The sequence below is a fragment of the Helianthus annuus genome, chromosome 12 (genome assembly GCF_002127325.2).
Source record: "Helianthus annuus cultivar XRQ/B chromosome 12, HanXRQr2.0-SUNRISE, whole genome shotgun sequence".
Taxonomy (NCBI): domain Eukaryota; kingdom Viridiplantae; phylum Streptophyta; class Magnoliopsida; order Asterales; family Asteraceae; genus Helianthus; species Helianthus annuus.
Genome location: NC_035444.2, coordinates 25,800,680 through 25,872,768, shown reverse-complemented (window position 1 = coordinate 25,872,768; position 72,089 = coordinate 25,800,680). Strand labels below are relative to the sequence as shown.

The 72,089-nt window shown below is 36.9% G+C and overlaps 2 protein-coding genes across 2 annotated transcripts; both read right to left on the bottom strand.

Annotated features, from left to right (window-relative positions):
* Positions 1-16,013: 16,013 nt before the first annotated feature.
* Positions 16,014-17,330, bottom strand: LOC110892642. The gene has a single exon (XM_022139796.1). It carries the CDS (start codon positions 17,328-17,330, stop codon positions 16,014-16,016), a length of 1,317 nt encoding a protein of 438 aa, XP_021995488.1.
* A 25,351-nt stretch (positions 17,331-42,681) lies between these two features.
* On the bottom strand, positions 42,682-46,033 carry LOC110894494 (auxin efflux carrier component 7). Its single transcript, XM_022141717.2, has 6 exons — positions 44,697-46,033; positions 44,354-44,615; positions 44,119-44,204; positions 43,883-44,040; positions 43,506-43,582; positions 42,682-43,138 (listed from the first exon to the last, which is right to left on the bottom strand). Exons 1-6 carry the CDS (start codon positions 45,874-45,876, stop codon positions 43,072-43,074), a joined length of 1,830 nt encoding a protein of 609 aa, XP_021997409.1. The 5' UTR covers positions 45,877-46,033; the 3' UTR covers positions 42,682-43,071.
* Positions 46,034-72,089: the final 26,056 nt, after the last annotated feature.

The following is a 72,089-nucleotide window of genomic DNA, read 5'->3' as shown; positions in this document are numbered from 1 at the left end:
CCTACCGGCACTCCTTTGGGCCAAATTCAGAAAATGATCCCAACAACCCACAACCTTCCTTCATACCTCTACAACGTTCGGTATCACACCGAAATTACGACGACCCTACTCCATATTACATAGGTCAGTTTAATCCGGCTGATTACATACAGGAACCTTCAGGTTTTGTTCCACTAGGGCCACAAGACCACTTTTCTGAAGATCCCATGGAGGAAGATGAGGATCCTACTGAACCAGCTCGTGGTACGCCCACGCATCCGATAGAAGTTTCTGATGGGTCATCCTTCCATGGAACGCCCTATCAAGGACCTGACAGTTTCCAAGCGTTGTTTGACCGACATGAGTGGTACTACACGCCACCTCAACAGACATCACAACAACCGCGACATCCACAGGATCCCTCTGAGGATTCACGCTTTGAGGCAGTTACGCCACCACCTCCGCCACCGGCGCAACCAGTAATACCTGATCCGCCAAGGCGTAGGAGGACGAATGCTCGTATGTCTACACGAGGAGGAGGGGGTATCCACTTCAGCACTCCTCGACACTCTAGTAGTAGCCACTACCCGCCACTACAAGAAGAAGGACCTTCAAGTCCTATACAGGAGGCGAACTCCGCACCAGCTGCACGAAATTCGCCACCATTTGGGTATGACCAACCCATACCTGCTTATACGGGTCCAACGGCTTACAACCCGTTCGAACCATCACAAGCACAATACAACTACGGCTATGAGCGCGACCCATATGTGGTGTCGGCAAGATATAATGCGCGCTACCCTGACGGAGCACATGGAAACATGGGACCACCGGATTACTCAGCTCATGGGTATCCGATACCTCCAAGACCTCCAGTTCCACATCAAGCGCCGCAACCACGTTTCTCTCCTCCTGAACAGGAAGAAATACTCCATCGACTGGATCGTGTGGAGAGAGAGTTCGAAGAAGAGAAAAAGAGCCACCGAGGATTTCTCAAAGGCTTGGCGAACCTACTAAAGGGCAAAAAGAAGAAACGTGACCATTAGCCCTTAATAGTTGTACGAATGTAATTTCTACTTTAAAATAAGTCCCTGTGTGGACAACTTATCGTATTTCAGTCCCTACGTGGACTTATCTTTAGTCCTTGCATGGACATCTATCTTGTATTAGTCCCTGCGTGGACTTGTCACTTATTTTTAAACCTATATGGAGGTATGTACTATTTGGAAGACCCGTTTAGGGCAATATGTAATTGTATTTGAGATTTTGGAATGTATGTTATGAGTTTTGTTTTAATATGTATAAAATAAATCAAAACCATTCCTTTTATATTGATCTGCCTAGATAGAGAATCTTAAAAAAAAAAAAAAAAAAGGTGAAACCTAGCTTGGTGTCTTTAAGATCCAGTCAAGATGGTATGACCTAATTGAAAAGATTCTGATTCCCGGTTAACCTCTGTACGCATGTTAACAATCATGGCAGATGTGATTCGTTAAAATCACGCACGTCATTCTTATACAATAATCCTTTAAGGATTTCAAAACCCAACTGAATGATTTATAAATCGTGGGTTAAATCACCAATGAAGGTGATCAGTATTATTAAAACATCCATTAGTGATGTAATGCCTACGGGCCAATATGATTAAAACATCCATTAGTGATGTAATGCCTACGGGCCAATATTATTAAAACATCCGTTAGTGATGTAGTGCCTACGGGCCAATATTATTAAAACATCCATTAGTGATGTAGTGCCTACGGGCCAGTATTATAAAAACATCCATTAGAGATGTAGTGCCTACGGGCCAACCATATTAAAACATCCATTAGAGGTGTAGTGCCTATGGGCCGTAATAATTGTCTTATAAAGACAAAAGACAGTGGTAGTCTATGACTCTCTGTCAGAAAAAGGTAAGAGAACTACGGTTCAAACCTCTATGCCTTTGATTCTCTGAAATCTCGGCTAATATTATAAAACATCATCATGATTAGGCTTTATGCCGCCAATACTATTTATATAGCTGAAATAGGATATATTCGAATCCTAGTATGTAATGAAATAAAAAGTTAACCAAATATGGTCTCTGTACCATGGTTGACAAATTGTCATAAAAGACAATTATATAATAATCTCCTAAATAAAATTTTGTTATCTTCTGTAACAGATTCAAGTTACAATGGCGGATCCCAATGGAGAGAACAGCCACACAAATGAAGATGACTATGACAATACGCCAGTGCATCTGACAGGCGCACAACTGAAGGCTCTGATTGACAATGCTGTTCAGGCAGCTATTGATCGTCAATATACTGAGTCCCAAGGCAAAACCGTGTCAAAACCACCCTCTAAACCAAAGACACACTCCAAACCACCCTCTGAACCCAAGAAAGATGACGACAAACACTCGTCCACTGAGCACAGCGTTCATCGCGATAGAGAATATACTGACGCATCCAGTGCTAAGGGTTGCACCTACAAATACTTTGTATCATGTAGGCCCCGGGAATTTACAGGGGAGAAAGGTGCTGTTGATTGCATCACCTGGCTGGATGAGATGGACACTATAGTGGACATCAGCGGGTGTGCAGCGAGGGATGTGGTGAAGTATGTGTCCCAGTCTTTTAAGGGCGAGGCCCTGGCATGGTGGAGGGCGTTGGTGCAGGCATCTGGTAAGTCTGCTTTGTACAAGATGACATGGGAGGAATTTATTGCTCTCATAAAAGAAAACTACTGCCCTCAGCACGAGGTTGAGAAGATTGAGGCGGATTTCGTCTCACTGGTGATGACAAACCTGGATCGTCAGGCATATCTGACAAGCTTTAACACCATGTCACGCCTGGTGCCATATCTTGTGACACCAGAACCTCGAAGGATTGCCCGCTTCATTGGGGGCTTAGAACCGGCAATCAAGGCCAGTGTGAAGGCCTCTAGGCCGACGACCTTCAGGTCAGTTACTGACCTCTCCTTGTCGCTTACACTTGATGCTGTCCGTCTGAGGGCACAAAGGAGCAAGGAGGCTGAAAAGCGAAAACGTGAGGATGATACCTCACGAAAGTCTGGGAAAAAGCACCATGGAAACGGTGAGGGCAAGAGAGGGTCGGAGGCAAAGAAGGAGGGGCAAGCTGATGGAAGACCTCACTGCAAGGTCTGCAAGAAACCTCACTCCGGGAAGTGTAGGTTTGCGTCTGGTTCACAGTCGCAACAAAAGACTCCATCCTGTGGGCTATGCCAGTCCAAGGATCATAAGACTGTGGAGTGCAAGAAGATCAAGGATGCAACCTGCTATGGTTGTAATGAAAAAGGGCATATCAAGAGTAACTGCCCTAAGTATGCCAAGAAGGCGGAAGAGACAAAGAAGTCAAATGCGAGAGTTTTTCGCATGGATGCAAAGGAAGTGGTCAAGGACGACAATGTGCTTACAGGTACTTTTCTCGTAAATAATATATTTGCAAGAGTACTATTCGATTCTGGCGCCGACAAATCTTTTGTAGACTAGAAATTTTGCCAACTGTTAAATATGCCTATCAAAACCCTTGATGCGAAATACGAAGTAGAATTAGCGGACGGCACGATAGAAACCGTCTCAACTGTTCTAGAAGGATGTGAAATGTCCATTAGGAACCATTCTTTTCCTTTATCTCTACTTCCCTTCAAATTAGCGGGTTTTGACATTGTGCTAGGCATGGACTGGTTATCCCATAACCAGGCCCAAATCATTTGCGGCAAGAGGCAAATAGTTTTAAAGACTCCGAGTGGTGAATCTCTTACCATTCGAGGGGATACGCATTACGGATTGCCCGAAGACGTATCAATGCTGAAAGCTTCAAGGTGTTTGAACAGAGGCTGCGTAATTTACATGGCTCAGGTGATAATTGAAGAACCTAAGCCGAAGATAGAGGATCTTCCTGTCATTTCTGAATACCCCGAGGTTTTTCCCGAAGAACTACCTGGTTTGCCGCCAGATAGACAAGTGGAGTTCAGAATTGACATCATTCCTGGAGCAGCTCCGATAGCAAGAGCACCTTACAGGCTAGCTCCAACGGAAATGAAAGAACTGAGGACCCAGTTGGATGAACTGTTGGCGAAGGGTTTTATCAGACCCAGTTCATCTCCCTGGGGAGCTCCTGTCCTATTTGTAAAGAAGAAGGACGGATCGATGCGGTTGTGCATCGACTATCGAGAACTAAATAAAGTTACTATAAAGAATAGATATCCTTTACCAAGGATCGATGATCTATTCGATCAGCTGCAAGGAGCGAGCTACTTCTCCAAGATCGACTTGAGATCGGGCTATCATCAGCTAAGGGTCAGAGATGAAGATGTACATAAGACAGCATTTAGGACTCGCTATGGTCATTACGAGTTCCTAGTGATGCCTTTTGGGCTCACAAATGCACCGGCTGCGTTCATGGATCTCATGAATCGCGTTTGCAAGCCGTATTTGGACAAATTTGTCATAGTCTTCATCGACGATATCCTTATATATTCCAAGAACCAAGCAGACCACGAGAAGCATCTTCGTTGCATTCTCGAATTACTACAACGTGAGAAACTCTACGCCAAATTCTCGAAATGTGAATTCTGGCTACGAGAGGTCCAATTTTTAGGTCACGTTGTGAGCGAGCGTGGTATCCAAGTGGATCCCGCTAAGGTAGAGGCAGTCATGAACTGGCAAGAGCCAAAGACGCCTACCGAAATCCGTAGCTTCCTGGGGTTAGCAGGATACTACCGGAGATTTATTGAAAAATTTTCAAGGATTGCTGCGCCCTTGACTTCCTTGACCAAGAAGAAAGAAAAGTACATTTGGGGCCCAAAGCAGCAAGAGTCCTTCGAAATACTGAAGCAAAAGTTAAGCAACGCACCTGTGCTAACATTACCTGAAGGTACAGATGAATTCGTAGTTTACTGCGATGCATCACACACGGGCATGGGGTGTGTGCTTATGCAGAAGGGCAAAGTGATTGCCTATGCTTCAAGGCAATTAAAGGTGCATGAAAAGAATTACACCACCCACGACTTGGAGTTGGGTGCCGTTGTATTTGCACTGAAGTTGTGGAGGCATTACCTTTACGGTATTAAATTTGTGATTTATTCTGATCACAAAAGCCTCCAGCACCTGTTCAACCAGAAGGAGTTGAACATGAGGCAGCGCCGTTGGATGGAAACCCTGAATGATTATGACTGCGAAATCAGGTACCATCCCGGCAAGGCGAATGTAGTCGCCGATGCCTTGAGTAGAAAAGAAAGGGTAAAACCTATTCGAATCAATGCCAAGAGCATTGAGGTCAAGAACAATTTAATTGAAAGGATTTTGGCTGCACAGCGAGAGGCTGTGTTGGAAGCTAATTATCCTAATGAAAAGTTAGGAGTAACTGAGGAGCAGTTGACTCTTAGCAAGGATGGAATCCTTAGAATGAACGGACGTATATGGGTTCCGATTTATGGAGGACTACGAGATGTTGTTCTCCAGGAAGCCCATAGTTCCAAATACTCAGTCCATCCTGGAGGGACAAAATGTACCAAGATTTGAAGGCGAATTATTGGTGGATAGGCTTGAAAAAGTCCGTAGCCGCCCACGTAGCAAAGTGCTTGACTTGTGCTCAAGTCAAAGCCGAGCACCAAAAAGCCGTCTGGCTTGCTACAACAGCCTGAACTTCCCGAGTGGAAGTGGGAATGCGTAACTATGGACTTCATAACCAAGTTACCCAAAACCAGGAAAGGAAACGATACAATATGGGTCATAGTCGATAGGCTGACTAAATCAGCTCATTTTCTACCCATCAAGGAGACGTATAGCTCCGATATGTTAGCCCAACTTTATGTTGATAAGATTGTAGCCTTACACGGCATACCTGTGACTATTATCTCGGACAGGGATACCAGGTACACGTCTCATTTCTGGAAGAGTTTCCAGCAATCTTTGGGCACGCGTTTAAACTTTAGTACGGCTTACCATCCACAGACGGACGGTCAAAGTGAGCGTACTATCCAAACGCTAGAAGACATGCTTCGTGCATGTGCGATCGATTTAGGTGGTAACTGGGATAAGAACCTACCCCTGATCGAATTCTCCTACAATAATAGCTACCACACCAGCATAAAGGCTGCACCTTTCGAGGCATTATACGGTAGGAAATGCAGATCGCCTGTTTGTTGGGCGGAAGTAGGGGAGGTCCAACTATCAGGACCAGAGATTGTTTTCCAGACAACGGACAAGATTGTCCAGATCCGGGAACGTCTCAAGGCTGCCCGCGATAGGCAGAAAAGCTACGCTGATCCAAAACGTAAGGATCTTCACTTCGAAGTAGGTGAAAAAGTGTTGCTTAAGGTATCACCCTGGAAGGGGGTGATGCGTTTCGGCAAGAAAGGCAAACTGAGTCCGAGATACATAGGACCTTTTGAGGTCATTGAACGGGTCGGATCAGTTGCCTATAAGTTGAACTTACCTGAAGAGCTCAATGGAATTCACAATGTGTTCCACATCTGCAATCTCAAAAAGTGCTTCGCCGATGAATCATTGGTGATTCCACACACAGATGTGCATATAGATGAGAGCTTAAAATTTATAGAAAAACCTTCGTCGATTGAAGATCGACAGGTGAAGAAGCTTCGCAGAAAGCACGTACCGATTGTAAAAGTCAAATGGGATGCTCGTAGAGGTCCTGAATATACGTGGGAAGTCGAAGCTACAATGAAAGAAAAGTACCCCTATTTATTTGAGTAAATCTCGGGTCGAGATTTATTTTAAGGGGGTGAGGATGTAACACCTCGAATTTTTGTGACCAATGATGTGTTAACACGTGTCATTTGTTTACACGTGGCATCTATAATAAATAAAGGACTAATTTTGACAAACCTTGAAAGTATATAAATTCGAGGGTTATAAATGTCAACAAGGGAAAATATGCTGTATAGTAACCCTAAATAAATGCTTGTACCTTCAAACGAATAAATCATAAATCATACGGAAGCGGAACGCGGAAGAAAGTGAGAGATTACGAGCTACAGGGGTTAACTGTGTCAACATGTTTAATTATACCTCTGAGTGACCCTTTAACGTTCCCAAGGCCTCGTAACAGTATTATACGCTCACTAGAATATACAGTATAAGTTCCGCGAAGTTCCGTTTTAAAACGAAAGAGTTATACTCAAATTCGTATGAGAAGGGTTAAAAGCGTCAATAATGAAAGTTAAGGCTTTCTGAATAAATTAATAAATAAACCGGGGACTTAACAAACGCGGGTAAATAACACGAGGCCCCTATCGGTAAATAACCGAGGGCCAAACCGCAAAGTTACCCCTTCAAACCCGAAAGGTCAGGTAAATCATTACGAAAGATTTCGTTATTAATTACCGGATTCTAATAATCATTACAAAAGATTTTAAAAATCTGAAAAACAGACCTCACGCGACCCGCGTGAAGGTTAGGCTTAAGTGTAGGCGGGCCGCGAGCCTCCTAAATTACACGCCTGATATTTGAACTTTAGGCGACCCGCGTTAAAGGAGCATGGAACTTCCATGCGGGTCGCGTAAAGTGCCCAGATGCAGAAACATTGTAGTTTCTTGCCTTTTGAACATTGTGAACGATCAAACCTCAATAAATGAGGCATGGGCACCCTACACTTGACCCATACACCTCAGGAGACATCTACCCATCATCATGATCAGTGTAGGTTGTTGTGTAGTGATCTAGAGAGTTTTCTTTGGCTATAAATAGCCACATTATGTTCATAACATTCACCACAACACAAACACTTCTATCTGATCATTCTAATAGCTCTCTAGCTTCCATCTCTGCTCTCTAAGCAAGAACACACTTCTGTAAGTCGTTCACAACCATTTTGATCATATATTTCCATAGTTATAGCCTATAAACACAACCGTCGTAACTAACGGTTGTCAATACAATAACTTGCAAATGGTTCAGTCTTATGACGAATCAAAAGTGGTTATGAGATGGTATTTATGTGGGTAATAAACCTCTAAAAGGGTTCCCCCTGATCACCATTCTAACTATGTCAAATATCGAGTCAAACGTGCGGTTAAAAAGTCAACAGAAAGCTATTTTAGCGATTTATGCATAATCTGTAATGTACATACTAAGGAACCTGTTTTGATAATCATAAAATATGATATTAAGTATATAAACTTGTTTGCGCTCGTTTGAATCGATCATTTGCTATATTGAACCGGTTCGGAGCCGAATGTCGCAAAAGTTTGACTTTTGCTTTGACTTCAGTTCTGACCCGTTTTAGTGAGGTATAGATATGCCTTAGGACTCTCTTAGGACCAGGTCACATGTTGGTATAAACCTCTGTGATCGGTTCATGAGTTATCCGAGTCTTTTGCGCATTTCCGTCATTCGCCTAAAAGTTGACCGTAACGGCCTTTTGAAATTAAAACGAGTATTTCGGACACGTGAATGGACCAAAACCTTGCTTATTAAATTATGAGCATGTCCTTAATGTTTCACGTCAATCCGAGGTCTAGAATGAGAGTTATGCTAATTAGCGCAATTTAAATAAACTTTTGTAATAAAAGGCGCAATTAGCATAACACCTATCTAAACCAAGATTTCGTCACCAAAACTTTTACCCACTGTATTAAAATAATATTTTGGGAATTTTAAAGATTTTTAATAATTTTTACCTCGCTCATAACCTGCGGTTATGGCTACGGTTCGGTAAATACCGAATATGCCCTTTTCGGCCAAAACATGAGTTCTACAAGGTCTTTTGACCCGATTCCAGTTGCTACTGGTTTTAAATAATAAATAAAGTATTTTAAGCTTTATAAGCTGTTCGGGAAACTCAGATTTTCTGTAGAACTCGAAAAGCCCTTTTAAAGCCTTTAAAATGACCGAAAAGCCCCTACGGGGCATAATATTAACTTAAACTCGTTACGGGCGTCACGGAAGGTATCCTACTGATACCACAACCCATTTAAGGCATATTGACTTAGAAAATAAGCGTACGACTCTCATAGTTAACCGTTTCGCCTATTGCGCGCACGGTTCGGCTTATGAAACTAGTTTTCATAAATTAGCCGATACGGGTCAAATTATATTATTTGAACCCCAAAATCCAGAGTGTGAACCTTGAACCCATATAAAACAAGTCTCTGAACTTGTTTGGGGCAGAATCACATTCCATTCTCGGTTTTCGCCTTTCACGCGATTAAACCATATCTATATATATCGGAACCAACCGGTCTAGGCTACGGCCATTATAACGACTCGTTAGGATTCTAAGAGGTTAATTAAAACCTTCGTTCTAGTTTAGGAGCCCCAGTAAAAGCTATCGGTGATTTAATCCAATTAAGGAAATATACTTGCAAAGGTAAATACTTTAACTTATTTCCCCTATATGGGCTTGGGCTACGGTATATTAATACCGCTTGATTGAGCATTATATTCTTCTATCGCTTAGGTGGTTAAATTAAATAATATGATCGGCTCATTTAAACAGTTTTGTTGCTTATAAGCCTTTGGGGGGTTTACTGACCGTTGTCCCGGATATCCTTGGCATCATTTTACGAAATGGCCACGACCATCGACATCCCGGTGTAGGCGTACACCCGGTATAAAGTGTCGACATTAAATTAAAAGACGTAGCCGTTGGTTTTTATACTACGGTTTTACGCAAACGTGGTGTGTCTATAAATCTTTAACCCGGCACGACCCGGGCTACTGAACGCATAAAAGAACATGTAAAACGTTCACAAGATTTTATTATAATTTTCCCAAGTTATAAAAGAGTTTGTGCCTTGAGCATTCAAATCAATTTTAATAAACATTTTCAAATGTGTCAGTTGAATGTATTTACCAGTGTAAACTGACGTATTTTCCCCAAAAAGATTAAGTGCAGGTACCTAAACGTAAATTGGCTGGTATTAGCTCCCTAGCGTCGTGATAAGTCTCGCAAGCTTGATTGCAGTATCTGATGGAACAAATACTTTATGTTTATTTACGATCCACTGTGGATATATTCAACCCCTGTAATACATTTTGATATTACAACCAGAGGTTGAAGTTTATATATTTATCTTATGCTTCCGCTGTGCATTATATAATTGTGTGGTTTGACTATATTGTTGCCAACATCGTCACGGTAATCCCCCACCGGGCCCACCGGTGAGACACGTGGAAATCGGGGTGTGACAAAATACCCTATCCCCCTTTCAGATTTCCTATTCAAACATTTCGATTTCTTTTCTTCTTCGTAACAATTCCCCTTAATCATCGTTCCTTCTCCGATCATGAGTCGCTCTGGCCGTTCATCGATAAGATCAGTTCTGACGGCAAAGGACTTGAAGTCCTTCGTTGAAGCGTATAAGATCCCTGAACAGTTTTCTCCTTCCTTGCCGGGTCCTAATGAACCGGCGGAGTGTACACCAGACAGAATCCCTATTTACACACTAGCTTTTTCCTCTTGTGGGGTTCGGTACCCTCTTTCCCCTTTCAAAGTTGCTTTACTTCGTCATTTTGGTGTTCACTTTTCTCAGATTCACCCTTTAGGGTTTATGAGGGTGGTCCATTTTGAGCTATCCTGTGCAGCCATTTCAGGGGAGCCTTCTACTCCTCTGTTCTGCATGTTTTATAAGCTAGCTTCCGACGGGGATTGGTTTACTTTTGCAAAACGGCAGAACAGTGTCTCGAAGCCTTGTTACAGTTTCATGCCCACCTCTACTTATCCGAAGGATTGGAAAAGCAGATTCATCTTTGTCTCTGCTGCCATACTGCCGGAATCCTCATTGCCAAAGGATCTTGATGCTACGATTGAAGACGTTGTTCCTACCCTGTCTGCCACCGAAACCGTTCAGTGGAAGCGGATGTGCGAGAATCCGACGAGGGCGTTCACTTTTTCTGAAGAGATGCTTGCCATGGGGGGGTTGAGCCCCTCCTATCCAGTCCGTCCCAGGGCTTTTTTCGGCAAAAATGGTATTTCTTTACTCTTGATCTGTTACTTATGGTTGCCCATTTTCTATGTCTTAAAGGTTGTGCAGTCATCTTTGGTGTTTCTTCTTTGTGTAGAGGTAACTTTGTGGAGGCTTCTTCAGGGCGATTCCAAAGATGTCAAATTTGTGGTTGACAACGAGATCGATCCCGGATTGAACGCGGAGGTGCAGGTTGCTGGGGGATCCGTTCAGGCTGGGGGTTCCGCTGCCGTGGGTGGTGATGAGGAGAACCCTTCTGATGAGGAGGAAAGTTCCCCTGACTTTCCTCCTGTTCATCATTCTGGCCAAAGTGATGATGAAGACGTGGAAATTCAGTTAGTTCGTAAGAGAAGATCTGCCAGTCCTCATCCAGCCCATGCTCCCCGTAATATCCATCAAAGACTTCGGAGTGCCAGTGGTCAAAAACCCCCTCCTTCATCGAAAGCTGTCTCTGATCTTCCCCCCGTCGGTATCAAAGGTTCTCTATCTAAACATCTGAGGTCTTCGAGCCTAGTAAGTGCTCCTTTGCTGGTGAGTCTTGTCTTCCTTTCGTTCCATTTTTCCTGTTCTTGCCATGTCTCTGATGTTCTTTTTCTTATTTCATAGGGGAGTTCTCGGGAGCCCATAGAGATTCCTACTGGTCCCTCTTCTTCCCGTGTCTGGGATAAGGCCTTTGAGGTGGGCATAGCCCGTTTTTCCTCAGCTTTTGAGCTTTCGCCCTCTCATGCTACTGGGACTAGCAGACCCACTCCCCTTGAGGGTCCTACTCATCGATCCCCTCTTGCTCCCCTGTTTGCTGATGCTATCCCGCTTACTTATGTCCCCAAATGGAAGGTGACCAGTTCCTCGGTGATAGGGACTCCTGAGTCTGCTAGAGACTTCTTGAGTCATGTTGTTCCTCCTTCCCATAAATTTGTGAATTCTGCTTTAAGGGACAATCTTTTCGAGGATCAGTACAACATGTCCCTGTGTGAGAGCTTTTTTAGGGGGGGCTGGTATGTTGCAGAGGATTGATGATCTGAGGAGGGCAAACGAAGGGCTTAAGGCTGAGCTTAAGGCTTCCCAGTCTATTGCTGCTGGACTTAGGTGCCAAGTGGTTGATGCTGAGAGGAAGCTGCAGGAGGGGAAGGTACACAGTCCTTTCTCCCCCCTTTTTTTATATACTGATCTTTTGTCCAGGGGGATGGAGCTATGCTGGAGAGAAAAGAGCGGGCTTGGGAGCAGGAGATGGCGGTGCTGGTTGGAGAGAAAGAAGAGTTGGCTGCTGAGCTGAAGCATTTAAAGGAAGTTGGCTCCGTTTCCCAGGAGCAGCTCAACACCATGTACGCGGACTATGGGATAACTTCTGATGACAACCAGCAATTGGCAAAGGAGATGCATTGGCTAATTACTGAAGACTTTGGAGCCTTCCTTGCTGCTGTTGCTCAGTCGGAGGATTTCAAGAGTGGCCTGGAAGAGGTGTACAGGGCATACAGGGATGTTGGCTATCAGTCAGGATTGAAGGATAGCTATGCCGATTCCGCTCAGGGCCTGGGCAGAAAGGAGACTCCTCTTTACAATTCCAAGGCAAAGAAGAGGTTGTCCAAACTGAATGAAGAGTTTGGGCGTAAAACCCCGGCCATCCTTGAGAAAATCCTGAAGCATCCACTGATATCCATTGATGAATTAAAAGCATTGTTTACCTCTGCCGGCCCTTCGTCTCCACCATCTCTATCCGGGGGTAATCCCCAGTGAATTTCAGACATTTAACATTTTTCGATATGGTTGTAATATGGATAACTTACTTGCCCTAGGATACTTTTGAACTTTGTTTTGTTGCTTAGGAGGGGGTCCTTCGTGTCGGGAGGCCTCCTTAGCTTCTAATCATGTAGCTTATGATTGTGTATTGCTTCCTTGTTTTTGCCTGTTTCTTGTTGTGGCTGTTTGTTTTGCAGGGGTTTCTACCGAGAGTCAGTTTGGTGCTTCCCTGGAGACTTTTAGACTGTTTAGCGAGGAGTCGTATCTTTGTTTCGTTTTGCTGTATTTGTTATTTCGTGTGTTATTTACTCTTGCCAAGGCTACTGAGGCCTTTCTTTGCGTATGTACTTTATATGAATAAAGCAGTCTTCCTTTCGTGGTTTTGTTTATAGGAGTATGTTGTATTTTTTGTTTGTTTGTTAAACTATGATTGTCTGTTCGAGGCCAATCGATGGACAAGTTTATAATGTGGTATTATGTTTTTGACTTGTTCTGTCCGTTTTCTTCGTGTTAGCTAGACCCTTATTAGCCCCACGGCCGGGCTTTTGGCATGTTTGGGATGCCTTGTACACGTGTACTTGCCTGTTAATTAGGTTTAATGGTGTTCCTGGGCACGTCTGCCTAGGTGTAATGTCCATTGTTTTCTCAAAAGAGGACATGTTCTGTCCGTTTTTCATTTACTCCTTAGGGATTTATACTTCCCATCATAGATTGTTACAAAAGGTCTGTCTTTGGGGGAACCCCAGATTAATAGTTAATTGTTACAAAAGTGGCTCTTGGCCGTTTTCCATGGGGGTAGAACCCTTACACATAATATTTCCTAAGCTGCATGAGATTCCAGGTCCTGGGGACCTCCTTGCCTTCAAGTGTTTCCAACTTGCAAGTTCCTTTGCCGTTTACCCATGTGACTCGGTAGGGTCCCTCCCAGTTGGGGCCTAGCTTTCCGGTGTTCTCCTGCAGGCTGGCTTCATTTGCCCTTAGGACTAGGTCCCCAGGGACAAGGGTGAGCTTTCTCATCCTGGCGTTGTAATAGCTTTCCAGCTGCTTCTTGTATCTGGCCTCCCTGACTGCTGCTATTTCTCGTCTTTCTTCCAAGAGGTTTAAGTTTACTCTGAGATCTTGTTCGTTTTCCTCCTCCCGGAGCCTCATCCGGGCGGTTGGGGATCCTATCTCAGCTGGGATGACAGCTTCTGTTCCGTAGGTTAGGCTGAAGGGAGTCTCCCCATTGCAACTCTTAGGAGTGGTCCTGTATGCCCATAACACGAATGGTAGTTCTTCCAGCCATCCTTTTTGTTTTCTCCCGAGTCTTCCCTTTATTCCTTTGATGACACTTTGATTAGCCCTTTCTACCAATCCGTTGCTCTGGGCATGGGTGACGGATGTAAACACTTGCTGAATCTGCATTTGCTCGCACCATGGTTTGAAAGGCCTTCCAGCAAACTGGACCCCATTATCGCTCACCAGTTCCTTTGGGACCCCATATCTGCAGATGATGTTGTCTAACACGAACCTCCTCATCTGTTCCCCGATAATTTTTGCCAGGGGCTTCACCTCGATCCACTTGGTGAAGTAGTCGATGGCCACTACCACGTATTTGACCCCTCCTGGACCTTCCGGGAATGGCCCGATTATGTCGATGGCCCACTTTTGGAAGGGCCAGGACGTTGAGACAGGTACCATGGGGTGTTTGTGCCGGTGGGTCATTGGTGCATGTATCTGACAATTATCACACCTCTTGATCTCCTCGGACCCTGTTTCGTACATCCGTGGCCAATAGAACCCCGCGTTCATTGCCTTGGTTACTATTGTTCTAGGCCCCGAATGCATTCCACAAATCCCTTCGTGCATCTCCTTAATTACATACTCAGCTTCCTCCATGTCGACACATTTAAGGGATGGACCTAGATACGATCTTCGATACAACTCCCCATCAATCAGTTCATATTGCAGGGCTTTGACCCTTATCTTTCTGGCTGCCCATTCCCCCTCGGGTAAGATTCCATCCCTGAGGAACTTGATGATCGGTGTCATCCATGTTTCCTGGATACCCTCAACTGCCGCTACCTCCTTCGCGTCATGGGAAGGAGATGTCAGGACCTCCACTTTAACTTCTCTTGCGAGGTGGTCGAATGCCACTGAGGCCAGCTTACTGAGGGCGTCAGACTTTCTGTTTCTTCCTCGGGGGATGTACTCCAGTTTGAAAGTTTTGAATGCCTTGGCTGTTTCCTTTACCTTCGCCACATATTGAGCCATGATACTGTCTTTGGCTTCATACTCTCCTTGGTACTGCTTTACTACCAGTTGTGAATCAGTGCTAGCTTCCACGTGCCTTGCTTTCATTTTTTTGTGCCAGCCTCATTCCTGCCAAGAGTGCCTCATACTCTGCAGTGTTGTTGGTGTTTTCGAAGTCCAGCCTTATGGCGTATGTCAGCTCGATCCCTTCGGGGCTTATCAGTGTGATACCTGCCCCGCTTCCTTCTTCACTAGAGGCTCCGTCGGTGAGCAATTTCCACACTGCTCCATCTTCCTTTTCTCTTTCCTCTTTCTCTAGGGCTTCCCATTTTAAGAGCTCCCTCTCTTCCTTCTCAAGGACTTCTACTAAGAAGTCGGCCAGTATCTGCCCCTTCATGGCCGTCCGAGGCTTGAATTCCAGAGAGTGTTCTCCCAGCTCCACAGCCCATTTAGCCAACCGCCCTGACAGCTCTGGTTTCCTGAGTACCTTCTGGAGAGGTTGATCAGTCATCAGGACAACCTTGTGTCCTTGGAAGTACCTCCTGAGCCTTCGGGATGCGAAAATGAGGGCTAATGCCAGCTTCTCTAGGGGCATGTAACGTTCCTCAGGGCCTTTAAGTGTCCTGCTGATGAAATAAATGGGGATCTGCTTCCCTTCCCGTTCCACCATCATTACTGCACTTATGGTCGTCTTCGAGGCTGACAAGTATAGGAGCAGAAGTTCCCCGGGCACCGGGGTGACCAATGTTGGGAGCTTGCAGATGTAAGCTTTCATTTCTTGTAAGGCAGCCTCAGCCTCTGGAGTCCATTTAAACTTGTTTGTTTGGAGGCAGTCTTTCAACGCTTTCATGAAGGGGAGGGTCCTATCAGCTACCTTTGATAAGAAACGGTTCAATGCTATCAGTCTCCCGTTTAGTTGTTGAATGTCCCTCAGGGACCTGGGAAACCGCATCTCAGCCACAGCTTGAGTTTTTTCCGGGTTTGCTTTGATTCCTCCTTTAGTGACCACTACTCCCAACAAATTCCCTTCCTCTACTCCAAAACAGCATTTCCCAGGGTTTAACTTCATGTTCACATCTTGCATAGTGTTGAGAGTCTCGGCTATATCATCTATCTTGCATAGGCCACTACTTCAGGGCACTCTTGCATTTGTCACTTAAGTGGCTTCCCACTTTGATCGTTTGTTCTGGGAACCTGTCGCAAAGGACCCACTCTTCTACTCCCTTTTTCTGGGGTTTCTCAGGTGCTTCCTCTTTGGATACAGAAGAAATTACTTCGTAAGCGGATTTAACCCAGGCTAAGCCCTTCGGTGTCTGAAATACTAGAGCTCCGTGAGGGGTGGATGCCTGTGCCTGTAAGTACCCAATCCCAGGTCTTCCTAAAATCGCGTTGTACTTTGAGGGTGCCCGGACCACTGTGAAGGTTAGGTTTATCGTTCGGACCCGGTCCCCTACTCCAACTGTGAATGGGAGCCTGATCTTTCCCAGGGGGTGTGATACACTGTTGTTGAACCCCACCAAGGGGATAGAGTCTTCTTCCAGCCGATCTCTTACATCTCTGTCGAATCTTAGGAAACAATGCTCATATATCACTTCGACGCCGGACCCCCCATCCACATGTATTTGGGATACCTTGTGGCCAGCTATTATGGCCGAGATATTTAGGGGTAGTCGTTGCACTTCACTTTCTTCCAGGTGTGGCATGAGGATGGGAGCCTTCATGCAGTCTGGGGAGCCTAGGATCCTGGCCTTTACACTCCGGGTGGTATCGAACTCGTTCCTCCTTCTAATCATATCAACATCTGCCCTCCCCGGCTCCCTTGCATCTCTTCCCTTGCGATCCCCTCCCCCCTCCTTGATTTCCTTGACCAAGTGGGCCAGCCTTCCTGTTTTTACTGCGGCCTCTATCTCTCTTTTCAGATACATACAGTCATCGGTTTTGTGCCCAAAACCTTTATGAAAATCACAATACTCGTTTGGTTGTGCCTTCGGCCCGGGTTTTATGGGTGGTGGCCTTGGGAAGGAGTTCTTTACCCTCTCGGTGGCCAGTATCTCACTTGGGGTCTTGGTGAGGGGGGTGAAGCTATTGGAGTAAGGAGGGGGACCCCTCCCTCCAGGTCTATACGGGGAGTATGGGGGCCTCGTTTTGTCATGCAACATTCTATCAAAAACAGGCTTTCGGGAGTAAGGTGTACCTTTGTCGGGGAGCTTTGCGGCTTGGGTGACCCTCCGAGGTGTGACATCCGTCTCCTTAGCTTTGCTGACTGTATCTTTCCCCCTGACAAAGGCTCTGACTCTGTCCATAAGGTTGTCAAATGAGTGGGGGAACTCCTCCCCCAGTTTCTCACACAGCTGTGCATGCTTCAACCCGTTTATGAAACTGCTGATCTTCATGACCTCCGGGACGTCTTTGATGTTCATGCTTTCCTTGACGAATCTCTCCATGTACTGATCTATTCACTCATTGTCCCTCTGCCTTATGTGGAGGATCTCATTTGGATTCTTGACCACCTTTCTCTGCTGACCAAAGTTCCTGAGGAACTTCTCGCTTAACTCTTCATAACTATCAATTCCCCCCCCCGGAGGGAGGCTGTCAAACCAGAGCCGGGCTCCCTCTGTTAGGGTTTGTATAAACATGTGGCACCATACAGGCATGGACCATCGCCCCAGCTGCTCCGCTCCCCTGAAGGTATGAAGATGGTCTTCAGGGTCTCTTGTCCCGTCATACCGGTCAAAGTTTGGGGGTAATTTTGTTTTGGGGAGCATTGGTGCTTCTGCAATTCTTCGTGTGAACTTCGAGACCTCAGCTAAGTCCCGTGGTAGATAGGGTTGATCCAAGCCCTTATCGCTTTGATTATCCTTTTCCTTCCCTTTTTCCTTCGACTTCTTCCCTGTGATGAGGTCTTCCCTTTCTTCTGAAGACATTTGTCTGAGGGCGGTCATGAATGTTTCTAGCGGGTCACCGTTGTTGTTCTTGTTTTGGAGATCTGTCCCTTCTTGGTTGGAAGGTGTGTCAAAAGAGAGTCTAGCCCTGAGACTGTCAAGTTTTTCTTGTCTCTTTAAATCTTCAAGGCACTTTGTTAACTTCTCTCTATGCATGGCCACAAAATCCGGAGTGATATGCTCCGTTCTTTCTGGGTTTTCCACCTGGTTCTCGTTGCCTTCTTCATGGGTTATGTCCTCCACAGTGACCCTATCCAGATCATTTCGTGCCGTCTGTGTTATACGCGAGTTGGGTGGAGTTGCCATGTTGTTGTTGGTGAGATAGGCTGCTCTTAACGTCGGATTTTGATGTGGGAACACCGGACAGGCTGGGGTCCCACGGATGGCGCCAATGTCGAATACCCAACTCCCGGATGACGTTAGATGGATCTTCGTTGACGTCAAGAGCCTTTATCTCCGTTACTACAAAAGAACAAACCGTTAGCCTCGCCACGGGGGACCCCGGAGGGGGGATCCGTGACTAAGCTCCAGCGTTAGAGTAAGTAAACTTGCCGGAAAGGTAAAGGAGCTTATTCCGATGAGTGAGTCACCGGAATATTTCCTCGTAGGTGTGAATCAAGTGAACGGAATGCATGTGTGCAATAAATAAGAATGTTGGTCGGAATAAATGTAGGAGTAATAAATGAGGGTGAAGTAAATGAGATAACTCCGGAGATCATACCTGCCTTTGCCTTCTCCTGCTTGCCCTTATATATAATAGCCGGTCCTTATCTCATGCACTAGATATTTCTCACATGTGATCTAACGGTTTTTGTGGGTTCTCGGGGGGTGCAGACACGTGTCTGACCCCCAACGGCAAGATGTCCACCTTATTTAATGCTTCAGCCGGAGAAGTACATTCTCTCAGCCAAGATCCCATTCTTGTCGAACATTAAATGAAGCCTGCCTCCTTGCTAGCTGTTTTCCTGCTTTTCTCAAAGGAAAGAAACCTTAATGGGCAAGATAACCCTATCCTTTGGGCTTACTCGTAATTAGGCCCGTATAAGGGTAATCCAAAACGGGTAAAATGGGCTTTCCCATTGGCCCGTCGTCATCAAGAAATATAACACAATGTCGAGGAAAAAAAACACAATAAATCGAAAAAGTCATAATGACGAAAATAAAATTAAAAAAACATAATGGAAAATAAAAAGACACAATGATCTAAACAAAAATTCTAAAATCTACAAGCTAAAAAACTAAAAGCAAAAACCTAAAATGAGCTCAATCAGAGTACGTTTGATACCCTACTCAGAGTTCGCCTAACATGTTTGGATACCCAAAAAAACATGTTTGGATACCCTAAACGAACTACATATATCTGGTGCCCTTTTAAATCGTTATAAAGTAAACTAGTTATAAAAACTGTCGCCGCGTTGCGGCGAACTTATTTTGTTATTTAGTCTGTGTTTATATGTGTTTGAAATCAATACAAGCGCGTTGCACACGGAACCGCTGACAAGAATAAAAAGAAAATGTAGAAAAAAACACTAAAAAATAACCGAAAGAAAATCAACTAAAAAGTTGTATGGTAATGATGTTGTTCGGTAGAAACTCGTAGTTAGAGATGAGCAAATAGTAATGGGTACCAGTACCGAATTTATTTCCTGAACCGAAAGATCCTAAGTACCAGTTCGGTAGTGACGTTTGGCGTTCCTGGTACCGGTTCGGTACCGGATTTTACATTTATATACCGATACCGTAACCGAGGTATCAGTTGGCACCGAGCTCATCCCTACCCCTGAAACTAAAAAAAAGGTGTACGATACCGTTGTTGTTCGTACGGTACCCGTGATCAGGGATGAGCAAATCGTACTGGGTAGCAGTACCAAATTTCTCGAACTAAAAGACTATCAAACTCAATCCGGTACCGACTTTTAGCGTTGAACCGGTATTTTGGTTGACACAAAACTTATCAAACTTAAAAAGTAAAGAGAATAACAACTATTATAATATTTTATTATAATATAATATATAAAAAATATTGTTCATTTCGTTTTGATTTTAATATATAGATAATGGCAAAATCAAGTCACAAATATCCAATCAGAAAACTGGTATTTTTAAGGTTTCTCAACCGCATATCGTAATATATATATTGATTAGTATAAGAAATAACCCTTTGGTTGGGGCGTGGGTTGGCTGAAAACGCCCAAGCTACCACCCCGGGAGCTTGGGTTAGGGCGTGGGTTTGGGGCGTGGCCCCATTGGCGTGGGTTTGAAGCCGGGCGGGGGGCGGGCTAGTAAGGTGACATGGCGGGCTCTCAATGGCCAAACCAAACTCATGCCCCCAACCCAAGCCCCACCATACCCCATGGGCGTGGGTTTGAGTGGTGGGGGGGCTCCCATTCCACGTATCAACAAATGCCCCAACCCAAGCCCCACCCAAGCCCCACCATACCCCATGGTCTTACCTGGATAAGCCTAAACATTTTACTTATTTTCATTTCCTACCCTACATTATATATAACATGTACTTTTGACCTTTAAGTTTTTACTAATTTTACTATATAAGACTGTGGGGAGTGGGGCGTTGGTTGGGGCAGGGATGCCCTTCAACGTCAGCTGCTCCACTTTGGGTTGGCGTTTCTCATTTGACGTGGGTATTCAGCCTGGTGTGGGGCGGGGGGCATGGTGACTTGGCTCTCTTTGGTTGGCTAGTTCAATATGGCTGGCTTTGGTAGGCTACTTTAATTAAAAAAAAAAATCAAATGGCTGGCCACACCAAGCTAAGTCACGCCACGCCACACCACACTCCTCATTTTTCACCATAAGCTTACGTATCTCACCCTCACCACGTATCGAGCAATACCCTCAACCCAAATCTCTCTACTCCCCACAGCCTAAAATTTATCAACGGAATCGGTAGTGAAATTAATGCTTTTTTCAACTTTTGTTTTCAGCCCTATATTATATATAATAAATACAGATATAAGAGTAAATTTATTTGAGAAGAAAATTAAATTAAGAAGAAAAAGAATAAAGGATACAAATGTAAAACATTAAATTGTTCTTCTCTCAACTCATTGATTATTATCTTTGACTAATTAATTAGTCATAAACACTATCATCCTTCACACTTAAATTTTTGCGTACACACATCAAAATTTATCATACATGTTTTGAAATTTATCCTACACATATTGAATTTATCCTACACAGCTCGTAATTCATCATACACACCTCGTAATTTATGCTACACTTTAAATTATATATTTTTTCTTTTTTTAAAAAGTATGTTTATTTGAAAATAAGTTAAAATTTTAATGTAGTTACCTATTAAAAAGGAATACTACCAATTAATGATCCATTTACCAATATACCCTTACACTAATATTAAATACCTGGGTTTATGCTCAGGGGTTGGGCAATGATGGTGACAAACCCACCGAGGGGGGTTCGATCCTGAGTCGCACCCCGGTTTTCATCCGGCTGTTACTTCAGCGAGGCAACTCGTGTGGAGGCAGTACGGTTTCCGTGGGAACGCCGTAACCAAGTCTGACCAACCTAGCGCAAAACCGGTTAAGACAATGTAGTCTGGGCAGATCTTGGCTAGGGCTACCGTTTAAGCGGTGTGACATTGGATCACTCAAAAAGAAAGCCACCTTAAAAAAAACACTTTTAACTATTAAATAATATATACATCAATACTGGTGTTAGTATCATGGGAACCGGTATGGGTGTTCGTAATTCTGGTTTATGATTGATGTAAAACACGACTTTATTTTTTGGGTCATATAAAACAACTTTTGGTTAATGAAACTGTTGTAAACGAGGTTTTTTTTTGTATCGTACAATTTGTGTCCAGAGTAATGTCTTTCTTTGTGTCATAGACTATACCGATTGCTAGTTTGAGACAAAGCGGCCTCATACCGAAAAATCAAGGTCGAAATTGGTACCAGTGTTATTGGAACCGGTTTCAGTATTTAATCTTTGATCAGTGTAAAATACATGTGATATCTACTTAGGCATATCACAACTTTATTTTTCTTGGTTTTCGTTTTCGATTGCTACAGCGAATGGCGATAACATAACGAATTGAATCGATATCGTTCGAATTCCCGACACGTAGCATGGGAAATCCCACTAGTTTAATACATACCCAAATTAAGTGAAGAACTGTGATTCACAATCACTTGTACCTTTTGTTTCAAATGTGATACATATGGTGGTATGTAATCGCTTACCTCATCTTTTTTTTAACTTCATTTACATCAGGCACTGCATATATTGGTATAAACGGGTCTGAGCCCGAGCCCGATTTTGAGTCTAAAACAAGTTCCTTATATTGAGCTCAACTAGTGTCACGAGCCTAAACGAGCCTTTGTTTTTCTGACTACAATTTTGTTAGCCCAATAGTCTTTTATCATGTTGCTTTTGTTTCACGCATGCATATTTATTTCTTAATTTAAAAATGTCAATTAGAAAATAATAGTAATGGAATATAATATATTAAAAATATAGTAACTTATACGTAACTTCAATTATATCTTATATTAAAATATCGTTTTATAAATAAGCCGAATCTGAGTTTGTAGAATTTATCACATGACAAACTCGAGCTTAGGATAGAGCACGAAACGAGTTGAAGCTAATCCAGTTTAGACTTGTTTACCCGGTAGCCAGCTACAAATACATTATTAGATTACGATGTGTCAAGAGAGAGAGATACCCTTGTGTATATTACAGATTTACAGGTTTGATGCAATAATTGAAGAGGGGGCCATTGAAGAAATATGTGAGCACAGCCAGACAATTGTCATCGGATAATTTCTGGTGCAGGTGTATTTCTCTTTCTGGATAACAAAACATCTCACTTTTATCCCACTCCAAATAATTTTGGTACATATATATTACCAAAATAATATTATTGTATATTTTATGTTAAAATCCACAATATCTATTTAATATGTAAAAATTAAAAAAAAAAAAACATTATAGTTAAATCAACTCAAATCAACACAAGCTACTTTTTATAAACAATAAAATGTTATCTTCGTCCTAGAGGTGGTATTTTCATTTAAAAAGTTTGAAATCTTGTCATTATCATCCCTAAGGATCAAATTTTGAGAGACGAAAGCCGCAATAATTTGCCAAACTCAAGGATGAAAATGCAATAAAACGTAAACATGAAGGACTCAAATATAGTAAAAAATCATTTTGATTGAAACAAGCAAAAATTAATAAAACTCAAAAGACAATTTTAGCATTTTACTCTTTTGTAAATACAATAACACTAAATATTTTTGTGGGGTCATGGTTCATGTTCAATCAAGTGTGAATCACTTAGATTCATTCACTTTTTTTAATATTTTTATTTATTCTTGATATTTAAAAATGAAAAGGAAAAAGATCGACACAAAGTGGTTTCTTGCAAGGAGTTGTCTTTCTCGTCCCTTACGAGAATGGTCCCCTTCCACCCCTGGCCACCCACCCATGCCACCATGTCTGTAGTTCACCCGACAGCGAAAACGACCCGTCTCTCACCGCATTCTAGCCATTCGACCCACCGAGATAACATCCGGCCTTGTTTAACAACTTAAATGTGGTCATGTGCACGATCGACGCCTTAAACGCGTCTTAGGTTGGGAAATTGTTATATTGTTATTTGTGAACATTTTCGTACATTAAAAAATGTACGAATAATTGGGGAAATTTGAGTAAATGCAACATGCGATATGTCTATTTTGGTGTCTAAATTTGGAAAACAAAACGTCGAGAAATGTATATTTTGCCACGTCAAATTGCAACAATTGTGGGGACTCATGAGCTGCATAGCCTCTGTCAGCCACACAAAAAGTAGATGAAAGATGTGTATTGAAAGAGAAAGTAAAGAAAAATGAATAAAACATGTAGGAAAATTATTTGTTTATCAACAATTAGGGTGTATAATATGTTTTTTATATAAATGTTAAAAATGGTCACCGAAAATTCAAGAAATCTTGTTAATACTCTGCTAACCAATGCAACTAGATGAAAAGTAGGTTCCAATAGGCACGTGGCATCCAAAGATTTAATAAGATGAAGTTGAATTCGAATCTAAATCGTCCGTCAAAAAGATTAGAGACTTTACTATCGCGGAAATGTCGAAGATTTGAGTGTTTGTTTTTTCCTTTTGTTAGCCCACTTTATTTTTTAGGTAAAGAATTTTACTCACTTATCTTTATTGGTCTATTAAGTTGCCTTGAGCAAAAAAATACTAATAAGGTTGGGTGGGTTGGTCTCACGCCCCCTAGAGCTTTATCGCGCCACGTAGGCGGGAGGCTTTATTATTAACTTGCACGGTGTGGAATAATGCCTATTATAAAGCCTCTTCTAACTAATATTAAAAGAAAAGAAAAAAAACGATAAATAAACTCAAGGGTAAATTACACCTTTCGTGCTTTATATTTGTACCGGATTGTAACGGATAGCCTTTAACTTCAATAATTACAGTCACAATCCTTTATTTGCAAAACTTGTTACACTCGACGTCCTTTAGTACTAACCAGGTTAAAATTTTCAGTTAATTTTGTTCACCTATGGGTATTTTGGTCAATTCATTATTTTATTTAAATGTTTAATAAATAAAACCAAAAAAATTGCATATACACTTCATTTTTCCCAATTTCGTAACCCTAAAATCCTAAACACCACATCTTGCCACCACCACCTCATTCTGCCGCCACCACCACCACACCACATCCTACCGCTACACCCACCGCCCCAAACCCTTCTTGTGCTGCTCGGCCAACGCTAGAGAAAAAGTCGATTATCGGGTGATGAGTGCCATCAACACTTAATACAATGACATCCTTATCCTCGACTCTCCGCAATCACGCATGCTCCTTTTTGACCCTACCAGTATTCTGCTTTCATATTGCATTGTTTGGGTTTATTATACATACAATTTCTTTAACTATTCATATATACTGAATGTAAGGTTTAATAAATCATATTACATGAGACTCCTCGCTCGTATGATTATAAAACACCTTCTATCATATCTTCTGTTTAGCCTAATAAAAACCATAACTAAATCCACGCTAACTATATTATCATCCTAATTACTAGGAAATACTTGTACTCCTTGAGCACGTGAAAAATCATCAGCAACAACCAAAGTGAGTACATAGTTCCCGTTTTTCTTAAACCTTTGGGACGATTCATATGTGCTAAACTATTTTTCAAATTTACAAATTTACTACATATGATTTATATAAAATATATTTTCATCTGTATGAAACTTAATGGTGCGTCATTCATAACAAAAATACATTCATAGGTGTGGCGCACTATTCCGCTTCCTGTGGGTTTGGTTTGTTTACGAAGGTTACGTTGGGAATGACAGAAATCGAACAATATATTCTAGGTGAACCCTTTTGGGTTTATCCAACAAGTCAACAAAAGCTTGAATGTATTTTCAAACGACCACACTTTTTTATGCAAAAAATACAAAACTTTCTATATAATGCCATACAATTTGTGCTTAAACAAATTATTCCCATACGATTATTACAAAAACCATTTTTCCTACAAAACTTATTTTCTCACCAACTCTTATAGTTGGCCAACGTATTGCAATACCAAAATTTTTGCCATGTACTTGGCTATAAAACTTAATTTCTCTCCCTAACTCTTGTAATTAATCAACGTATTGTAATACCAAACTTTTTGCCATATACTTGGCCACAAAACGTATGTTACTCACCAACTTTTGTAATTAACACATATGTTCTTTCACATATGTTTCAAGTACTAATTCAAGATGCTAATCAAGTATGCTTCACATAGGAATCGGACTTGGGCCGTAGTTTACTTTAATTTAAAAGCGACTACTTGCGAGGTTTTGTGTTTTGAAAACAATATAACTCAGTAAATTTAATATAATGAAACTTAAAATTTACTTTCATGTATTATGAACAATCTTGTAACGTCACTCCCCGATGCTTCCGCCATGCGTTCCACATGGTCGGGGTATTACATTTAGGGTCATTTCCATGGTGACGTCAGCAGTAGTTTTCTCCTCTATATATAGTTTTGCACACAATGTATTTCACAACACTAAGAGCTGAAAAAACAAAAGAACTTAGTGAGAGAGTGCACCTGGTGAGGCGGAGTCTTTTGTACCTTTGATTGTGCTGAAAACATTCCAAATAATATGAAATCATTCTGCAATCATTCCCAAATCCAGTTGTGTTTATGGTGATGTGTGTATTATCACTGTTTGATTGAATTTTAAAATTTATTCAACTATTTTATAAAAAAACACACTCTCAGATCCAACATTTATTACCTTAACATATAAAATTGGAAGCCTCATACCCACCTTGTTTATGTAGCGTTTCCACGTCCTTCTCATTATTCACACCGATTAAAGCTCATACTATCGACCTCTGTTCCACAATTAGGGCTTCAGGTTCTAGCGTTGCTCCCTCCGTAATCCCCTCTAGCCTCTGCTTCCTCTGCTGATTTTATTTTTGTCCGACTGTGTTCGTTAACCGTTTATGAACACATTCATTTTCTTAGTGAATGGACGCGAACAAAAAATCTCGTTCGATAAGTGCTCGTGAACCAAACACTATGATTGCTCTTACTCACTTATCTAAATTATCATTTTTTAACCACAAGCGCCATAAGGGTTTGGTTGTTTTAACTATCTTATTTAATGCGCATTTTTTTGCATTAAAAGGTTAAAAGTTGGATGTTTCTTAAAGCATATAGCCTTTCTTACAATGTTGTATAATCTTTGTTAATCGATTAGTATGTAATATGACATGATTATGAACACCCGACATTATTGATTTCACAATCAGTTTAGCTTTGTTAAAGATAACATTTCGGGTTTGGTAGGACATGAGACATACCTATATTTTAGTCAACTAAACAACGATTGATAAGTCTATGAAACATAAATGTAAACACATGTTAATATTTAATTCAATATCTTTGGACTAAACCAGAAATCAAAAGTGGTCACTTTTTTCTCATACTTAACATACACACCACATCATTCATTTCTTTGTTGAATCTTTGCAGTTGCAACTTTTTTCCAATCATGTTTACTTTTACATACCAATTCATCAATAAAGAGCTTCATTTTACACTAAGATATGAACTAACACACACCACATGCTTCACATGAAATAAGTTAACAATAAAACCGTCATGATTTCTTCTTTCCATCTACTTTGCTTCATTTTTCATATTTTCCCACTTAGCAAACAAATATTGTATAAGAAATAATATATTTGTAGACAAAATTAGTGCAAATATAAAATAATTTATACATGCATGAGACGCATAGAAAATGCAATTATGACTAAGCTAAAAGGTCTTGGCGAATTACGTTCTTCCCAAATTTAGTTGGATCCTCTATTTCCCTCTTTACACACAATAATACAACCACATGGCCATAGCATGGGAAGTGTGGAGCATGGACCCTCCAACTCAATAAATGAGAGTGTGATAGGTTTATTGCTTTGCACTTTTACCTCTTTACAATCTTAAACATATTAATTTTCCAAAAAAAAGAAGCCAAACGTATAAGAATTAGTTGGAATTATTTGTTGAGACAAAAATATAATATAATATAAAACAAAATAAAACTGTAAAAAAAAAGTAACGTTTTAAATACATTGAATGTAGGAGAACTACGTTGATTATCGTATTTGATTGAGAACAATCTATAATGGGTGATCTCGTATTAAGTTTTAACTCGGGTCCGTAAATTTTTCTTAAGCAAATTAGACAAAATGTGTGTATTATAAGAGGCTCGAATATTATATTTTTTATTTTACAAGCTAAGATTCATTTTGACCACACACAAGTATACGTATATCTTTATTTAAATAGCTTCAAACTTATAACCTAAAGAAAAAATGTTATTTTTATCCGTTAGATGAATACAAAACTCATTTTTTTCTTACATAAGATATTTAATTCAGCAAAACCTACGATACTATTAAAAAATTAAGCATAACTTAAGCTTAAGTTTTTTTTTTTTTTTTTTTTTTTTTTTTTTAAGAAAACGGCGTTAAATTGTCATTGTTTCGTGTGTTTATTGATATGGTCAGAATATTAGAGTTCATTTGGTTTCCTAATTTGAGTCTAATTAGGTTTCTTGTTTAGCAAATAGTTTGTTAATATAAATAGATAGTTAAGATTATTATAATTTGTGTGCAAGTTTATTGAATACATGAAAGAGTCATGATCTTGGTTTGATCACAGAAAGAAAGGTCATTATATGTTTATTGAATCGCCTAATTCATCAGTGTTCCATTAGTATGCGTATTAATCTGTTCGTGCACTTAGCGCAACATAAAAATGTGTATTAAATACCTTGTATAAACATAATTAAAAAAAGATCTATACATAATTTCCAAATTTACAACTTGAAACGTTAAGTAATCTTTCTCGTTCATGATTCTAAAATATTTAACTGGAACTTTTTGTGGTATATTATTTGTAATTTGTTGAACTCAGTGATGCAATGTTAATTGTGTTTAAAAATTGGCAACAAATATTGTCGACATGCCAACTACTCCCTACTCTCGTTATCTAACGTGAAAGCATGATAAGGGAAAATTGTGGTAATGATTACAACAATGTACATTTAAATTGCATAGTACAGAATATTTTATTATTCTCTAAATTAGTTTTTTATATGATCACAAATAATGCAGCTGCACAAACATCAGCTTGTATATATGGTTTATATAAATTTCGCCCTAAAAAGTTAAGGGACGTGATGAACTTGAGATTTTTCTCCCTAAAAAGTTAAATGACATGATCAACGTGAGATTGTTTAATATGAGCCATGCACGTAACAACAACCATTGAGTATCTAACAGTAAGCTTGTAGTATAACGGTATCAATGTGTAATAAAGGTGTTTCTTCTTAAGTAATTGAAGGTTTAGTCATATGATGGACATTGATATAAATTATAAAGTAGATTTAAAAGGTGTGTAAAACGAAACCGTAATTTCAGGTCTTTCTAATGTAAATGTATAAAATAACAACCGTCCTCTAAAAAACCAAATTAAACACCAAAAGTTTCTAAAAAAAACAAATTAAATCTCACGTTTATCAGGAAAAAAAGTTTGTGTAAAATGATCTCTACAAGCATCCACATACAATGTTGACAAGAAAGAAACAAAGATTACATTAAAACAAGAAAGAAACATAGATAACATTAAGACAAGAAAGAAACATAGATTACATTAAGATGTCTTAAGAAAGAGCTCCAACTTAAGTCATTCTTTTAAATTTAGGGCATGTTTGGCTAAGCTTTTCAAACTAACTTATTGGCTTATTGACTTATCAAAAAGCCAATAAGCTCTTTATAGAGTTTGACAAATGGAAAAGTGCTTTTAAAAATGACTTTTTGATATGAATGAAAAGGAGTTTTTGAAAAGTCAGGAGATTGTGACTTCTTGTTTAGCTTATAGTTTTTCAACCAACAAATTACCAATATACCCCTTATTTTTTAACACCCCTTATGAAAGAATGTTCATTTTAGTTATTTTACATCAATAAGCTAAGCCAACCACATTTTAAAAAACAACTTATTGACTTAATGGCTTTTCCCACCCCATAAGCTAATTCAAACATTTTTTTTTAAAAAGTCCTTTTCAAAAAGTACTTTTCCCAAAAGTTATTTTCCCAAAATTCTTTTTAACTCTAATAAGCTTAGCCAAACATGCCCTTAGTTCCCTTAAAGGTTTTTTTTTCTTAGTTAATTCCACTTATTATATTCTTAAGAGCCCTTTCCAGTTAGATTGTCTTTCAAATGTAATCCAACATGTCAAATTTTCTGATTAATTCCACTAATTATTTTCTTATACTGAAACATTAGAAAAATTACAAAGGCTAGAAGTCAAATTCCTTTGTCTAAGGCCCTAACTATCTGCACACTCAGTTTGCCTATCTGCACACTTAGGGTTTACCTACGCAGCGTATTGGTCAATACGCAGCGTATAGGGTTAACCCAATACGCTGCGTATTGACCCATACTCAGCGTATATAAACCATGGATCTCAGTGCCTAATTACCAATCATTGCACAGAAAACAAGGTTTATATACGCTGCGTATAGCTCTCTACGCAGCGTATATAAACCATTAGACTTTTTTGGGTCATTTTGGTAGGTTTGAGGGATCATTTTTTCACAAAGTTTATATATGCTGCGTATTGACCAATACTCAGCGTATGTAAAGGTCTGAAAATGTCATTTATGCCCTTGTATTGAGGCTATACGAAGCCAAATACAAGGATAGTTGTGTCATTTTTGTCTTATATGCTGCGTAGTGATCTCTAAGGAGCGTATATAAAGCTCTATTTTTGTATTTTTTTTTTTGTGTATTCCTTTGTTTATTTATAAAAAAAAAGGAAAATAACACCCGATACGATACTATACGATACGATATAACACCCGTATAGGCCTATAGGTGTGATTTAATTCCCGTATTGACCTCGTATAAGTCTATAAGTGTGATATCGTATCGTATAGGTGTGGTTTAGGTCCCGTCTAATCCTATATGCATATACAAGACCTATAGGAAACCTATACGAGACTTATACTACACTATACGATACGATACGATACGATACTATACTATACAATAACACCCGTATAGGCCTCTATACGAGACTTATATACTATACACTATACGATACGATATGATGCAATACGATACCATACGATGCAATACGATAAGATAATTTAATTTAAACGATAACAATATAATATATTTGTATTATTTACGAATAATATTGTTTTTTATAAATAATTTTCTTTTTTTATAAATAAACAAAGGAATACGATAATATAATTTAAACGATAAGAAAACAATATATTTGTATTATTTACCAATAATATTGTTTTTTTATAAATAATTTTCTTTTTTAATTTTTATAATTCATAATATTTATATTATTTTTATTTTTATAATTTATATTTGTATTATTTACCAATAATATTGTTTTTTTATAAATAATTTTCTTTTTTTTTATAAATAAACAAAGGAATACACAATAAAAAAATACAAAAATGGAGCTTTATATACGCTCCTTAGAGGTCCCTACGCAGCGTATGAGACCAAAATGACACAACTACCCTTGTATTTGGCTTCGTATAGCCTGAACACAAGGGTATAAAAGACATTTTCAGACCTTTATATACGCTGCGTATAGGTCAATACGCAGCGTATTTAAAGGGTGGTAAAATTATTTTTAACCTCAAACCTGAGGTAAAATTATCTTTTTAACCCTTATAGTTTATATATGCTGCGTATTGACCAATACTCAGCGTATGTAAAGGTCTAAAAATGTCATTTATGCCCTTGTATTGAGGCTATACGAAGCCAAATACAAGGGTAGTTGTGTCATTTTTGTCTTATATGCTGCGTAGTGATCTCTAAGGAGCGTATATAAAGCTCCATTTTTGTATTTTTTTTTTTGTGTATTCCTTTGTTTATTTATAAAAAAAAAAAAAGGAAAATAACACCCGATACGATACTATACGATACGATATAACACCCGTATAGGCCTATAGGTGTGATTTAGTTCCCGTATTGACCTCGTATAAGCCTATAAGTGTGATATCGTATCGTATAGGTGTGGTTTAGGTCACGTATTGACCTCGTATAAGACTATAAGTGTGATATCGTATCATATAGCATAGTATATGTCCCGTATTGACCTCGTATAAGCCTATAAGTGTGATATCGTATCGTATAGTATAGCAGTATAGTATAGCATAGTATATGTCCCGTATTGACCTCGTATAAGCCTATAAGTGTGATATTGTATCGTATAACGTAGTATATGTCATGTATTGACTTCGTATAAGCCTATAAGTGTGATATCGTATCGTATGGCGTCGTATAGGTCACGTATTGACCTCGTATAAGCCTATAAGTGTGATATCGTATCGTATAGGTGTAGTATAGGTCACGTATTTACCTCGTATAACCCTATAAGTGTGATATCGTATCATATAACGTAGTATAGGTCACGTATTGACCTCGTATAAGCCTATAAGTGTGATATCGCATCGTATAGCGTCGTATAGGTCACGTATTGATCTCGTATAAGCCTATAAGTGTGATATCGTATCGTATAGGTGTGGTTTAGGTCACGTATTAACCTCGTATAAGCCTATAAGTGTGATATCGTATCGTATATGTGTGGTTTAGGTCCCGTCTAATCCTATATGCATATACAAGACCTATAGGAAACCTATACGAGACTTATACTACACTATACGATACGATACGATACGATACGATACGATACTATACTATACAATAACACCCGTATAGGCCTCTATACGAGACTTATATACTATACACTATACGATACGATATGATGCAATACGATACGATACGATACGATGCAATACGATAAGATAATTTAATTTAAACGATAACAATATAATATATTTGTATTATTTACGAATAATATTCTTTTTTTATAAATAATTTTCTTTTTTTATAAATAAACAAAGGAATACGATAATTTAATTTAAACGATAACAAAACAATATATTTGTATTATTTACGAATAATATTGTTTTTTTATAAATAATCTTCTTTTTTAATTTTTATAATTCATAATATTTATATTATTTTTTATTTTTATAATTTATATTTGTATTATTTACCAATAATATTGTTTTTTTATAAATAATTTTCTTTTTTTTTTATAAATAAACAAAGGAATACACAATAAAAAAATACAAAAATGGAGCTTTATATACGCTCCTTAGAGGTCCCTACGCAGCGTATGAGACCAAAATGACACAACTACCCTTGTATTTGGCTTCGTATAGCCTGAACACAAGGGTATAAAAGACATTTTCAGACCTTTATATACGCTGCGTATAGGTCAATACGCAGCGTATTTAAAGGGTGGTAAAATTATTTTTAACCCCAAACCTGAGGTAAAATTATCTTTTTAACCCTTATAGTTTATATATGCTGCGTATTGAACAATACTCAGCGTATGTAAAGGTCTGAAAATGTCATTTATGCCCTTGTATTAAGGCTATACGAAGCCAAATACAAGGGTAGTTGTGTCATTTTGGTCTTATATGCTGCGTAGTGATCTCTAAGGAGCGTATATAAAGCTCTATTTTTGTTTTTTTTTTTTTGTATTCCTTTGTTTATTTATAAAAAAAAGGAAAATAACACCCGATACGATACTATACGATACGATATGACACCCGTATAGGCCTATAGGTGTGATTTAGTTCCCGTATTGACCTCGTATAAGCCTATAAGTGTGATATCGTATCGTATAGGTGTGGTTTAGGTCACGTATTGACCTCGTATAAGACTATAAGTGTGATATCGTATCGTATAGCATAGTATATGTCCCGTATTGACCTCGTATAAGCCTATAAGTGTGATATCGTATCGTATAGCATAGTATATGCCCCGTATTGACCTCGTATAAGCCTATAAGTGTGATATTGTATCGTATAACGTAGTATATGTCATGTATTGACTTCGTATAAGCCTATAAGTGTGATATCGTATCGTATGGCGTCGTATAGGTCACGTATTGACCTCGTATAAGCCTATAAGTGTGATATCGTATCGTATAGGTGTAGTATAGGTCACGTATTTACCTCGTATAACCCTATAAGTGTGATATCGTATCATATAACGTAGTACAGGTCACGTATTGACCTCGTATAAGCCTATAAGTGTGATATCGTATCGTATAGCGTCGTATAGGTCACGTATTGACCTCGTATAAGCCTATAAGTGTGATATCGTATCGTATAGGTGTGGTTTAGGTCACGTATTAACCTCGTATAAGCCTATAAGTGTGATATCGTATCGTATAGGTGTGGTTTAGGTCCCGTCTAATCCTATATGCATATACAAGACCTATAGGAAACCTATACGAGACTTATACTACACTATACGATACGATACGATACTAAACAATAACACCCGTATAGGCCTCTATACGAGACTTATATACTATACACTATACGATACGATATGATGTAATACGATACGATGCAATACGATAAGATAATTTTGATTTAAACGATAACAATATAATATATTTGTATTATTTACGAATAATATTCTTTTTTTATAAATAATTTTCTTTTTTTATAAATAAACAAAGGAATACGATAATTTAATTTAAACGATAACAAAACAATATATTTGTATTATTTACCAATAATATTGTTTTTTTTATAAATAGTTTTCTTTTTTAATTTTTATAATTCATAATATTTATATTATTGTTTATTTTTATAATTTATATTTGTATTATTTACCAATAATATTGTTTTTTTATAAATAATTTTCTTTTTTTTTATAAATAAACAAAGGAATACACAATAAAAAAAATACAAAAATGGAGCTTTATATACGCTCCTTAGAAGTCCCTACGCAGCGTATGAGACGAAAATGACACAACTACCCTTGTATTTGGCTTCGTATAGCCTCAAAACAAGGGTATAAAAGACATTTTCAGACCTTTATATACGCTCCTTAGAGGTCAATACGCAGCGTATTTAAACTTTGTGAAAAAATATCCCTCAAACCTACCAAAATGACCCAAAAAAATCTAATGGTTTATATACGCTGCGTATTGACCAATACGCAGCGTATATAACCCTTGTTTTCTGTGCAATGATTGGTTGTCAGGCACTGAAATCCATGGTTTATATACGCTGAGTATTGGTCAATACGCAGCATAGAGGGTTAACCCTATACGCTGCGTATTGACCAATACGCTGCGTAGATAAACCCTAAATTTGCTAGAGTTTGGTGTGCCAATAGGCACTTTAGTGTGCCAATAGGCACACCCTTGTCTAATAATGACCATAATGACAAAGTCTCATCATATATATATATAGTTGTAGCTTTAGGGCACACAACAACGTAGCAAATCCAAAACACCCACATCTCAAGTAAGATTTGCAACAACTCCCTAAATTATAAATCTATTTTCATCGTCTCACAAAAAAAAAGTTAAAGAATAAAGAAAATAAAAGGAACCTAACATGTGTGTATGTTTGCTACTCGATTGTTTGATTCCGCTTGTCTTAAAAGAGTTACAGCTTTTGTTTGATAAATAATAAGTTTCTATTTTTTCTTTGTGTAATACCGGTACTTTTAATGTGGTATTAAAAACTCATATATTTTTCTTCTTTGATCATTTTCAGTTTTGATAATTGAAAGAAAAAGAAAAAAGAACATAATTGTATGATAATTGAAAAAAAAAAAAAAAAAGAAGAAGAAGAACATAATTGTAGGAGGATGCACGTTAATGAAAATTGATGGATGTGATTTCATTCCCAATCAAGAATAATATCTTCTTTGCCACATTTTGCAATAGTTGATTCTCATCACTATGTACCTACCAATCAAAGGCAACATAACTCTTTTAGAAACAAGATTGTCAAGATCACAAAAGTAATTGTCTAGTGATCAACATAGTTGCAAGATTTGGTTATATTCCTCTCCCCTTCAAAAGTTTAATAGAACCCGATTGATTTACGTTTAACACCCCACAAGTGTTTTTAACAAAAAGTGAAGATAGCGTGTCTACCCCTACCTCAACAATTTAAACGGTTAACAAGTTAAAGGAATAATCATGATGGAACATATCTGCTAAATTTGCTTTCTTATATTTTTTTTTCTTTGGATCACCTAAGTCAGACCCCCTTTGATTTTACTACTAAACCTACATATTTGTCCACTAACAATTTTACATACACCAAGCTTGGTAACCGCAATGGTACAAGTAGGGGTGTTCAAGATCAGATTATCCGGTTTTCGGATATCTGAAAACCGGATATCCGAAAACTTCGGATAGTGAATATTGATATCCGAATCTGTATCCAAAATTTCGTATATCCGATTTTCATATCCGAAATTTCGGATACGGATTCGGATATCCAAACGGATATCCGAATTTATAAAAAAAATAATATATAATGGCAGGTAGACGAGCAACAAGCTGCGCCGCTACCCCTTTCTGAATAGCAAACCCTACCCTGCTAAACACAAAATTCTGCCCCTTAACATGTGCGGTGTTACTGCTTACCACCTGTTGAACCGCTTTAGGAACCGCACCGCGTCAGGGCGAGAGCGCCAATGTATCGAAAGCGAACGGGACGAACACGTGCTGATTCTCGATGCAAGCTTTTTCGTGTTTAGCTACTTTACCCGCCTCTGCCTTGGTTATCGCCTGTCCCGCCACAAACTTATATTAAAACTAAACTTATATTCGATTTTTCAAATTTCCAACATTTAAAATTAAAAACAATCATAAATTCACACGAATACAATTATTTACTACTTTTTACTAATTTTTACAATACTTCAAACTAAATATAATGCTCATATACTATATATATTTATAAAAAAATAATTAGTTTTCGGATATCGGATAGTCGGATTATCCGAAATTTTTGAAATTCATATCAGAATCTGAAAATTCGGATTATCCGGTTTTCGGATATCCAAAATTTCGGATACGTCGGATACGGATTTTTGGATATTTCGGATTCGGATCCGGATTTGTTTTAACACCCCTAGGTACAAGTCTTTTGATATTTGACTTCTTAGATGTTGTTTGTTTTCTTAATGCTCCAATCCATGACCCCACACCCCATTAGCCTTATGAGTGTATTATGCCTTTCATGCGTTAGAGGTGGTCAAACGTTTTATTGAATCATAAAACTTGTTTATTAAATAAAAAGAACACATGGGTTGAGGGGTTTAGATGGAGTTCAATGGAGAGTTGACGTAAGAGAAGGGAGTTTTTTTGCAAGATTTCATGGAAGTATTTTCTAAAAGTGTAGAAAAAAAATTACAATTATTCCTTTGATGTATTTTGTAAATAAGGGTTTATGTCATGTTATAAATAGTTTTTTAAGGTATATTAAGTCACATGCATAAAAAGAAAAATGTACTTTTTAAAAGAAAAAAATAAGGCTCTAGCAAAAATCTTATAAAACTACATTATTGTTTTTTAACACTTGGAAAAAAAGTGTATAAACTAGTATAATGCTAACAAATCCATATCCACTAGATTTTGAGTATAAGATGCACTATTTCATGTGCACACCATCACTTACACATCATATGATTTATGATGAACCATTGTTATAACATATTATCGGGCTATATTTCATTATAGAATGACAATATTTCTATAAATAAAACTAGTAAGATGTTAGTAAAGAAAACATGTTACAAATTACAAATTACAAATGAAAGGAGAGCAACATATCCTTCTCACCAAGATGTTAGTAAAGAAAACATCTTTATATCGTCCAAACACTTTTTGTGATGATAGAGGTTTTCTACTAAAGAGTAAATTAGCGGCATCTAGCTTGAGCTCGTTTATTTTCTTCGACCCTGAGCATTTATTTAAATTAATCTTCGAATGCTATCTATGTTGTAATAGTACTTATTACACCTTATTACATCTTAAATTTTAATAATGTCTTTCAAATAAATACAAATCATAAAAAATGAAACAAATATTATATATGAATTAGTGTTTTGCAACTAGACCTAAAATCTTTGGATTGAGATGGAATTGTCCCAACTTTAAATCCTTTTTTGTTTACAACCCATACTTTTTTTCCTACTTTGAAACAACACTAGTGGGAATAAGACTTCTATGTCTCACATTTAATGAGCATAAAGTTAGGTTTTGAATGGGTGTTTGGTACATAAGTTAACTTAAAAAATATAAAAAGTACAAAAAAGAAAAAACTTAACATAAAGAAATGGTTTCTAAACCTTTTACTACCCTTGCCCAAAGGAAAAAATTTACCCTAGAAAAATTCTAAATTTTAGTGTTGCTATTCAAAATAATAATACTAGATGTAAGACCCCGCCACGTTGCGGCCGAGGCTTATAAATTCAGCCGGTATGGGTTAGTTAATAATTAAGAGGCTGTTTGTTTACCTCTTAATGAGGGTCTGAATGGTTCAGACCTCTTACTGGTTCAACACTTAATTATTCATAATGTTAGTTTCGTGAGTAAATGTCTGAATGTTTCAGACATTTGAATCTGAATGGTTCAGACATTTGCATCTGAATGATTAATTATTATACTGAGTCTCAATGGTTAAAACCTCTAATCTGAATTGGCCAGACATTTATCTCTGAACGGTTAAGCATTATACTATCTCTTAATAGTTCAGACCTCATACTGCTTAAGCATTTAATAGTTCAGACATCCTACTGATTCATCACTTAACCATTCGAAAGTTACCAAACAACCCCTAAACATTATACATGAGTTCCATGTTACGGCAGTTGTATTCGGTACCGGTACCCACTTTTCTCGTTTTTCAGTACCAGTACCGAACGGGTACCGTGCTCATCCCTACCTAACAATGTTACCAATTAATAGTATATAAATAAATAACTACTATAGTACAGGGTTTTATCATAAAGCAATGTCCAACTTTATAAGCTAAAAATACAAGTTTTAATGCCTAACAATGTTACCAATTAATAGTATGTATATAAATAAATACTATAGTACATGGTTTTATCATAAAGCAATGTCCAACATTATAAGCTAAAAATACAAATTTTATTGCCTAACAATGTTACCAATTAATAGTATGTTACAAATTAATGTTACAAATTTTATAGCATGCAACTTATTAATATAAACAAGACAGTTTTTTAATAGTGAGGGTCTAATAGAGAAGAAAGCGTGTTGTACAAGTGATGAATGTATGAAATAAAGATGAAGCACATGTTACAACATTGTGAAGCCTACACCTATTACAAATTGATAATATAACTAGAATTACGACCCGCCGCAATGCGACGGAGATTCTTTAGTTATAACTAAGTCGATTTAGGACGCGCACGTTATGTTGAACCTGTCAAACGGGAAAAAAATAGACGATGTAAAAACGTTCACTCACACACGCACGTTGCCTCGTGTTAACTCGCAAAATTTAGAATGAAACGTAAAAACGTTAAACCAAAGACGCACGTTTCGATGTGTTAAGTCATAAAATTTAGAACGAAGCATAAAGCTAAAAAAATGTGGAAAATGAAAACTATAAAGGACCAAAGTTGAAAGTAAAAAAAGTTGTGATGATAGATTGCAAAAGATAAAAAGTTTTGTGTTAAAAGTAAAAAAAACAAATAGTTTTAGTTTAAAAGTAATTTATGAAATACTTTTAGGTGAAAAGTAAAAAAAAATCAATTTTTTTAAAAAACCTCCAAAGCCAAGGTTACAACAACCATATACATAACCATTTTTTGTTTGAAAAACCCCCAAAGCCAAGATTACAACACATAAGTAAAAAAATCAAAGTGATTATATCGCAAATGATGGAAACTTTTGAATTAGAAGTGAAAAATCAAATTAATCAAAGAGGTTAAATTGTATAAGATGGAAAGTTTTGAATTAGAAGTGAAAAATCAAATTAATCCAAGGGGTTAAATTACTAAAGATTAAACTTTAAACTTAAATTGTCAAAGATTAAAACTTTAGAGTTAAAAAGAAAACAAAGATTAAAACTTTAAATTTAAATTGTGAAAGATTAAAACTTTAGGGTTAAAAAGGAAAATTTTACTTTTTTTTTTTTAAAAAAAACTCCCTAAGCTTGAGGTACAACTCCTATTGCAAAAAAAGTTGATTCTTTATAATGTAGTAATAATAATTTTAGTAATATTTTTTTTTTCAAAAATCAAATAAATTAAATAGTAATAATGAGGTTAATGACCCATTAATAAAGGTAAATCCTTTAAGAATACCTAGATTTTAACGTCTTTTCATGTAAATCAATTTATTGAGAGCTAAAATCAGGTAAATTGCATACATGGTAAAGTTATCTATAAAGTCTCCTAAATCTAGGAGAGGTATAAAAACACAATGAATCGTAAAATATAACATAACACTGAGAAAAAGATACAATGAATCGTAAAAAGACATAATAACAAAATTAAAAATTAAGAACACAACGCCAAATAGGACACAATTATCTAAACAAAAATTCTAAAACCTACAAAGCTAAAAACCTAAAAGCGAAAACCTAAAATCCAAGATCGTAGAGTTTGAAAGGTCGATTCCAATAACGTTAGAATGAGTTTAATCAAAATTTGAAACTTTTTCAATTGGCTATAAACCTGGTAAATTAAGTTTGGTCGCTACTCGAGTAATAAACTTTTTTTACAAAATGGTATCGAAGTTTATACACTAATACACATGTATGATGGATATGAAATGTTAAGTTACTTTTAATGTGACGACATGTAGGTATTAGTAAACTTGTATTTTGAATATAATCTTCTAGTTTTATAAGCAAACTTTATTTATTCAAATTTTGGTTTCAAACAAAAAAAGTTATTTATTAAAAAAAATATTATTTTGTGAAAATTGTTTTAAATATATAGTTGTTACAAAGTTTTTTTTATAGCTCCTTTTATGGCCATTAGCTTCATTGTTATAACAACTTGCTATAAAAATATTATAAAGGTTATTTGAAATTTTTTTAACATATATATCATCGTTAATAGCAACTTCTATATCATTCGTTTACACTTCGTTCATGTTTTTATTCGGCTGTATATCCTTGATTGAAGGTAACAAAAAATATTTGTGATTGTTGGTTGAATGTTTTTTACCAAGTTCTATTGTTCATGTTTTATCCGCGGCCACCACTACCGCTCCATCTCCGATCACAACCAAATCCACTTTTTTATTTGCTTCGAAGTGTAAATTTTACCGAAAATTTTATATGCATTGAGTCCCCCTCCCCCTACTCTCAATTTAAAAGTTTAAAATCAGCCATTGCATAAACACAAACATATGAAACCACTTACATGTAACACACATATGAAACATCAAACATACAAAAAAACACTTAAATTTGGATCTACAAACACACAAACATACATGGGAACATGCAAATTCAAATTCATAATTTTTTAAAACACTTGATTATTAGTTATTACATCACTTTTACAGTTTGATATTCATTAACTATGGTAATCTTGTTCACCACTAGAACTCTTAGACATTTATTTTAATAAAAAAATATCTTCTACTTTTTACGAAATGCTAAGTTAGGCCTCTAGAAAGATTCCTTTTCTGAATTATGTGGCTAACACATGATTCAATTCCCCCATGCCTTCAAACAACTTTTGGTTGATTTTGTGCATGTTATTATGCAAAGATGCTGTTTTTATAATATAAAGAAGGGACCAAATGTTTGAATCCTACCACAAACTAGTCACCTTTTTCTTATACTTACTACACCCTTGCTTTCACAAAGTCCCTTTCATCTTTATTTTATCTTACAAAAGTGTTTACTCAATGCTATATACAAATCCCCATTTTAATTAAATATGAACATGATGAAAATTATTACTTTAAGGAATATATCAATCGAAATATATTGTAGAAAAAGCATGTTGGTTTGCCTTTTGTTTTAAAGTAACTTTCTTTTAGGCTGTTACAAATGAGAATCCACTTGTTATATTCACACTATTAGGACAATCATGTTATCATGGTAAGAAAATGGGGATAATTTTAATAATAGAGAGATCATTCCTTAGAATTCTTGAAAGAAAAAATTTGGAAATGGAGCTTCTACTTCTTTATGGTCAAATGTGTGGATTGGTCAATCATCTTTATTAGAGAGATTTCAAGGTTTTTCAACTGAAAAATCATAAGGATTATTATATGCATTCAAGGTTTTTCTACTGAAAATTCATAAGGATTGTTACTTTCAAGATCATTTGAATAATGGCATATGGCAATGGTTAGGGCGACGACGCCTTATCAAGGGTGGGAGGGGAAAATTCCAGATACAAGATACGACTATGCTTCTTTGTAACATGTCTTTATCTGGATCCATAGACTAATGGATTCAGGATTGGACATTGAAGATGAGTTTTTAGTGAGTTCCGTTAGAAAGCATATTGATAGAGTTGCCCTCCCGGGTGGTATGGCTCAAACTAGACAGAATCAGTTTTTATCAAGAAATGTCAATATTTTGATGTGGTGTTTATCAAAACAAAGTTAATCATTTGTTTGGCAAATGTCAAGTTTTCCATATAATACGGAATACTAGAGGATTAACCTAGGCTCAGTGATGGATCTTAGACTATTAAATAGGGAGCCGAAAGTTTTAAAGAAAAAATAAGGGTGGGGTTGGCGCTGGACTCAAGACATATAAAATTATCAGTAAACTTAACACTACGAAGCATCGCATGTTTCAAAAATTCCCCATGGACTTGCACTTGTGGTTTGATGTGGTTTGCTGCCAGCATGCTTTGAAAAGATTGTTGGTTGATGTAATCTTGGCACTTCGCGGTTTGTGTTATGGAGATTTAGTAACAATGTTTATGGCAACAACTTGATGCATAAGAAGAATATTTGAGTCTATCTTTACTTTCGTATAACTTGTTTTTTTAACACGAACAGGAAATCAAGCAATAGCTTGTAACATTAATTACAAAACACATAATTAGTCATGTCATTTGTTTTAGTAACAATTAAACCACTCAATAATTCTTGAGCTTTGTATATGATATTTGTTTAAGGAATTAAAACACTTTAACCTACTTTTACAAAATCAATTATACTTGCTTAGTATATACTACTACAATTAAAACAAAAGTATACTTGCATAGTTGCATAGCTTGATTATGTATCACAATTATAACAAAAGATGCAAGCTTTTCTGTTTAGGGCTCCAACCATGCTTTGTATAAAATCAATTATGTGATGAATATTCTCTTATCTACTTGGATCATTTATAATCATCTTTTAATCAAACCCTAATATAATTACACAAGGGAGATGCATATGCAATAAACAAACAACACTAGTATATAGATGAAACAAGAACCGAAAAAATCGATTAAAAACCATAATATGTGTTCCCATCAAATCCTAATCTTTTCACTAATATATCACTAACATGCTTCTTCTTCCTTACAAGAGAAACAAAAAAAGATATAATCTTCCCATTTCTCCTCATTTTTGCCATCCCTCTTCAAGCCATCTTCTTTTCATTGTTTTCCTCATTTTCTTGAAAATCAACATATTAAAAGATACAAACATTGGGAGATGGAGGGAGCATGATCCTTACATTAAGGGAGCAGGATTTAAATCAAGTCAAAAATTCCATATTCCAATTGTCTTGGACAACTCTTTTAACCTTAAAAAACATATCTTCCTTTCTCAATCTTCACAACCCAAGAATTATGTAGTATACTAGAGTAATGGGTAGCGCGATCAACATTCCGAAAATAACCCTGCAATGTTTACAATTTTTTAAATTTGGTGATAAAGACTTGCCGGTTTATAATCAGTATATTCTATAGATCTAAATATGTTACACATTTAAAGTAGAGTGCGACATGTTACACATTTAAAGTAGATTGCGACCCAACATTACGTTAATCATGTAACTTGACTTATATATCCGTTACGCGTCGATACACGTGCATGTCAACTTGACATAAATTTTAAGTGTACATTTTTAATACCTAACTCCCAACTTTAGATATTAAATTTCTAAAGGAATGTTTTTCGAATTCAATATGAAAACCTTCACCTTTCATACAAATTCATTAACACCTAAAGTCACTTAAGATTAAAAAAAAAACAAACAATACTTACGCAGTACTAAGAATCGCAGGATGAACATTGTATTCCTTTGCAAAAACAAATGGTACGATTCCTTGAGGCAATGCGGCCTATCAATCAAAAAATATAATACATACATTAGTTAAATAACTACTTAATCGTCTTTTTTCTTAATCTCACTGCATATAAATATTTATCATATATTTTTACTTTGTTATTTTAAAAAATCACACGTTTATCAAATGATCACCTATTTCACGTGGTATCTAATTTACTTTAGTAAATACAAAAGTTGAGTAGAATTTCTACCTAAAAACAATAAATAAATATAAATATATTAAATAAAAGATGATGAACAATCTAATCTAATAATGAAATATAGAAAATGTAGGTGAAGAGTTGTTGATTACCTGTACGATAGCGACATGCAAGAGAGTGCCACGTAGACCGACGGCTATACTAGCCGCTGCCATTACTGCCGGTCCAGTAAGAAACCGAACCGCCATTGCAAATGAAGCCACTGAATTTCCACATGCAATTATCTTCGGTTGTAGTGCCATAAACAGACCTTCATATACACTCAAATATATATAAAAAAATTCTGATAAACAAAATATATATTTTTTAATTCAATAAAATATTTTACCTAGACTAAACATAGCCATTCCAAGACCAGCATCCGACAGTATTGAGATAGACTTTTCTATTATTTTTGGCATCGCTAAATCCCACCTGTAATAACAAATTAAATAATTAAATATATATATTTTTTAATTAATTCAGTCAAATACTTATACCTAAAACTGACTATTTCGATCGGGTTTGAACACCCTAAGTCAAAGTAATATTAATTAATATACTAGGGTGCCACGTGGGATTACCTGAACGCCACGAGGGACCATATGAGACCAATGAGACTCGAATACGTGTTCGGGTTCCGGATCAGTTTCCTCCAAACCATAATCAGTATCAACCGGGTCATCACACTCGCCGGAGGCATCTGTTTTCCGACACCACCATCGTCAACCGGAACACCTTTCGGGTGGAGCTCCGCCGTAGAACTTGAACCCAATTTATTTAGACCAATTTGCCCCTCTTTCCCCTTCTCTTCTTCACCATATCCAAAATCTTCTCTTCCCATTTCTACACCAAAAAAATAAACATTAATGTAATTTCTAAAATACGTTCAAATACGTAAAATTACTAATATACCCTTAGTTTTACCATTTTGATGATCGGACACCATCATCCTAATCTCCTTAGCGTCATTCGGGTCAGGCCGATCTGAATGCTCCGCACCACCTCCAAAAACATGTAGCCCGCCCTCGGATACAGGCGACGCACTGGAGCTCCATACAAACATATGGAGCTCCTTAGCGTCATGACTAGCTTTATTAACCCCACCATTTTGTTGTGCTTGTGATTGTTTTTGACTTTCTGATTGTTGACTTTTAACCAACTTCACACCATTCGAAGTAATATCCGGATTCGGAGCCGGATAAAACCCGAACTTAGGCGAATTCATATTGAGCGGCCCGGGGGCCGTACTCTCTTCAAAATTCGACGGCCTCGGGGTCGCATCCGCGGGTCCAAAGTTCGACAAACGCCCACCCGGAAACCCCATCATCGAATAAAAATCCGAGTGATTAAAATTCGATCCTCTCGGAGTCGGGTTTCGAGACGAACTCAAACTATAAATCTCGGCGCCAGTGAGATTCGACGGGCGAGGAGTCATACCCGTAACCGAACCCAACCCTAACGACCGTCTAGAAACATTACTCTTTCTCACAGTCACGTGCAACTTCCCATCATCCCCAATCTCAGCATCCGTCTCCAAAAAATCATGTCCGTCAAGCGAAACGACATCAGACTCAACTTTAAACGACACAATATCCGCAGCAGTTTCAGGAAACTGCTCCATAATAAGCATCTTTGCACCCCTATATTCAAACAAAAACAATAACAAAGTGTACCATATTATACACTGCAACACAACAACCTGCACCATTAGAGACCCAGAGTATTCTCCGTACATAGCAATCAACAGAGGAATCCCCATCACAAGAGTATTGGGCAAAGTGGACAAGGAAAAGATGGTAATCGCCCACTCTAGACTACCATTACGGGCAACGTTTGCCCACAGAGTTAGGGCGACAAGCATTATAATCTTTTGGAGAGTGTCTGCAGCGATGAAGCGGAAGTTCATCTCGTACGGGTTGTTCATGGAGATGAAGTGGAATGAGAGTAATGGAACGGCGAAAATGGCGACGAAACGGTTTATTCCGGAGCATTGGTCGGGAGTGAAGATTTTCCACCAGCGTACGCTGCCGTAGGCGAGGATCATGGCGACGTATAACGGGACCATGGCGGACATGACCGTGTAGAAGTCATGGCCGGTGATCATTGTTGTTGTTTTGGGTGTGGTGGAAAGGGTTGGGTGGAGGGTAAAGTGGGAAATTGGTCGAAATTCGTTATCTTTTCTGACAGATTTTGTTTACTGAGCCGCCGGCAGAGATGTAAGTACCGGGTAGAAAGTGATCAGTGGAAATTAAAGAGAGGATAGGGCTGGGGGAGTGTATATATAGGAGTGGAGTGAGTGTAAAATATTTTAATAAAAATCTAAAAAACACATAAAAATTATAAATTTATTCTTTTTAACAGTGACGGGTTATCATATGCAAAAAAAAAAAAAATAATAATAATAAACCGCTTACAGACAGTAATAATAGAAGTCAATATACAGGAATATATAAAAAAAAGCAACTAATTGTTTTGAAATTGCTTTTATAAAAAAGTACGTATATGAAAGCAGAGTTTCTTGTTTTATTCGCTAATCTGATATAACTTATTAATTGTGTGTGTATATTCGTATATGAACTTTTATTTCCATATATGCGTTAATTCATGTATGAAATGAGAGGGGGGGGGGGGTGGTTGGGCACGCTCACGGGTACCCTCTCTGGGATGGTTCTTGTGGCATAACACGCAGTCACCTATAAAGAGGGGAGATTGAGATGGTTTGGCATGTGAAGAGGAGGCAGTTGATGAAACCAGTTAGAGCAGTGGAAACCATAACAGTGGAAGGAAGGAGTAGAGGCAGACCCAAGTTGACTTGGGATGAAAGACTTCGGAAAGATTTGGTAGAGTTGCACCTCTCTGAGGACATGGTTCAGGATAAGAGTTCGTGGAGACGTAGAATTAAGGTTAAGGACTTGTAGGTGAGGGTATAGACGTGCCCTAGCTTTGCCGTGGGAAGGGATGTTAGTTTTCTTTTACACTTTAGGTAGGCCAACATATGATGATTTTCTTCTATCTATGCCTATGTGTGCTTGTTGATGATCTATCTGACTACGGCTATGCTATTTACTTATCCATCTTTCATATCTGCCTGTTGGTTGTTTTGGAGCCAGGTGTCTATCAGGAAGCAGCCTCTCTATTCGTAGGATAGAGGAAAGGTTTGCATACATCCCACCTCCCTTCAGACCCTACCAATGGTTCTGCTATTTGTGGGATATAATGGGTATGGTTGTTGTTGTTATTGTTGTTATCCGGGTAAAGTCGTTCAAGACGTTGTTGCTACTTAAAATTTATAACATTCAGAAATGTGTACCATCTTGATATGTGGTAAAAATGAAGGTATAGGAAAGGACAAAAAAAGAAGTAGAACAAAATTTACAAAATTAAGAAACACATTAGTGTTGTACAACAAAAGAGTTTGCGTAGAGATAAAATTAATTCAAACTCAAATTGTTAGAATAAGTCGATCTAGTGGAAATCAACATGTCTAATCTGAGTTGGAAGTCTTTTTATTTGAGTCAGCTAAATTGCTTAATAACTTGGACTATTTTTTCATTTAATGAGTATTTATATGTCTTTTTACAAAAATACCGAATTATAAGTTTAAAATTAAAATAATGATAAATTTGGATAGATTTTGTAAATGCGTTGAGGTCGATTTTTTGTCGGCAAAAATGGCAAAGTGATGCGAAGAAAAACTATAGCGAAGTAGAGTAATTCCAAAGCTTATAAGACACTAAGCATAAAAATAATTATATAAAAATAGATATTGGGAATTTAAGATATAAAGCTTCTAATTAAGCTAAACCACACTAAGAAACCTTTTGCTTTTGATGGCCCCATTCACCCCGACCTTGCTTCCAACCACCGTCGCCCTCGGCTTTGTCTTTATTTGTAAGTCTTATCATATTGTATTGCAACACAAATATGCAATGATTTAACGTTTTATTAGCTCAATTTAAAAATTCACTAGACTCTCGGGTGGGACGTCTCACGAATGAATTCACGTCCTATATGCCTGGAGTTTGCCCTTTAAACGTGTACTAACGAACACCCTTCCTTTTTCTTTCCTCTCTTGGTTTTCATATGCGGGCATTCGCCCTACGGATTTCTTCCTCCTATCCTTCACACCATGGATGATGCAATTAAAGACAAAATTAACAAAAAAATCTCAAAGTTAATAATGTGGTTAGGTACCACTTTCATCATGTGATTCACATATGTTCTATGATTGGCTATGTTTAGATGTAAGTGTCTTAATGATTGACCACACATTTTTGTTATTGAGAAACTATGTGACTATGCATTGGACTTGTGATTTTAAGCAACAATTAGTGTTTGTTTTTAAGGCCTGTATGTGATAATTACCATCTACACTAGTCATCAACTCTATATGTTCTCTTGTTCAAAAGCAATTGTGTCATAACAACCAACTTGGCAAATCATCAAATAAAGTTTTTGTGTGTTATTCATGGTGTATTTCATGGTGAAGAAGCAAGAATCCATGAAACTGAGGCAGAAATTAACATAGTAAGCTTAAGTATAACACTCACAAGTTATTCAAAGTGAAAAATCATTATTTGGCAATTGTTATTTCTCTTGATCTTCCTTTGATTTATAGGGTTAACAAGTGGTTTGTATACCTAATCCATGTTTAAAAACAAATGATGTATAACATCATGCTTAATGATTAAAATTTGATAAGTGTTTTATTTTGAAAACCATGTAAACTTTTTGAATTAAACATAAACAGAATTTGGGAATACGTGACATGCATGACACACTATTATGTGCTAAACATTGTGTCATACAATATTTTACAATTATAATAGTTTTGTCCTACAATCTTGGAAAACATAATTAACCTGAAGTGGTTATTGGTGAATTGATGGCCAAATTGATTAAACATAATTTCCAATTAATTGGATTTCCTTCATTAAGTGTTTTGAATATAAAAGTTGACATAGGAGGCGATTAAACTATTTTTTATGAACCTTGAAACAAAAAGGTCACGTCAGTTTTAAATTGATTCAACACGGCTCAACCTCAGCTTTTGGCAGACATAACCAAATGGATGGTTATAGTTGGTTTACTAGAACTGAATTAGTTATGTGGATGATAACATTTATTGTTATGGAAGTTGACTGTGATTGTTTTCAACAAAGCACACTACTAAGGTCTGGGTTAACTTAGGTGGTTAACTTCTTATGAACAAGCATTAAAGATGGAAGTTTAAAATAGGTGGTTAACTTCTCATGTTCTCGTCACCCTCCACCGCCCACTTAACTCGAGATTTTTGCATCAAATCCATAACTTTGGCTCTATCCATCTCCATGATGGCCTTTTTATAATCGGATCTAAAGTCTCATGGGGGACAACATCCTTTCCTCGACTTGAAGTTCCAAAAACTAGATTTGCCAGCCCAACGAACCTAGATTTGCCAGCCCAACGAACCCAAAGCTTGCCATCGACTGCTCAATGTATTCCAAATTACCGGGTATCTCTAACCAAAAGTTAAAAATTCTACATGGAATGGGCCCAAAATATGTTGAAGTTAAAGATAACAGTATAGGAAAATGGTCCGACACACCATTAGATAAGGGGGCAACCGTTACCGAAGGCCACTTATCCCGAAAACCCATACACACCAAAAAATGGTCCAGTTTACTTTTATGAGACCCAGTATCAGAATGGAATGTGTACCTACGACCACCCATGTGGTGTTTTACCAATTCCGCTGCATCAATCGACTGGTTAAAAATTATTGCGTTTAGAGCCACAAAGTCAGAATTAAAGCACTCCTCAGGCACTCTAACATTATTAAAATCTCCACCAATAACCCATAAACCTTGAACGAATCTTCTATGTGAAATTAATTCCACCCACAAAGCCCTTCTTGCAATAGGATTGTTATACACGTAAACATTTACCACATTTAAAATCCCGCCCTGTGTGCTTTATCTCTCCCCGTAGCAGTATATATCTCTGATTCTTGATGATCTCTATACAATTAAAAACTGTTGGATCCCAAAGGCTAATTAATCTGCCCGCCCGACCAATAGCATCCACTGCATCCTATTAAATCTTGACCTCCCCCAATACTTGTTAATCATGAAATTGTTAACACCCCCAACTTAGTTCCTTGTATCGCTAAAAAGTGCACTCCATGAGATGTTTTTAACCCCTAATCCATTTTATCTTCTGTTGGTCCCAGACCCCCCCCCCCCCCACCTTAGAATGACTGATATAAAATTCATTGCAAACTAGTTTGACCCCTTTCACCCAAAATAACATCACTAACCTGGTTGTTGAAACCTCCCAGCTGAAAACCGCTTAAAGTTCCAACCTCCACTGTCACATTCGCTTTTTCCTGGATTGGTCCTGACATCGCGTTCTGTAACACCTTGGAAATTTGTGTCGAATTATATGATGAAACGTGTCCAATCAACTCTCAAATTTTGCCACATTGTTGGACGAGAGGGACTAATCTTGTAAACTTGTGGAAGAATGATTGTGGAGGACCAATTATGTCAACATATCAATTTATTTGACCTCTGAGTGATTCTTATGGACCGTAAGGCATGATTACTATGTTCATTAGCAAGCGGTTACAGACCGCAAGACTTTAAGTTTTATGGTCCATAAGGAATTCAAATATGTGGGCGCCTAAAGGGCTTACGGACCGTAAGCCCAGGACCCTTACGATTCGTAAGGCTTGGTTGTGGCGGTTTTGTTTGGAGACCAAGGCAGTCTGCACTTGCTGCCATGTATCCATATTTTTGCCACTTATGCTCAGTTCCTTACACCTCCTGGAGCACCTGTGATGATCCTAGAGTGCCCTTAACACCTGGCATCATCCTACACTACCCCTTGAAGTATAAATAGCAACATGAGTTTGCATTATTTCTTGCTCATTTCCTTCATTTCTCCTCTTACACTCTTGGAGCTGCTTCCTGACCTAAGGAGGCCTCCCAACGGATTTCATCTTTCTCTTGGATCACTAGTAAGTGCTCATTCTTAGCTCTTTCATTTTATAGGCTAAGTATTTAGCCGAAAGTGAAACAAATTGACTTTTGCTTTGACTTCCGGTTAAGACCATTATGACCCAGCCATTGTTTGAATCGAACATGGCTACGTGATCGTAATAACGTAGGTGATAATCCCCTAAGAGGGCATCTCCTGAAGATCACGTTAAGTTGCTCAAATGAAAGGTCAAAGTCATAATTAATTAAAAGTCAAAATGTAGTTTTTCGGAAAACATATAAAATGAACTTATAAACGTTTAAACACATATTTTTGACACTATATCAATTGGTGAATAATATTAGAACATATCTAAGCATGTTCATCCCGTCATTTCCAGTTTATAGCTCGGTTCGCAACCGAAAGTCAAACAGTTTGACTTTTGCTTTGACTTTCGATTCTGACCTGAATTAGCCAAGTTAGCTACTGATTTGAAGTTGCATTATGATCATATTTATGTATAGGATAACCCTATAAGGTTATACTATTTGATCATTATCAGTTGTCGGGTTTATTGCAAGTTCATGTATTATGCCATAACTTTTACCAAAATGCCCTTATGAGCAAAATTGATTTTTAACTATAATGTGCATACAGTATGGATTACCTACTGACTTGGTAACATAATAATAATGTTTTGGCATAATGAACTTGTTGATGACTGATCCGATCACCCGATACCGCCTATGCGCGTAGGTTGACTTATGAAATTTAATTTACGTAAGTTAACCGAATTTGGTCAAAATCCTTCAAATTCTTATAAATTCCATGATGTATTATTTTTTACCCATATTATACAAGTCTTAGTACTTGTAAGGGTTTAAACTACATTCTATTCGGTCACTACTTAATCTAGCGTAACCTACCGTTTTTTTATGTTATAGTTAACCGGTCCAAGTCTATGACTTGAATAGGACCCGTTAACATTCTAATTGGTTATTATACCATTTATTCCAGACTAGGGCGTCCAGTAAATTGCAACCTTGCTAATTGTTTTGTTATATCGGTTGTGCTTATATAATTGTCTTGGATTGTAAGACTTGAGCTAGGTAAATACTCTTAACATATTTTCTCTATACGGGCTTAGGATACGGTAAATTATTACCGCTTGGTCGGGTATGGGATCAATGACAGATTGTGTCTAAAAATCCACATAACCGTTTTAATTCGTTTTGCTTGATAACTTAAACATTGGGTGTTAATGCGGCCGTGTCCTAGATATCCTCAGCTCATTTAATTGCAAATGTCCACGACTTAAGCACAGGGTGTAGCATACACCCGACAGATGCTAATGCTATAATAAAATATTTTTCTTACCCATATCGAGGATACCCTTTATGGGTTAAAGTGGCGTGTCGGTTAATCATGTTATCGGTGCTTAGTACCGGGCCCCATATTTATTGACAACCATGTAAATACTGAATACAAGAGACATATTTTATCCCAAGTTATTTATGAAAATAGATGTGTCATTGCGTGCATAAAATGATTTTGAAATATTTTCAAAATATGTCGGTTATTTATATTTACCAGTGTAAACTGACGTATCTTCAAAAGACTAAGCGCAGGTTGCAAGGTACGTAAATAGGCTGGAAGCTGCCCGGTAAATGCATTAAGTGGAATTTGCAACTCCATGCATTGAAGCCTAGTAGTATGTTACATAATCTTTTATTCATTTCGATCTGCTTGTGGATCTTTTATACATTTCCATATGTATATTATTTTGAACATTCGGACACTTGTAATTTGCAATAGTATTTTATAATCCAAAGTCTTCCGCTGTGTTATTGTGAATATTGATATTAATTTGTCATGTACACCAAGTCCGGGCCCACTGGGAAATCAGGGTGTGACAAGTTGGTATCAGAGCCAACATTTGAGTGAATTAAACACTAGCATTTTGTGTTTAATCTCAAATATCACAATACATAATCCTTAGGAATTCTGAGTCTAGACTTAACCTAAGGATACTCTTATGTGTGTATATATAGTTATTGATTTATGATTTTCAGGAGAATGACTCTCAGCAAGGAACCCGCAGATATAGATCCTATCTTATTTCCTTTCGAGGAAAATTTCCATCTGAATCGAAAGCAACGAAAGCTTTGTACTAAACCAAGACCTTTGTATGACTAGGGGTAAGAATGAGCTCTTTACCCTCCTCCTATGGCTAGTACATTATTTCCCGGAAAGAACCCCAAACTGATAAACCTCCGAACCAGACATCAGAACCTATATCGGTGGACATTGACGATCCACATTTTCTACATCCTAACTTCAAAATTCCAAACCTCAATTACACTAGCCAATTTCCAATACGTGCAGACCCATATTATTCATTATCAATAGAAACCGCTGGTTCCACTCCTATGATGAATCCTCACTCCAAGCAAACGTTGAGCCCTCCATTATCAATGCCAAGCATGGTGAAACAAGAAGAGAATTTACGAGATTAACAAAGAGGCTGCTGAAGACTCTTTTCTATTATTGCATTTTGTTTTAAAATTCCAAAAGTCCATGTTGGACATCGTATTTCAAAGTCCCTATGTGGACAAGTATTGTAATTTTATTTCAAAAGTCCCTTTGAGGGCAAGTATTGTAACCTTTCCTATTTCAAATGATAATTGTGAGATTATCTTATTCATATTATCCTTTTATAGTGATCGTCTCGATTTTAATTCGAACTTTATCGATCTGCTCAATTATTCAACAAGATCTTCTTGATGGTTTTTGACCAGCCATATGGCAAAGCCTATATTACTGGCAGTTATAAATGGCAGTGTGGCAATGAGGAATCACACTGATTCAATAGGTGGTGGATTATGTCCAAGCCTTATAGCCTTTATGGTCAATGAGATCATGGCTAAAAGATATATATTATTCTTGTCAAACCATTAAGACATTCTTCCTATATTAACATTCAAGTAATGTTAATATTCATGGCAGTGTGGCAATGAGGAATCACACTAGCCATCAAGGTGGTGGACTATGTCCAAGTCTCATAGCCTATATGATCGAATGAGATCATGGCTAATATCATCAGTGTGATGATTAATTATTTTTAACATCCATGTGATGTCAAGTGATTTGCCTACGGGCTATATTTTATTGTCAATTGAGACAATGACAGTTGTGGCCATATGGCTCCCTGTCCAAAGGTGGTGGACTATGTCTAAGCCTTATAGCCACATGATCAAATAAGATCACGGCTCGTATATTATTGAAATTTTTTATTGTCAAATGAGACAAATGGCAGTTGTGACCTTTTTTGGTGCACTGTCCAATAGGTGGTGGACTATGTCCAAGCCTCATAACCTGTAATGGTCCTATAAGACGACGGCTAAATATATTTGATTTAACATTCAAGTAATGTTAAATCATAATTAGGCAGTTGTGACACTGTGCACACTGGCCCAAAAGGTGGAGAATATATATATATCCAAACCTTATAGCCTATATGGTTTAATAATACCAGGACTGATGAAATTTTCAAGTCATCAAATTCGATGACTAATTATTATATATTGTACTAAGCAATCATTACTTTTGGCTTGTAGTCCAAATTCTATAGATATGGCAAATCAGAACTCTGATGTTGCCAATGGCGGGTGTAATTATAATGTGAATGTTATTCGCGAAGGAGAAGGAAGTAACCTTCAAGCCTTAATTACCGCTGAGATCGGCAAGGCCATGGAGAATTTCATGGCGAATTTTAAAGGATCAGGTTCGACCCATCCTAAGTCCCAATCAATCCCACATTCTTCCACACCTAAAAATAATGATAGCTCACATTATTCCTCAAATGAGATGAGTGAGCCCAGACAATTTGTCAAGGAAAAATCTCGTACTACTAAAGACGTGTGCACATACAAGTACTTTGTGTCATGCAAATCTCGAGACTTCACGGGGGGAAAGGGAGCCATCGATGCCATGAAATGGCTCTATGAAATAGAGATCGTCGTAGAATCAGCGGCTGTGCTGATAGAGATGCTGTCAAGTATGTATCTCAATCGTTTAAGGGCGATGCCCTGACATGGTGGAAATACATGTTCCAGTCTACAGGGAAAGTGCCCCTATATAATATGAAGTGGTCCAAATTTGTGGACCTGATCAAGGAGACATATTGTCCTCCTCATGAAATTGAAAAACTGGAGTCTGATTTCTTGACTCTCACCATGAAGAATCTGGATTGTCGAAAGTATGTGCCCGACTACAATTCACTATCCAGATTGGTTTCCTACTTGATCACTCCGAATCTAAGCGCATTGCGCGTTTTATCGGTGGTTTAGCACCAGAGATAAAAAGCATGGTTGAAGCCTCCAAACCCACAACATTCAGATCTGATGTGGATCTGTCTCTTTCCCTTACTCAGGATGAAGTAAGGTTGAAGTCAGTCAGGACTGAGACTGACGGGAAAAGGAAGCGGGATGATGTCCACTTCCAGAAATCAAAGAAAGTCAAGTCTGGGTTCAGCAAGAACCAGCAGAGGTCGGATGATAGACCTGTCTGCAAAACTTGTGGTAGAAGACATTGGGGACAGTGTCGCACGAACCAACAGTCAAAGCCATGTGGCATCTATAAGAAGACTGGTCACAAGTCCTTGGATTGTAAGGACTTAAAGAATGTCGTATGTTACAGGTGTGGTGATAAGGGCCACATAAAGACCAATTTCCCCAAACGTGCTACTGAGGGCAATGCAAAGCCCGGGGAGGCCAAGAAATCCAATGCTCGAGCTTTCAAGTTAACTGCAAGGGAAGCAATTAAGGATATAAATGTCCTTACGGGTACGTTCCTCGTAAATGATATTTTTGCAAGGGTTTAATTTGATTCTGGAGCTGATAAGAGCTTTGTTGATCATAACATTAAGCATACCCCTAAGAGCTGTAGATATTATTTATGAGGTAGATATGGCAGCGGTAGCATAGAAACCGCTTATACTATTCTTGATGGATGCGTTATATCCATTAAGAACATTTCTATCCCTGTTAGTCTTTTGCCAATGAATTTGGTGGGGTTCAATATAGTTTTAGGCATTGATTGGTTAGCTCATAACCAAGCCCATATTGCCTACAATAAGAAACTTATCGAGATTAATTCCTAATCCGGTGAAGTACTCACTATTCGTGGAGATCTACACTATGGTTTGCCTGAGAAAATGACTCTACTTAAGGCATCCAAGTGTTTGAAGAGAGAATGTGTCATCTACATGGCACAAGTAACGATTGACGAACAGAAGCCAAAGATTGAGGATATTCCAGTCATCTCAGAATACCCAGACATGTTCCCTGAAGACCTACCCTGTCTACCCCAAAGAGGCAGGTCAAGTTTAGGATCAACATCTTACCTGGAGTTGCTCATGTCGCTAGAGCTCCAAACCAATTAGTATCCACAGAGATGAAAGAGCTGAAGACTCAACTAGATGAGCTATTGGAGAAAGGCTTCATTCAGCCTAGTTCTTCGCTTGGGGAGCTCATATCCTGTTCGTCAAGAAGAAAGACGGTTCAATGCGAATGTGCATTGACTACCGCGAGCTGAACAAAATAACGATCAAGAATCGTTATCCATTGCCAAGGATCGATGATTTGTTCAACCAGTTGCAAGGAGCTAGTTATTTTTCCAAGATTGATTTGAGATCGGGGTATCATCAACTGAAAGTTAAGAGCGAGGGTGTTCCAAAGACGGATTTCAGAACCAGATACGACCACTATGAGTTTGTAGTGATGCCTTTTGGGCTCACTAATGCACTTGCAGCATTTATAGATCTCATAAATAGAGTCTCCAAGCCGTATTTAGATAAGTTTGTTATTGTCTTTATAGACGACATACTTATCTTTTCTCGTAATCAGACTGATCATGGGAAACATCTCAGATGCATTCTTGAATTGCTAAAGCAAGAGAAGCTTTATTCAATATTCTCTAAGTGCGAGTGTTGGCTTAGAAGGTCCAGTTTCTTGGACATGTGATTAGTGAGCGTGGTATCCAGGTGGATCCCGCAAAGATTGAAGCTATTATGAATTGGGAAGCACCCAAAACTCCATTTGAGATTCGTAATTTCTTAGGATTGGCCGGTTATTATAGAAGGTTCATTGAGAACTTTTCAAGAATAGCCACTCCTTTGACTACATTGACCCGCAAGAATGTCAAGTTTGACTAGGGTCCCAAGTAGAAGGAATCCTTTAAGATTCTGAAGCATAAATTATGCAATGCTCCAGTCTTAATCCTACCTTAGGGGATTGAAGACTTTGTTGTGTGCTGTGATGTCTCGCACATAAGAATGGGTTGCGTACACATGTAACGAGGCAAAGTGATTGCATATGCATCACGGTAACTTAAGGTACATGAAAAGAATCACACCACCCATGATTTGGAATTGAGTGTTGTTGTATTTGCACTTAAGTTGTGGAGACACTATTTATATGGCACAAAGTGTATTATATACACTGACCAGTGGCGGTGATGAGGGTGTGCGGGGAGTAGAGGTGTACAAAAAAACGGGACTCGGTAAAAATACTCGGAACTGGTTTTTTTTAATACCCGGGTATTCTGTACCCGAACCATAACTGACCCTACTCGTAGGGTATAGATAGGGTATGCATTTTGATCTCAATACCTAGAACCGGAACCAAAACCAATCATACCAGATTAATACTCGAAACCAGACAAGAACCGGGACCGATTATACCCGGCTACCCGTTACAAGATTCTAATATTTTTCCTTTTAAATTTAGAGTTAATTACACAAATGGGTCCTATGGTTTATACTTTATTTCGCCTTTGGGTACTAACTTTTTATTTTAACAGATTTAGGTTCTATGGTTTCAATTTTGTAACACCTTTGGGTACTAACACCAAAATTAGTTAACTAATGACTAAAATACCCTTGCATTTTTTAAGTTTATCAATGTAACACATTTGGGTACTAACACCTAATTTTATTTAAGTTTAAATCAATTTTACAAAATCTATTTATTTTTTTTTATTTTCATCTTTTTATTATATCTCTTAATTAATATAAAGTCTATTTATTTTTTTATTTTCATATTTTTATTAAATTTCTTATTTAACATAAAATCTACTTGTTACACCAGTATTTTTTTAAATAGATTTTTTAAATAAAATCTACTAGCTATATAGTTTTATGTAAATTAAATTTCTTACTAGTTTTAAAAAATATAAACATTACTCGTTTTGAATTTTGGATATATATGATTGATAATAATAATAATAATAATAATAATAATAATAATAATAATAACAAAATATCTTTCATGTAAAAAAATTAGGCCATTTTTAACTCGTTTTTCGTTCATTTACATTTTTACTATTTTAGAAAGATATTTAATTTACATAAAACCTACTAGTTGTACCAATAAAATCTACTAGCTATATAGTTTTATGTAAATTAAATATCTATTTTACAAAAAAAAAAACGAGTTAAAAAAAGGCTTAATTTTCTTTAGTTTTATCTAAAATACCTAGCTATATAGTCTTATATAAATTAAATATCTTTCTAAAATAGTAAAATGTAAATGAACAAAAAAAGAGTTAAAAAAAGGCTTAACTTTTTTACATGAAAGATATTTATTATTATCAGTCATTTCAATCCAAAATTGAAAACGAAAATTTAATTTACATAAAAGTATATAGCTAGTAGATTTTATTTAAAAAAATCTATTTAAAAAAATACTGGTGTAACAAGTAGATTTTATGTTAAATAAGAAATTTAATAAAAATATTAAAATAAAAAAATAAATAGAGTTTATGTTAATTAAGAGATATAATAAAATAATGAAAATAAAAAAATAAACAGATTTTGTAAAATTGATTTAAACTTAAATAAAATTAGGTGTTAGTACCCAAATGTGTTACATTAATAAACTTAAAAAAATGCAAGGGTATTTTAGTCATTAAGTAACTAATTTTAGTGTTAGTACCCAAAGGTGTTACAAAATTAAAACCATAGAACCTAAACCTGTTAAAAAAATAAGTTAGTACCCAAAGACGAAATTATGTATAAACCACAGGACCCATTTGTGTAATTAACTCTTAAATTTATTTTAATGCATTTATTTTAATTTTCTTACATTACACAATTCATCTTTAATAATAATAAACAAAAAGTACCAGAAATAGGATAATAAAAATGCAATAGAGTATTAAAAAATACAAAAAGTATAGAACTAAAAAACTCGGAAATAGCGTATAAAAACCCGAAAATAGGGTATTTTAATACCAGGTTTCTTAAGAACCGGAACCGGGCACATAGGGTATTTTTTTTTTGTCAGATAACTGAAATCGGAACCGAACCAGTTATACCAATAAGTGATTCCAACCCTTAAAACGAGAAAGCGAAACCGGTTATTAAAAATACCCGGTTTGTGCACCTCTAGCGGGGAGGACCAATACCAACTCTATGATAGGCCCATTTACAAAACAATTTCAAGGGGCACGTGTTTTTTTTAAATCCTATATACATATATGTGTGTGTGTGTTAATTATTCTTTTTAAATAATATACCAATACCAACCTAAGATAGGTCCATTTACAAAACAATTTTTATTGTTTAAAAGTGAGCCAATTGGCATGAGGTTTCGTGAGCCTGATACCCATTTGATTTTAAAAAAATAATAGTAGAACATTACGGAAATGCACATCTTTCGAAACCGAACATGATACATGAATTCTCAAAGACGTCACGGGTTCCTACAGTTTCCTTTAAGGCTCAAACCGATACGAACTCAAACTCAAGTTCGAGTTCAAACTCTATTAAGTTAAACAAGTTTACCTCAAACTTAATCGGTTTCAACTCAGCTCGTTCACACCCACTAATACATTGAAAACAAATGAAAGGAACGTCAGATTTAATTATGTCATTGCAAAACCTTTTGTAATTATAAACTAGATTTCTATGCATTTCGTTCCCATATAACTAAAACGCAATTTGTAACGTCATTGTCAAGTAAAGCTAACTAACAGCATTAATTCATAATTATTTGTTATTTTGTTTGATTGATGAATATTGAAGGATTATTGAGATTTGAGTCGTATCTTTAGTACTCCCGTGCATGTAGATTGTAGCGAAATTAGGTGTACGGAGGGCCCGGGTTGCAATATAAAGCATTGATTTATTATTAACTTAATAAGGTTTATTTTGTCTAATAAAAAAATTATTATATAACAAAATTAAGTTTTTAATCTTTAATACTCCTGTGCATGTTGCCGTTAGTTTTAACAAAATAAAGTTTTAAATCTTTAATACTCCTATCTGCATGTTGTCGTTGGTGGCCCCTTGACAAAGGCAAAACCTTTAAACACCTTAATGTAAGAGAATGAAGTCTTGGATTCAAATCTCACAGACGACAAGGATTAAAAGAAATTCGTCGTTCAAAAAAAAGTTTGAAAGGAAATAATTAGAAAGTAATTGTATTATTATTTGAAAGGTTATTTTTTTTTTTATCTTAGGATTGATGATAAAACTAACCTTCTAAACCAATAAGAAAAAAGCTACGTTAGGCTGGACCGTCCAGCGCCGTCCTCCTCCCGTCGCCGCCCCCCTCTCCATGCCGCGGTCCTCCGTCTTCAGCACGTCCCGTCGCAATCGTCGGAATTCCGACGTCCAGGACGCTCCAAAACAGTGGGCCCCCTCTATTTTGTTTGTTTGTTTGTTTGTTTGTGGGATTTGTACATTATGCTTTAATACTTGTATATAGTTTTGTGGGGTAGGATCATCTAGCACCATCCTCCCATGCCCCCTAGTTTTGGAGGATGATCCATCTTGGGAGGACTATGATGTGTCGCCTACGTGGCGGATCATCCTCCAAGGATGGTCCATCACCATACCATGTAGCCTTAGAAAAGGGATACGAGTAAGTTCTTAAAAGTTCGTGACATGATGTGGTAATAAGGTGGTTTTTATTTGAAAGATGGATGGTCTAAATCCTGCAAGAGACATGTATAGGTGTTTAATAGGGGAGTAGATAGGACTAGAAGCCATTTTTCTAAAAGTAAACCGATTAAATTATCTAAACCAAACCAACCACACTTGTTTGAGAGTTAGGCAGTTTGGTTCACGATATTGATTTTTGCAGATACTCGGTTCAGTTTGGAAGTGGGAACGGCTTTGTAAATAGAACCAACTGTTTAACTTTTTTATTTTTATATATCTTTTAAATTAAATTTATGGAAATATATAGTTATATATATGTATTATAAGCATGAACCGGTTCGGCCGACCACCTAACCCCCTCCAGTTTGGTTATCATTCCCCGAAAACATAGTAAACGGTTCGCCCCATAATTTTTTGTCAGAACCGACCTATTCAAACAAATAAAACCTCCTAGAGACAAGGTTCTCATCTAAAATATGTGTAAACCGATCTTTATATAATCTTTTGTGCACTAGAATCTCAAGTCTCGTGATATCATGCTTGTCCGATATACCCCCACAAACGACCATGGTTATATTATATTAAATATTATACTAGTGATAAAAGTTGAGTTTTTTGTTTGTTTAAGATTAAAAATTAGACACTTAGCATTAAACGAATATTGTTGTTTAAAAGTTGCAATCCAACATAGTACTACCAAATTTTAATATTTGCTAGTGGAATAAATAATTAAATTGTTTATTATTTTTCTATTAATTTAATTACAAAAGTTATAATCAAAAGATTCACTCACATGCCAAATTAAAGTGGAGGCTTTGACTAGCAACCTTCAAAGATTCGGAGGTAAAAATTAAGAGTGTTTAAGATCGGATCATCGGGTTTTTGGATTTCTGAATTTTTGATATCTAAAAATTTCGGACAATGAATATTAATATTCAAATACGTATAAAAAATCGGATATTTGAATAAGGATTCAGATATATAAATGAAAATATTGATTGGGGTAACAATCTATTGGTTTTTTGTTATATTTTCAATGATCAACCAAAACATGATATATAGCCACATTCTATCTTGCAGCTAAAGTCAAGGAAACAAAATAGGAAAATAGATAAACTAGCAAAACACAATATCCTAATCATAATAATTCCTTTACTCCCCCTCAAGCTGGAGTGTGAAGATTCCGAACACCCAGCTTGCCAAGTAAGTCCTGAAGCGCTTGTGCTCCCAATGGTTTAGTGAAAAGACCCGCAATTTGTTGTTTACTAGACACACATTTCGGCAATATTTCTTGAGACTCAACTCGCTCTCGAACAAAAAAACAATCAATTTCAACATGTTTAGTACGTTCATGAAAAACTGGATTATTGACAATATGTCGGGCAGCTTCGTTGTCACAATAGAGGGGTGTAGCTTCATCCAAGTCGATTGCAAAGTCTTTGAGCAACCAGCTGATCCAAAGGACCTCGCTGACTGTAGTAGCCATGGCCCGATAATCCGCCTCTGCTGATTAACGAGAGACCACCGATTGTTTCTTTGGTTTCCAAGATATAGGAGCACCTCCCAATAGCAATGAGTAACCTGTCCGAGAACGTCTAGTATATGGGCATCCCAACTAATCCGCATCACAAAAAGCAACAAGATCAAAACCACCTATTTTGGGAATGAATATACCTTGACCAATAGTAGACTTGATGTATCTAAGAACACGAACAACAGCATTCATATGATCCTCCCTAGGATCCGAAACGAATTGGCTTAAAATATTTACCGCATGAGCAATGTCTGGTCGCATCACTTGGAGATAAAGTAGCCGGTCAATAAGACGACGCTAAAGTGTGGCATCAACCTTATGACTGTCACTACATTGATCAAGTTTCAAATTTTGCTCCATCGGAAAAGCACTAGGTCGACATCCAAGTTGTCCACACTCAGAGAGAATATCCATGGAGTACTTATGTTGGCTGAAAACTATCCCATCTTTGGTATGAGCGACTTCGATTCCTAAGAAATATTTCAAGGATCCCAAATCGTTTATGCTGAAAGTCTTGTGAAGATATGTATGGTTTGACAGTTTGATACTCGGATAGTCCCTGGAGTAGATGGAGGTTAGTTTTCTCACTTAAGTGGATGTGAAATGACAAAACTACCCTTACTATTAAATATAATAACTTAAACATTAAAAGAAATATATATCTTTTTATTACTTACTTAATCAAGTGGGGCCCACCATCCTTATCTTCATCAACACAGCCGACCCCCAATATAACCCTCACCAATCTACAGAGCGATGAAGTTGTAACTCCGGCGTAATTTCGGCATGATTCCGGTTGTTAGGGATAGAATTTTATAGCTTATGGATCATGGATCCTCAAGTGTAGCTTGGATCACGGATCCTCAGTTCAGTTTGAATTAAGGATCCTCAGGAGATGCTGCAAGAATAAGGATCCAGGATCCTCATTATTATCCTAAAACTAACAATTGTTTCCATCATTTTTGAACTTGTTTTGCAGGTGTATTCGAATAAGACTTGGTCTAACCGAGATTCTAGGGGAATATGCTTGTTACTTTTGCACATGCATGACCTCCATGACCGTTGTGATGATCGTGGGGAAGCTAGCATCATTTGCGGATAGTTAGTTACTATAGATAGTTTCTAATTTTAAAGGGGATACAAGCTTGATTTATTATTATTAGCAACACACATACACTACACTCGAACTCTCTACAACAGTTTGGCGATTACACACTTTCACACATTAGCAACCATTGTAACAAGCTTGATATCATCCCGAGTTGTAAACTTTCTTTGTTAAATATAGTTGGTGATCGGTAGTTTCCATCACCTGAGGTTTTTTATGCCGGAGATCATTCATTGATCAAGGGCTTTTTACTCGTATAAATCCTTGTCTTCATCATTCATTTCATTCATTCATTGTTTACACATTTGCTCAATTAACCAAGCATTATACCTCACAAAAATCAGATTTGGTTACATTATCCTTGTGTGATTTTTGACCAAAACACCGGTCACAAGAAATTCAGAAACAAGACCCCCCAACCTCACCCTCACAATCAATAGATCACAAATCCCAAACCTGTCTCGTCTCTCTGCCTCTCTCATAATATATGTGAACTTTATTGTTGATGCTTGCTCCATGTGAACTTGCCATTAACCTTTGTGAAAAGTATTTAACATTTGAAATCAACTGTGAGATAATTGCAAAAGTTTAAGTTCAAGAAACTCACACACCCACTGGATAACCACACTTAATTACTGTAACACCCGACCATTTATTTTATTATTTTAATCATATGAAACGTGGAATTAAGAAAACAAAATTTTATCTAACAAAAACTTAGTTGGTAAACTAAGTTATACTTCATCATAGTAATTAACATAGTCGTTTAACTAGTTTCAAACATACATCATTCAGTAATGTTTACAAAACTACATTATTTAACTAGATTCATTTAGTGCGGAAGCGTTCAACATTTTGTGTTCGGCTCTTGAAGCATCAACTTGACCATCGTCCATATACTTGCATTACCTGAAAACTGAAGATTTTTAACCGAAATTAGTGTTAGAATTCTTAGAATTATTGCTTAATTGAAACTACGCTTAGAAACGGATTCGATTAACTATAATATGCAAGATTAAACAAACATGTCTGGGCTCTACCGTAACTTACGGTATCTACCGTAAGTTACGGTAGTCGCTGGATAACTTTGGTTTGCCGTAAGGCAGTAAAGAACTGACGTAACCTTTTTATTTCTACCGTAAGTTATGGTAGCTATCGTAACTTACGGTAGTCTCTGAAAGTTTATGTTTTGTTTGATTTTGTTTATTTCACCAAAAACCCAAATCTTGGATTTCATCATTTTTAACGCGCACGTTCCCATCACAGGTTTGCGTGTTCAGTATTTCGCTACCCGTCGCTCGGGCTCAAAATCCACGAGTAAGGTACTACCGTTATTCGATCCATGCCCTCTTTTAGTGTAACAACTCTCATTAAATTTTAAATAATTAGGATAGTAATTAGCTATTAAGAAAACCCTAATTAAGACACTCAAGTAATTCTGCACTAACCCTAGAATTTCCAGAGCAATCAGAATCAGGATCAGGGGCCCTAAAACTCAGGGGGGGCAAAACCCTAATAACGATTATCTTCATAACTCATTATAAAATTCGAAATTTATAAAACCATCGACACAGCAAGCCTACATACACGAAGGGCTACTCTATGAAAATAGGGTGGTCACTCGCGTAGCGCGACGGCTAAGGGGGTACCCCTCGCGCTACGCGACGGTGTCAAAATTTCAGTATAAATAGCAGGGGTTGGGACTTGAATTTTGGCACTTGAACGACGAAAATCGGAGTTACGTAGGTCGAGTTATAAGCAAAACAGTCCAACACACACACACAATTATCGAATCGCTGCCGCAAAACAGGGTAATTAGTCGATCGCTATTACGATTCAGTTTCCGGGATCAATATACCCAAAGAATGTCTAAGTGCTGCCCACATTGGGCTATGCTTTATCGTTGTCAATAATTCGATAATGAGCTGAAGCATTGTACTTTGTCGTTGTCGATAATTCGATATACGAGTTGAAGTACTATACTTTGTCGTTTGTCATTTTGATAAATGAGTTGAAGTATTGCACTTGGTCATTCATTGTGAGAATTTGATCTCGGGAAATTATCGTAACTGCTGTATTGATCATTAACCCGGTTTTTTGTGAAATTCGTTAAGGTTCGAATCTCATGACTACCGTTAAGGTTTGATTTGGGTTTTACACCAATACATATTCTATTCTGTTAAACCACCAAAAACACTCCCAACTACACCCTTACAATCAAACAAACTATTAAATCATCAGAAGATCCAGAATAATAAAGTACATGCCTAATTATCGAAAGAAGTAGAATCAAGAAGTTTGTTAACTCAATCCTGCATGCTGAATTGTGAGTTATTCTCTTTTTATAAATTCTTTTATCACAGTTTGTGATTGTTTACAATACTCCAAATTATTTTCAGAATTATAACTTACAGTGATTAAGTTTATGTGAATCACCAAATTACAGCCGGTATGTGGGGTATTGTGCACATTACTTGATAATCGTCACCATTGGGGCAGCCATTGGGTGATATGACCATAATCACAGATACCATTGGACGTATGGGCCAATGGATCGAGTGGTAAAGTACTGTGGGTAGTTGGTTGATATCAGGATACATTGTAAAAGATCTTACCACTGTGAATTATAATAAATGTGTCATTTTCCAGTAACTAGAATAATTCACTCAGTATTTCCCTGCTGACCAAATCTTTTTAAAACGCGTTTCAGGTAATTACAATAGATTGGAGTAACGATTGGATCCGACACTGAAGGACTTCAAGAAGTGGCTTATTTTCAAATTAAGAAATATTGTTTTTATTAAAAGCTACCTTTGTAAAACATGGAATTTATTCCATCTTTTTAAATAAAATCCGGTGTTTCTAAACTCTGATATTTTTCCTAACTCACGGTCCTGATGAAATTTCCGCTGCAATGTTTTTCAAAATAATCACCGGTACCACTGGACTGCTCACGGCACCGATTCCGGCCAGATGGGGTCGGGGGTCGTGACAGAAGGTGGTATCAGAGCTAAGCCACTGCTTTAAGCCTATAAGTGTTGTGATAACAATAATTAAGCTTAAATATAAGAGTTAGGAAATTGCTATTAACTTAACTGGTAGCACATCTGATAGCATTTAGACTTGCACATAAGAAAAGATGCCTTAGTATAAGCTAAGCCACTTGTTTACGCAAATAGGTATTATAATAATACCTAAGCTTAAAAGGAAATTTAGAAACTTAATATTAGCTGATAACACTCTGAATGATATTTAGACCCGAACATAAGAATTTTGTCCTAATATAAATTTCAAGATAAAATTTCTTATATAAGTATAAATAAGTATAATTGGTATTTCGTAAGAATAACGACTAGCAGGCAATAGCATTTAATTGCTATTTATTCTTGTTTATTGATATTATGTGGTCTAGAATAAGATATGTTATGGGAATACAAATTTTCTTGATTCTGGATAAAAGTCCTAATAAAAGAGACACTTTTAAAAATTTTGAAAAGATACTATTTATGGGAAATAGAAAATTTTCTCCGGCAAAACTGGGTATAGAGTAGCAGACTCTCCAGCTTGTCCGGATATACTGAGATTACCTCTCCGGCGTGAACCGGGTAAGATGGGGTATATAAAATGTCAAACAAGTGACAAGATTTCCCTAAATAAGTATTATGGCCTAATATCAGACTTGTTTTTGAAAATAAAGAATCTGTTAAATACATTAACCTTATAAAGGATATGTATATTACAGCATGTGAAATATATGATTATATAGATATGTGTATCTATAAGAAATTTCAAAAGCCATAACAATTGATAATTAAGAATAAAGCACAAGTATATGTGTCAATAATAAGAATCTCTATATCGATATCAAACATTATTTTGTTTAATCATCTACCTCGTAACTCGTGCAACAAAATAATACTGGAAACCCATTAAGTTGGGACACCATCAAAAATATAAGAATTTCCAATACGTTACCATAAACTACTAACGCCAGTAAGAAGCTGGTAAAATTAATGCACAAGAAAACACATGAAACTTAAATTATACATCCACAGATGTCGAAGTTTATCACACACGACTTCCAAAGGCAAGATCTTTGAAAAATATAAATTAGGCACGATGATACCTACACTAATTCCATCAGTAAAAGAACTCCTAAATCAAAAATCGGCACTTTGCCACATGATCTTACAAACGATCAAAATGTCGCTGAGGTACGTTGGAACAATATTTCACAAACATCGGTGCATAGTCTAACCTGAGTCATAATTATTAGCACTACAAAAGAAGTCATATATTTTTGCAAATCCCTGATTTCATTTCACTTCATTCGACATTCTCTGATAATGTTATTTAACAAATAGTTATCACACAAAATTTCAGATAAGAAGTTCTTATATTTCTTTTCATTGAAATTCTGACTTTTACATATAAAAAGTTGACTTTCGCATTTCTACTTCCTCTAATAATCGTCATATCATGAAGATTTCTTTCATAATAGCAAATATTGATCCATTTCGTTTCTTGGTAAATCCACACGATACACATGCACTATTTGTTGCATGTGGTTCATTTGAGTTATAAGACCCTAGGAAGGCATCCTTTCAATTTGTTTTATCAAAAGTTCAAATATCATTCCGCTATACTTGATCTTTGCATTGTAAACCGCGTTTTTACAAAGCAATGACTCTTTTCAATGAATTTATTGAAAAACTCGATTTTCTTTTGAAAGGGATACATGGTTTCTTTGTGATCATGTTTGAACTTTCTTATTAAAACTCGTTTTATCCAAACCCAGTTAACTTGCTCGCAATACGTACTCAATTCAAAGTCCCATATGATGGATTGAAACCATCATATTCAAAATAGTCCTAACAAGCACTTCAATTCTCTTAAACCATAATATGCTTGTTTAGTCTTCTAATTCATCAAATCATCTCTTTGATCACGATCACTTTGTGATGACATTTTCACAAAAGTTAAAGATTACGCTAATCTAAGATTTAATTATTTATTTATATTGAATCCGCTTTATTGATTTATTTTATAAAAGAAATCTTAACACAATTATGTACTATAATAATGCTCCACCATTTCATGTCCTAAAATCCGTAGTCCTTACAACCAATCGAGCCTTTCGTGATATTTCTTACCTTATCATCATTAATCGAAAAACATTGTATAAACTTAATTGATTATATAAAGAAACTTACAATATAGTATTTCTGTAATTAAAATTTTGTTAAAACCATTAAGGTAAAGAAATTATATTTTTACGTATAAAATTTTGTTTAAAGTATATTCTCATTTAAGTTTATGCATTTATTATTGACAATTAATATCAATTTTATTATTAGTAATATTATTGGTATTATTATTTTCAGATACTAGGATTATTGTCAAGGACAGGTATTGAATAGTCTAGCCTTAGTTAGGCATGGACTGGCCACCTATGCTTAAACAAGGCAGCACTAACCAATATCCACCGTGATAATGACTAGTTAATATATATGAATCATCATACCTATTTAGTAAATTTTAATTATATATAAAAATATTTTACTTTGTACTAAAAAGAGAAGACATATTTTTATAAAACAATACCAGAATTAGAGGGACGAATAAAATTATACAAATAATTATGTATCACATATTTTGTACCATAACACTCTAGCAAGAAAATAACCATATAAGAATAATATAGTAGTCAGCGACTACATTGGGTTAGAAGAACATTGTAATACATAAAGAATCGTCACCTTAACATTTGTAACTACATTTTACAACGCTATATGGTTTCAAAATAAAAATAAGTAATCACATAGAATTGACCCAGTGTTATATAAAATATTTTACAAATACTTTTACCCCTTTTATTCACAACCTTCATTTAAACGTTATAAATAATAGTGATTCTTTTACAAAATCATAATACTAAAATATTTTGTAAATGTAATAACTTCACTATAGTATGTTGTAATCTATATTACATAATAAATATAAGTTATTTTACATAGTATAATAAATACTAAAATAATATTTATTTGAAAGTGGTAACCATTTACACATAGTAAAAATGCGAAACAAATAATATATATTACATTGGCTTTACAAATATAATATAATGGTTAGTCATGTCAAAACAACTTATATTTTTTTTTACATTTTCATCTCTAGGACATAGCATATAGTCACTAATATTGTACTATCACATTATTTCACCATTTAAAACAATTTGGAACTCTAATACACTAACTCTATTGTCCTTTGGTGTATCTTTGCAATTAACTCATCTCAACACATAGAATTTCTCATATCATAATTTACTGTTTGACAAATCATTTTTCATGCTTTTGAACCCGTCAATTCTAAGTCTTCCTTAGGTACCAATCAAGGTAAGTTTTCTTCTGACAAAGAATTTTACTAATTCCAAAAAGTTCTTCACATTCATTCTAAAAATCTATAGATCATATATCTTTTGGTTTAAACATAATCACCTTGGAAACTTTATCATTTCATCGGAATATCTCATCTTTTGAAAAATTTAGATTCGCTTCCTTGAAACTCACAATTTCGAAAACGGTGAATTTATTCGGTCATCATTATTGAATTCTTTCAAATCATTACAAACGCTTTGTAGCATCCGAATAGAGTTGTAGCCTGTGTTAAACCCTATTCATAAGTCATTCGTTTGATTTGTCATATTCTTGGTACAATTATGTACTCAGATTACAATACACTGAATCATGTTGTCCAGTACCATTTAAGTAAACGATATTGATTTTCGGATAATCATTAACAAATCATTTTCCATACTCCCATTCACAAATAGATATTTATCGAATCGGAATCTCCCTCAATTGATTAAAGTAAGTTCATTTTAAATCCAATTGTTCTATAAATCATTTTTATTTTTAAAATGTTCATACCCCTCAAAATATCTTTTGATTCCATTCCACGCTACATTATTCCTCTTAAATAAAAGAAGAAACATAACCCCAAGAAAATATCATAGTTCAAATCTCGAGGACGAGATTTTTATTAAGGTGGGAAGGATGTAACAACTCTCATTAAATTTTAAATAATTAGGATAGTAATTAGCTATTAAGAAAACCCTAATTAAGACACTCAAGTAATTCTGCACTAACCCTAGAATTTCCAGAGCAATCAGAATCAGGATCAGGGGCCCTAAAACTCAGGGGGGGCAAAACCCTAATAATGATTATCTTCATAACTCATTATAAAATTCGAAATTTATAAAACCATCGACACAGCAAGCCTACATACACGAAGGGCTACTCTATGAAAATAGGGTGGTCACTCGCGTAGCGCGACGGCTAAGGGGGTACCCCTCGCGCTACGCGACGGTGTCAAAATTTCAGTATAAATAGCAGGGGTTGGGACTTGAATTTTGGCACTTGAACGACGAAAATCGGAGTTACGTAGGTCGAGTTATAAGCAAAACAGTCCAACACACACACACAATTATCGAATCGCTGCCGCAAAACAGGGTAATTAGTCGATCGCTATTACGATTCAGTTTCCGGGATCAATATACCCAAAGAATGTCTAAGTGCTGCCCACATTGGGCTATGCTTTATCGTTGTCAATAATTCGATAATGAGCTGAAGCATTGTACTTTGTCGTTGTCGATAATTCGATATACGAGTTGAAGTACTATACTTTGTCGTTTGTCATTTTGATAAATGAGTTGAAGTATTGCACTTGGTCATTCATTGTGAGAATTTGATCTCGGGAAATTATCGTAACTGCTGTATTGATCATTAACCCGGTTTTTTGTGAAATTCGTTAAGGTTCGAATCTCATGACTACCGTTAAGGTTTGATTTGGGTTTTACACCAATACATATTCTATTCTGTTAAACCACCAAAAACACTCCCAACTACACCCTTACAATCAAACAAACTATTAAATCATCAGAAGATCCAGAATAATAAAGTACATGCCTAATTATCGAAAGAAGTAGAATCAAGAAGTTTGTTAACTCAATCCTGCATGCTGAATTGTGAGTTATTCTCTTTTTATAAATTCTTTTATCACAGTTTGTGATTGTTTACAATACTCCAAATTATTTTCAGAATTATAACTTACAGTGATTAAGTTTATGTGAATCACCAAATTACAGCCGGTATGTGGGGTATTGTGCACATTACTTGATAATCGTCACCATTGGGGCAGCCATTGGGTGATATGACCATAATCACAGATACCATTGGACGTATGGGCCAATGGATCGAGTGGTAAAGTACTGTGGGTAGTTGGTTGATATCAGGATACATTGTAAAAGATCTTACCACTGTGAATTATAATAAATGTGTCATTTTCCAGTAACTAGAATAATTCACTCAGTATTTCCCTGTTGACCAAATCTTTTTAAAACGCGTTTCAGGTAATTACAATAGATTGGAGTAACGATTGGATCCGACACTGAAGGACTTCAAGAAGTGGCTTATTTTCAAATTAAGAAATATTGTTTTTATTAAAAGCTACCTTTGTAAAACATGGAATTTATTCCATCTTTTTAAATAAAATCCGGTGTTTCTAAACTCTGATATTTTTCCTAACTCACGGTCCTGATGAAATTTCCGCTGCAATGTTTTTCAAAATAATCACCGGTACCACTGGACTGCTCACGGCACCGATTCCGGCCAGATGGGGTCGGGGGTCGTGACATTTAGTGACCCGTTTAGTTCACCCTTAGGGACTACATCATTCTAACGAACCAACACGCTAAATTCTCGTATTCTA

Coding starts and splice junctions, on each gene's coding strand:
- LOC110892642 (XM_022139796.1), bottom strand. CDS start 17,330: ATGGAGAGATTCGTCAAGGAAAGCATGAACATCAAAGACGTCCCGGAG.
- LOC110894494 (XM_022141717.2), bottom strand. CDS start 45,876: ATGATCACCGGCCATGACTTCTACACGGTCATGTCCGCCATGGTCCCG. Junction 44,616..44,696: donor GGTGTCCGATCATCAAAATG/GTAAAACTAAGG, acceptor TTTTTGGTGTAG/AAATGGGAAGAGAAGATTTT. Junction 44,205..44,353: donor TGGTCCCTCGTGGCGTTCAG/GTAATCCCACGT, acceptor TTGTTATTACAG/GTGGGATTTAGCGATGCCAA.